The following is a 72,089-nucleotide window of genomic DNA, read 5'->3' on the forward strand; positions in this document are numbered from 1 at the left end:
TCAGGCTCTCCATGATATAATTTAGCAACAATCAAGATCCTCTGACTTTCCCACTGTTTATTGGCTCATGTTACAACTAATGGGTAAATAGGATTTGAATAAATTACATCTTTATGTGAGCACTGAAGAATAGCCTGATGAGCTAATGGGCCAGGTGCACCTCATCTAACTCAGAAGCCTCTCCTTTTCTGGCAGAACTTCAACGACTGCATTTCAAACTAACGTGATTTGGCCAGCCCTTCCACACCTGGGGAGACCTTTAATTCTTCTGAACACAAATACAGCTCCACACCCACCCACTCACTCACCCACGCGTCTTTTCCCAGACTGAGCTTCTAATGGACCCGATGCTCCGTTTACAATGACACTTTTATTTTCCCCTGAGGGTCCTCATATATTCTTCAGTAAACTCGATGCCATGCAGTTGTTGAACAAATCAACCGTGAATCAGTCTGTGAGAGTGGATGATGATAGCTTGTTTAAAATAAGAATGATGGGTAGGCCTGAGAGAAAATAAGAAAGGTGGAAATTTGCCAGAAACCAACTCAAGGAAATAGTGAGGCATTTTTGTCCATTTAGAACAGGTTTTAGCTCCCCGCAAACACAAGGTTTTTCCCCTTACAAAATTTTTTTCTACACAAATGTTGAGAGTTGCATTATTCATAATATCCCAAAGATGGAAATAACTCAGATGTTTATCAACTAATTCATGGACAAACAAATGTGGTGTATCCACATAATGAAATAAGCCAGTCACAAAGCACTGTACATTATATGATTCCATTATATGAAATGTTCAGAATAGGCAGATCTAGAGAGGTGGAAAGTCGATCAGTACTTTAGAGGGGTAGAGTGTTAGGGTGTTGATAGCTAAAGGATACAGGACTTCTTTATGAGGTAAAATGAAGACATTTTAAATTGCTGTGGTGATGGATGTGTGTATTTGTGAATATGCTACAATCCATTTAAATGAGTGAATTGTATGATGTGGTAATTTGCTAGGGCTACCATAACAAAGTACCGTAGACTGAGTGGATTAAACAACACAAATTTATCTTCGAATGGTTCTGAAGTCTAGAACTTCAAGACCCAGGTATTAGTAGGGTTGTTTTTTTCTGAAGACCATGAGGGAAAGATCTATTCCATTCCTCTCCCTTTGACTTGTAGATCACTGTCTTCTACTGCGGTGTCTTCTTATGTTCTCTCTGTTTATGTCTGTGTCCACATTTCCTCTTCTTAGAAGGACACTAGTCATTGGGGTCAGGCCCACTGTAATGACTTCATTTTAACTTAATTACCTCAATAAAGACCCTATCTCTGGATATGGTTGCATTCGGAGATACTGGAGGTTAGGACTCAACATACGTATTTTGAGGGACTAAAACTCAGCGTATAACATATGGTATGTGAATTATATCTCAATAAAAGTTTTTTAAAAAAAAGATTTCCTGTAGACACTGAGCCTGCTTCCCAGGGTTGCCCTAGGTAAGAGGAAGTTGAGAAATATACGTATTTTCCACAGAGTTGTCCCTTGCTGCTTCTTTATTGGGCAGGGCTCCTTTTACCCCTAAACCCACAGGTGTGCAATGTAAGAATATGGTAGGAATAGACCAAGGCTCATAAAATTTGAATCCAATAACTGACATGTTTCATTTAGCCTGTGGTATTTTCATAATTTATGTCTCTGAATTCAAGGCACGCAGGCATGCTGCAGTTTGCTATAGTCCTTACCACCCCCTATTTTCTTACACATCGCATGCTTCAATCATTGTTCGAATGTTTGAACATTTGAGTCTGAGGCCTCAGGAAGAAGCACATTGACAGGCTACAACATCTCTTGGCACATCTATCGCATAGCATTATTATTTAAAAATATTAATAGATGTTTTATGACTTCCTAATTAAAAGTCACAGTTCAGAGGAACACATATGAGAGTTTGAATTTGAACTTACTATCTAGGCTATATAGTAAGTAAGCTATACATATGTGTGTGTGTGTGTATTTGCTGGACTGCACAACTGTTATAGGCAAATCTCAGTCTGTAACATTCAGTTATCAAGGGAGGACTGAATGATAGAGGTTTTGGACACAGCTAATAAATTTCATTTGAAATTTAAAGCCAAGGTCCTTAAAATCAGAAACTAAGATAGTTGAAGACATTTTCCGTCTTAGTTTAATATTACAGACATACAGCAAGTAGTTCAAGACTGTTATGGTATAGTCCCATATATTTTGATATACCACAGGTTCCATTATTTTCTTCCTTTGGAGTAATTTCATATGACAAAGACTTGTGAATCAGGGTTTACTCACACGAGTGTTTTTCAAGGCTAAGAGTGCTTCAGCATCATCTGGAAGGCTTGTTAAAACAGATTCCTGAACTCCATCTCCAGGATTTCTGATTCAGTCAGTTTCAAGTGAGGGCCAAGAATGTGCATTTTTTTTTGGTAAGTTTCTGGATGATTCTGCTGGTCCAGAGACCATACTTGGAGAATCATAATGGCCTACACAATGAATGTGAGCCCTGTCTCTCAATTTCATCTTAAATACAACTCACCCTGATTTTTAAAATTTTAGAAGTGTCCAGCCCTCCCATCAGTGAGGCAGGTAGAGTCTGTTTGTAGAAAGACACAGGGAAGGCATGCGGAGCAAGATAAAATCATCCATGTTCACCACACTCTTTCTTTGATTAGGAGAGGATAGAGTTTTTAAAGAAACTTCCTCTTGATTATTGTAGAATCACTAGCTTAGTTTGTTATGATACTGAATTTTGAGATAATTAAATCCAAGGGCTTGAGCAAGTGATTAGTGGCCACAGTCTTCTGTGTTTGGAATCATGAACTAGCAAATAAAATACAAAAATGGCAACCCACTCCAGTGTTCTTGCCTGGAGAATCCCAGGGACGGGGGAGCCTGCTGGGCTGCCGTCTACGGGGTCGTACAGAGTCGGACACAACTGACGCAACTTAGCATCAGCAGCAGCATGTATGTGAAACATAGGATGCCCTGCATGGCTCATAAAAATGAGGGGAAAAACAAAAGATACAGAATAGTGGTAATTAATTTGTCCTTGGAAGACAGGCCTTATTTTATGATAGAGTAGAATATCTTTTTATCAACTTGGGATAATCTCAAAACTGTGTTTCTCCAAAAATGTGACTGTGTTCACTGAGGTTTTGTTTTTATTTACTGAAAATGCTGACAGTAATAATTGTTCCTGTTAAATCCATATTTTTTACATAGGTCCTTTACACATTAATTTGAGCTTACAACAACCCTGTTAGATATTATTATCCAGTAATATTATCCATTATTATATTTTACAAGAGTTGAGAATTAGACTCACTTTCCCTTGGTCATATTTCCACTGTCCGATTTACTCCAGGGCCTGGGCTTTTTCCACTTTCAAAACTTGTTCCACGTGACTTCAAAAGTACATGGTAGATATTCACGGCAAGAAACTGACCGAGGGCATGAGAATACTAAACCAAAGTGGCGATTCTTGAACTCCCCTCGTTTTTATTTCCTTGAAAATCAAATTAAAAATTGGCATTGTCTTCGGAAAGTGTGATCTAGTGGTTGAAAAAATGGATAACATAAATTACATTTTTTTGTTACTTTTGACTAATATTTTTTAAACCACTTTTTTGTTCAGTTCAGTTGCTCAGTTGTGTCCGACTCTTAGTGACCGCATGGACTGCAGCAAGCCAGGCCTCCCTGTCCATCACCAACTCCCGGAGCGCACCCAAACTCACGTCCATCAAGTCGGCAATGCCATCCAACCATCTCATGCTCTGTCGTCCTCCTTTTTGTTACCTTGCCTAAATTTTGAAGTGCTGAGGACTATGGGGAAGAAAGGAAGATACACTGTGAAAGAAAAGATATTATGACTAAACTTTTACAACAGGATAAACTTACTTTGGTATTAAGTCTTCAGCTTTATAGTATTCTGCTATATTATTTCATTTATGTTCATGGATTGAAGTTTGCATTTTCTCTTTCCATAGCTCCTGAATTTAGATTAGGTAAAAGACTACCTTATTTTCTTAAGGCTTGGGAAAATCAGTAGCATTCTCTGAGCAAGACTCAACCACAGGGTGACTGAGGGTGATGTCAACTCCCAATTAAGGAGACAAGAATAGTATTTACTATTATGAAGCTTAAATGTGTACAGACCATATCCTGTCCTTTAAATGACATGCCTCAGTAGTTAATTCATGCTGATTTATGAAAGACATAAGAAAATAGCCACACATTAGCTTTCTTTTGCATGTGGGCATTAAGCATATACATCCAGCTTGGACCTGGCTTGGTTTCTTTGTCAGGTGATTCTGAAAGTGAAAGTGAAAGTCACTCAGTCGTGTCCGACTCTTTACGACCCCATGGACTATACAGTCTGTGCAATTCTCCAGGCCAGAATACTGGAATGGGTAGCCTTTCCCTTCTCCAGGGGAATCTTCCCAACCCAGGGATCAAACCCAGGTCTCCTGCATTGCAGGCAGATTCTTTACCAGCTGAGCCACAAGGGAAGCCCCAGGTCATTCTACTTACACACAAAAGTCCAGGCTTCCAGATGCTCACTGATATCCAACTTGACTCCTCCCATTTTCTTCCACTCCAATCCTGTCCATCAGCTAATCCTGTCACTGTTAGCTGCCAAATATATAGAAATCTGACCATTTTTCACCACTCCCACTGCTTTTACTCTGGCCGAAGCCACCATCACCACCATTTGGATAAGTGCAATGACCTCTGGACTAGGTTCTCTGCTTCCAGATTTGTACCCCTGGAAGTCAGTTCAAACAAAATAGCTAGAGAGAGTCTAACAGAGTGATCACCCAACATATACATATATATATATGCGTGTGTGTATATATATATTTGGCCATGCTGTGCATCATGTGAGATCTTAGTTCCCCAACTAGGGATGGAACTTGGGCCCTCTGCAGTGAAAGCATGGAGTCTTAACCACTGGACTGCCAAGGAATATATATATATATATATATATATATAAATTTTATTGGAATAGAATTGATTTACAACATTTTATTAGTTTTGAGTATACAGCAAAGTGAGTCAGATATATGTGTACAAATATAAAACATCTTCTTCTTTAAGATTCTTTTCCCAGGTAGACCATTACAGAGTGTTGAGTGGAGTTCCTAGTGCTATACAGCAGGTTCTATTTTATATAGTAGTGTGACTACGCCAGCCCCAATCTCCCTATTTCTCCTTCCCCTCCTTTATCTCCTGGTAACCATAAGTTTGTTTTCTACATCCATGCCTCTACTACTGTTTTGTAAATAAATTCCCTTGTACTATTTTTTTAAAAAAAGATTCCACATAAAAGTGATATATGATATTGGTCACATATATATTTTAAATATCAATATTCTCCATAGGATTGATTTATTTATTTATGCCACACTGTGCAGCATGTGGGATATTAGTTCCCCAAACCTGCACCCCCTGCCTCAGAAGTGCAGAGTCGTAACCCTTGCACCACCAGGGAAGTCCCTGTCACAGATTTTTATGAGCCATTAGTCATGCTCAAAATCCTCCAAAGGTTTCTCATCACAGCACAGGGTAGAAGCAATACGGACTTGCAACAACTTACACTGTGGCTCCTCTCTTTCTCTGAGCACATCTCTCTGCCCCAGCCAAAGCAGCCTCCCCTGATCTCACCCTCACCTTCTCCAGGTCCTTGCTGAAATGTTGACTTCTCTTGTGCAAAGTCTTGCTTAATTACCTTATTTAAAATTGATCCCTGCCTTGACACCCCTTTTCCTACTTTATTTCTATTACTTTCATCATTGTTTTACACACTTTATACATTTTATGCATTTTTTAAAATATGTCTCCTTCCTCTGGAATGTAGGCTTCAGCAGGGTAGGGAATTTATGCTCATTGTTGTCTTTACAGTACCTAGAATAGTGCTGATGTATAGTCGGTTCTCAACAAATGCTTATGAAATTGAATACTTCCCAGGCAAAAAATTGTATCTGACTGCAATTAATTAAGACACCTCAAGGGACTATTAATTTGAGGGTAAATCCAAGCCAGAGATTAAAATCTTAGCTTCTTCCCCTCTCCCCTTGATGAGCTAGGAAATTTGCTCATCATATTACATGATGGTATGGTAAGGCCATATGGTATGGTAATATGGTATTGGTAAGGCCCAGTATGGTGGGCAGTGTTTCATAGTAGGAACACTTCCTGGAGGACTTATACCCTTCCAACTGCACACTTATGCTCCATCTCTGCAATTCACTTGTAAGTTGGATAGTTGGGTTATGGATTTAATTAGGATCATGAATGACAGTAAGTTTAAAATGTAAAAGAACTGAGACATGTCCCTGTTTTTGGAGAACTTTTTTTTTTCCCACTAAGCAAGTCAAATGATCCCTGTACTGTTAATTTATAGGTGGTGCTAAATGCTGATATCTAATCCAGATCTAGAGGAGCCAAGAAGGAACCATCCCCAACAAAGCAATGGCATGTGAGTAGAGTGAAATGATTTTGCTAGGTAGAAGTTTGCATGCTAGCATCATGGGAACATCTGGGCTATGAAATCTTCACTCACACCTTGCAAGGTTCTGAGCTTTGGCCAATGACTGCCAAGTGCCAGCCTTCTTGATCTTGTAAGTTGTCACAATCACTGAATAGGCTCTTTTTTCTTTAAAAAAAAAAAAGACATGAGCTTTTATGCTTCATAATCCCGAATAAACATGCCAAGCAGCTTAAGAAATTATGCTGAATCAGAAACAATACAGGCTGCCAATTTACACATGTCAAAGGTTTCTTAGTACCACTCAGTTTGCTTTGACTACCAAAGCCCATGATGGTAGGTCTGAGTTTCCAGCAAGTCTGAAATGAAGGATCTGGCAGAAAGCTTTATGTTTTTGGTTTTTTTCATTGACAAATTTCCCCCTGTATTTTCCTGACTCTCCTGATACCTATTATGTTATGCCCCATCATGTCAGGCCAAGCAACATCGCACAACATAGTGGAAAACAGTTCTAAGAAAAGTGGGGGATTAGGTGTCTGTGTGGAGCCTCAAAGAAATAGCTCCTGGATATACAGTTTTTGTGGTCATGGGTACTAACACCTCAGATTTCTGCAGTGGTCACTCTGCTGCTACTGCTTCTGCAGTGATCATTCTATGGGGTTGTAAATCTAGCGGTGAAGCCAAACATTAAATCCAATTGATATGATATTAACGAGATGCACACAGGCCAAAAGCTAGAACTATGGGAAAAAGAAGCAGAGATTAGAAAGAACATGCCCATATATAAATATATATATATATATATATGTATGTCATATACATATATGTGTGTGTGTATATATATATCAATTCAGTTCAGTTCAGTTCAGTTGCTCAGTTGTGTCAGATTCTTTGCGACCCCATGAATCGCAGCACGTCAGACCTCCCTGTCTATCACCAACTCCTGGAGTCTACTCAAACTCATGTCCATTGAGTCGATGATGCCATCCAGCCATCTCATCTTCTGTCGTCCCCTTCTCCTCCTGCCCCCAATCCCTCCCAGCATCAGAGTCTTTTCCAATGAGTCAACTCTTCACATGAGGTGGCCAAACTATTGGAGTTTAAGCTTTAGCATCAGTTCTTCCAATGAACACCCAGGACTGATATCCTTTAGGATGGACTGGTTGGATCTCCTTGCAGTCCAAGGGACTCTCAAGAGTCTTCTCCAATACCACAGTTCAAAAGCATCAATTCTTTGGCACTCAGCTTTATTCACAGTCCAATTCTCACATCCATACATGACCACTGGAAAAACCATAGCCTTGACTAGACAGACCTTTGTTGGCAAAGTAATGTCTCTGCTTTTCAATATGCTATCTAGGTTGGTCATAACGTTTCTTCCAAGGAGTAAGTGTCTATATATATACATATATATATATATATATGTATATATATGAACCAATGAAAAGTCCTTAATGTAAATGAGTTTCAAAGGGTTAGGTTTCCATGGATTTTAATATTTATCTTCTTTAACTTTTGGAAATTGTAATACAACTGCATAAAAGAGTTCTTAAAATAAAGGTAGTAACCTGCTTTGGGTTTTAGACTCTTTTTAAGCATTCTATCTCATCAGTCCTTCCTGCTCCCGCAACCTTTTTATTCACCTTTTCTGCCCTGCTCTGTGCCTGGTTCTCTTACTAGGCCTCTGGATGATATAGTACTTGGTACCAAGGGCAGCCTCAGAAAACAGGCCTTCTGGAGGAGGTTCTGAAACTAGGATTGCTCACATATGTGTTGTTTATGAACACATGAATGACCTCCTTGTTAGGTAGAAATTGAACCCTGGTAGTGTATGGCATGTAATAGAGTCGTAATTCCTCAAATTATGACTGGCAGCAATGTGAGATGGTGAGCTGATGGAGAGTATGGTTCTGAGTGATCAAGTAGAGGTTGCATTTGATTGGTGTGCAACAGTGATGATTAGAAAGATTTTAGAGTGTGTTAACTGTTCCTGACTGTGTTAGAGAACTTATAAAAAGAAAGCAGTAAGTTTGGAGCCTTGAACTCTCAACTCAAAGTGGGAATGAAGAACCAGAAAACTTTTATAATGGTAGAAATTAGATGCATGAGCTCAACACCATAGAATTCACATCATCAAGGCTGAGCTGGCTATGGCCATTGCTGTAGCACAGAGGCCAACAATAGGTCCCTGATAGATCATTATTCCTAGGGAAAATAGATGGCCATCTGGAGAAGGAAGAGGTGTGTCCTCATGGAATAGATATGAATTTCAGATTCAAATTTCCTTTTCATGTTTGCAGTGTTTTTGCCAAGATCACAGTTTCTATTGTGGGGCCTGCATCTTCAAAACAGTTATTCCATAGTCTCCTTCCATTCATGGAAGAGTCTCTTACATTCTTTTCCATTCTGAAGTATAAGGCTTTGCATATGTACGTGAAAACTATACTCGAAAAAGAAGTCAATTAGAGTGCCAACATCATTTTAGAAAGAGGATCTTTGTATCTCTTGAGTTGGAATCAGGTCATTAAATAAGAGAGAACATTTGAGGTTAAAATGTTGGAGACCATTGTTGAGTAAGAATAAATCAAAAGATAAGATAGACAAACATAAAATTATAACAATGAAAATAGAGGAATCATTGAAAAAACCATTTCTTTTATCAGATAGCTAAATACTATTTTATTTTATCAGCTAAAATACTCCTTGGTTGTGTTTAATTCTGGAGATGTAGCCGATTCCTCAAGTGTACCAGACTCCATGAACAATTCTTGGGTCTTGGGCTAAAGGAGGAAAGAATATGATAAAGATGGAATTAGGCTGGGCAGAGGTAGGGGGAGACCTCTTGGCAGACCTATGATATGCCAGAAGCCATCTGGATTTCAAGGCTTAATTCATCTCTTAGGTGCTCCAGGCATGGTGCTTGTGATCTCTTCAAAGCCTTTTGTGCAGGACTGTTTTTTCTTCCCAGATGCCCTGTCCCCAGTCTCTCTCACCAGCCCTATGCTCCTGTCCCCCAGCCACTGTATACTTTGCTGATAAAGGCTCCGTTATTTCCGTCAGAGGACTGTTCTTGAACACATAGCTGCCTTACCAGTAAGGGAAGTACCTGGGAATATTGCTGTCTACTGGCTGCCAGCCAGTGACTGACTGATGTGAAAGTGCAAAAGCCCAACTCCATTGCCTCAAAAGATAGGACAAGCCTTCCTGTGTGGTGTTTCAGAGCTCCCCACAGGATCAGGCTGAGGCTGGGACTTCATTTGAAATCATACCCATGCTTGGCTTCCTGTTTCGTCCCCACCTACTTCTCCCATCTGCTGGAAGCATTTCCATAATAAATCACCTGTACGTGGTTGCTCATCTCAGATTCTGCTTGAGAGGAACCTGGACCAAGACAGCTAATACAAATATTTGAGAGCAAAAGACAAACTGACACCAAAACATGGAAGCTGCCAAATTGAAATAAGTAAAAACATATATTTTTTATAATATATATGCAAACATTAAAATAAATAAAACTACCAAGTGAAATAAATTCCTACAAAATTTGACAGTATATCAATAAGCCTGTTGCAACTAAATTTAGTTGACATAATTATATATAATATATTTAATCTATAATGTGAATATATTTTAATATATCACCTAAGATGAGGAATTTCATCTTCAAAGGCAAGAGGGCCACCGTCATGCCTGGTTCCAGAAGCTGGTGAAAAAAAACACTGCCCTTTTACTTGTATCACCTAAAGTATGGATTCCACTCAGGAAGCAGAGTTCCATCTGGGTAGGGGAGGGGGAGACTACAGATTTTCCTTGAAGAAAAGTCTCTTTTCTCTCAAATGAGATAAGCGTAGTGTGACTTGCAGTTTTCTAAAGTCTAAAATTATAATCAAAGTCAGAAAGTAGAGATGCAAATACTCCTTAAGTAGTATATCGACTGACAGTCATGTTATTATATAATTGGTTAATTTATCAACTTGGGTAGATAAATCACATCAGATTCTCTCCATTTTGGTTGGAGTTGAGATCAAGCCTGGCAGACACACTGAAGGAGTCTGGATCCCTGAAGAAGGGGTGGAGGTAAGGAGCAGAGGGAAAAAAGGCACCAACAGGGAAACTGTGGGACGTAAGACAGTCTCAAAACAATTATGTTCAAGCATAATTTAGCCTTTCTTCAATTTGGTAGCAACAAAGGAACTTGTATTTTGAAACCTAACTCCAAAGAGATTCAACATAACATCTAAGGTAGTTCAATAGGATGAGAAATCACTGTAGCTTTCTCCTGTTTCCTAATTTAGGTCTTATTTTGTTAGAGTGGTGATGTTAACGTTAGTTTTGAGAGATCCTTTCAACAGGATGCTCAGCCAGAAGCTTAATGAAATATTAATAGTAATAATACCCACCTAGTGCCAGAACTGCTTCAGGCATCCCAGCTGGTGCAAGCTTTCTCTAGGAAACAGGGTTCAACTTATGTTGTTCAAATGTCATCTACAAATTCTTTTCATTGGCCTTTTTACTGGAAAAGACTGAGACTCAATATTTGGTGCAGATACTGCAACATATACTTGAATGCTGATGGTTTGCTGGCAATTTTATTCTTTTGCAAAGAACAGGAACACATGGGACACATTGTATTGATTGCTTATGTGAGCTTTTTAAAAATTATGAAAAACATTCTTTTCAGATTTTGTTGAAGTAGAGTCATTCTCCAACCAACCCTTTTTACATTGGCAACCTCAGGATAACATTTTCTTTGATCTTGTTGGTTAGTTGCTAAGTTGTGTCCGACTCTTTTGCGACCCCATGGACTGTAGCCCACCAGACTCCTCTCTCCATGGGATTTTCCCGGCAAGAATACTGGAGTGGGTTGCCATTTCCTTCCCAGGGGATCTTCCCGATCCAGGGATTGAACCTGTGTCTCCTGCATTGGCAGGTGGATTACTTTACCACTGAGCCATCAGGGAAGCCCTTCCTTTGATATATCTTGTCCTTATTCTGTAGATCACATTGCTCTGGGGCTTCTCACTCCTTGAGACAATGGGTTTTAATGCTTTGGGTGAAGGGTGTCAGGACACCATCCCCAACAGAACACAGGGAATCTGCTTAACTTTAACTGTCAAATAAGATTTAGGTTTGCATCTAAAAATTAAAATAAGCTCAAAATCTAGATTTTGTCAAGAAAAAAGATGTCATAAATCTCTCCAGCACATCCAGGCTTAAGTCTGGTGGACTCATCTCATATTTCTCCCATAACACAAAGAGGATGCCCTTTCCATGATTCTAGGTGTGACGCTTGCTTAATAAAAGTAGATAGATAGAGGTTTCATACCTCTCAAATTCACCATGAGGAAGAACCACATTTTAAAAGCTTTTAATACATCTTGTATCTATGATTTTTAAAACATACTAAAAATTAATTATGAGAAAAAGCAAATAGAAAAGCATTAGATTTGATAGATATAAAATTACTCTGCTAAATTGCTATTAAGAGTATCAAAATCTTCACTTTCAATTCCTGTGCATGTCTTGATGTGGACCATTATTGGCCCATTATTGGCATCTGAGTAGCACTGGTTTAGAGGAATTGGAAAGCCAGATACTCGAGAAAAGAGGAGAGAAGCAGAATAAGACGGAATATAAGGTTTTTATGTTCTCCGCATACCTCTGTCCTCTGTGTTGGCTTTGTAGAATTCTGTCCCAGTAGCAACTACCCCATCATGGCCAAGGGCAATGGCATATCTCATTGGCAGAGAGTAGCAAGGGAGGCAGACAAGGAACTCAAGGGTGCCTGCATGCCCCTTGGCAGATGCTGAAGAAAGCTGAAGTGTGGGGAGTTGGGTCTACCATAGGTCCCTGAAGCAAGACATCCAGTGACTATGATAAAGGCTGTGTGTTGGGTAGCCTAGGGCCAAGCTATAGATGAAGAATATGCTTGAGTCTTAGAGGGGTTTGCTGTACCAGGGTGGTCCACTGTGGGGCCAAATCACTCAGGAAGAGTAGGATGTGACTAAACTGAGAGAGGGGCTCTACGCTATATCTGCTTCAAACTTTAGCAGCAGATGCCTGCAAGCTTAGGGATTGAAGTAGTCATACCTGGTGGTTCCTGAGAGACACCAGAAGCAGCCCTTCTTCAGAAAAGAAAGGAGAGGACAATACAAAGTAGGATTCCATTCATCCAGGGCCTTCTTGGAGAGGACCTGGGTGGAGGAAGAACCTGTAGGACTGAGTCTTTTATTTGAAAGAGATTAAGCATTTAACTCAACTGACTATTGTATCAGACAATTTATGAAGTTGAACTAAAGACTCCCTCTGATAGACATCAAGGAAAATCCAATAGGCTGCAAAGAAAAAAAAGAAAATGAATTTTCTTTGCATATCTGGCTGTAATGTTTAAAACTATAACCGCTCTGCCCAAGGAACGTGCATATCTGTGGGCAGGAGGAATGAATCCTTGGTAAATTAGCCACCCTCTGCCCTCCCTGACATCTTTCTTTGAAGAAATGTGGAGACAATAACTTTACTCACAGTTATATCATTTCTGGAATAGGCATGGTCAGCAGATAGAGTTTGAATTTCCTAACCTCACTATAACTCATTTTCTTAAAGAATGTCTGTAAAAATGAATCTTCTACCTTCAAGCCAAGTCATTTGGCCTTTCTTCATGCCATTCATTTAGAGTTTGCCTACAAGTTAAAGTACATTGGCAAAAGGGAGCACAGAATGACTCAGATTCCCAAGGGCTTTGTAGGCTCTAAAATAATAGTCAGAACCCCACCTTGAAGTAAATAACAAAAGGATTACTAAAGGGACCAATTTCTAGATTTAGTAAATGCAGTTCCTGGTGAATGACATCTCTTCCAACCACCAGCAGAGGGGAAGGGAGACTCATCTTCTTTCATGTATCAATTTATCTCAAGAATTTTTAACATAACCATTTAATAAAACAGTACGAAGAAGGAAAGTTGTGTGAGAGACATTCTAAAAACTATTTGATACCTAGGATTTAGAGAAGTTATAATCCCTGAATCAATTATTAAGGAGAGGATTTACAAACCAAAGGGGAAATTAATTTTTACTGTCTCAACTGACTTAAATATAGTTAAATAACTACTCAAACATCAAAACAGATAATATTTTAGTAAGCCTTCTAGCAGAGTATATCTCAAAGTTTAACATGCAAAAGAAGCACTTGATCCAGTAGTCCAAGTTGGGGCCCAAACGCCTGCATTTCTACATGCTCCCAGTTAATGCTAATAGTGTTGGTGTAGGAGCTACACTTTGAGTAGCAGGCTATAGAGGAGTCCCTGAGCTTTCTATAGTGCAGAACTACTTTTAATATTTCTGAAGTCAGACATTGAACAGTGGAGTCAAACATGTTTGACACAAAAAATTCTTAAATAGAGTAGGGGAGGAAATTCATTGCCTTACCTGTCAATCTTGGCATATTGCTTAGAGGCCTTCCTAAAGGAGCCTGCCTGCCGCCCCACCACCCAGCGTATTTCCCTGTTCCCACAGTCCCCACTGGCCTAACATTCATTCTCCTGATTTTCTCCATGGCAGATATTTTCCCTCTCCATTTCTGATCGAGGTGGTCATAGAAAAGCAGTTAGTTCTAACACATCAGATTCCAAAATTTCAGTGCCCTTTATGGAAGAAGTTGGCTGGCACAGGGATCTGCCTCACAGGCAGATCTTGGGTAGAACAGTGACCACTATTGCTTTGTTCATACGTGTAATCTATAACTCGTGATGCCCAGTGGTCTATTTTGAAAAGGGGTGATGCTGCCTGTCATAGAACTTTGTATTGCTTTTTCACACTCTTTTTTCCTGCTGCTGCTGCTAAGTTGCTTCAGTTGTGTCCGACTCTGTACATTTGCCATGAATGGTAGAATGATTGCTTAGTATGATTGTATAGTTCATTCATTTATTCACCTATTCATTCATTCCTGTTTTGTTGAGAAAAACAGTATATACTAGGTTTTTGTGAGTAGAAATTATAAGAAATCATTGTGATTAATTCTGGGATTTAATTTTAGCCCAAATGTAATTGAAAACCTTAATTGTGTTGGTTTCAAAAAAACATGTGTTTTTTTTCTCACCTAAGTCTGGAGATTGCTCGCATTGCTAACATTAGTTCCACATCTTGAGTGTTCAGAATAGAGGTCTTTGAAATTCTCTCAGCTTTTTCTTCAGATTACCTGACAACTCTTGTGGTACAGCCCTAGGCACTGAGCTCATGAATTCCTGAGAGGAGTACAGGGAAGATGGCAGTGTTATTCCAGGAAAATAATTGTAATTGTCAAAAACTTGCGCTTGACTTCTGCTTACATTTCATTGAGGAGTCCTATGTCACATGACCTGTCCTCAGCTTCAAGAAACACTATCACATGTCTGTATTTTTTTGTTTGTTTTGTTTTGTTTTGAGCTGAGCACACGGAGATCTCCAACAAGATCACGAATGTTACGGAGAAGGGTAGAGTGGATTGTAGGTAGGCATTTAGTCACATCTGTTTAAGGCACTTAAAGTCCATGGGATACATTATTAATTCTGCCTCGTTCTTGTTGTGTTTGCTTCTAAGGCCTATAGAAAACTCACTCACTGCACAAAGGTCAAACCACAGGCATTTTAAAAAATGGCAAACTCTGATCTTCTTAGATCATCTGCTTAAATATTTACCAGAAAAAATATTGAGAACACATGTGTTCAGTTGAGGAGGTTTGTTTCATTGTGTATATGAAGGTTCAGGCAGTATTTCTGTTCTACATTGCTGGTGTTAGTGGCAGGTTTTATCTCTGCATGGCTGAACATAGATTATTTGTACAGACTTCATCTATCTGTATGCAGGCCAGTGCATTGCACAAAAGAACAACTCAGTATTTTGTTTTCATTTGACTGTGAATATTGTTTACTTTCCCTGTCCTGATCCAGACACAAAGCAACATGGAGAAACACTGATCTCAAAGGATGTACTTGCTGATGTTTTACTCTGAAAATTATAAACCAGTTGAATGTATTAAAAAACTCACTGTCTTTCATATTTTCCCCATCACCAAATCATAATATAAACAGCTACCACTTTCCTCTTTTATAGCACCCTTTTAACTGACTTCAAGGTCAAAATTAGTTACTGAGACTTTTCCCTAGCTCAAATATATTCCTGCTGTAGCATTTGATGATCCAAAACATGTGATTAAAACTAGAAGAAAGCAGGGATGGAGAGAAAATGGCATGATGGACCTTGACTAATAGTTAAGCAAGTGTCAAATCATAGCAAAATCTGTACTCATCTGGAGAATGGTCATAAAGGCTTCTCCATGCATCTGCTCATCCATCCATTTTCCATTTATTCAGTATTTGTTGAGTAAATGATGAAATGATGAAAAAGAGAGGACATTCTTAAAGAATCTAAATCTTAATAAGCAAGATGACATAAACACATATTTCTTTTATGAAAGAGAGATTATCATCGTATGGATTGGAGTATCAGGGATGGTTGATGGTGTGTGGCCAGGGAAGGGCTTAAAAGTTACAGAGGCACCGAAGGTCAGACCTGAAAGATTTGAACATATGAGGGAGGTGAGGTAGAAATCATGTTTGCATTTTAGGCAGAGAGAATAACATGAGCAAAATCCTAAGTGAGGAAGCTACCGGCTATGTTCAAGAAACCATGGACTATTTGATTTTTCAAGAACAAAGAATGTCTTAAGGGGAGTAACCAGAGATAATTTATGCCTACTTCTTTCTCAGGAAACTTTTTCTCGTGTCTCCAAGATGTCTGGACACCCTTGTTCTCTCCTTCACCAGTATCCTGTGCTTATCTCCCTCACAGCCAAATGGCTAGAATATATGGCTCAGAAGTCTGGTAGGAGCAGTATTTTTCGAAATGCGACGTTGTAATTTGAAATTATTTTATTTATTTTATCTGTTATTTTCACAATTATTATTCATTTAGGTCTGCATATCTATGTATTCATTCTTGCGGTCTTTCTTTCTTCTTGTATGATTGAACTTCCATCTGGGATCATTTTCCTTTTGTTAGAAGAACTTTATTAAGTATTTCTATAGCAGCAACAAATTCTCTTAAGTTTTTGTTTGTCTGAAAAGATTTTCACTTTGTCTTCATCTTAGAAGGCTATTTTCCCTAAATAAAGAATGCTGCATTGGCAACCATCTTCTTTCAGTGCTTTAATGATATCATTTCATTTTCTTCTGGTTTCCAATGTTTCTGTTGAAAAATTTGAGAAGTCAGCACTTAGTTTTTTGTTACTCTTTTTAAGGTAATGTATCTTTTTCCTCGGAGTGCTTTTAAGACTTGTTTTGTTTTGTTTGTAGCTTTCAGTAGTTCTATTGTGATGGATATAAGCTTGGTTTTCATTGTTTTCTCTTGCTTGGGGTACAAAGAGCTTCTTAAACTTTTTGTGTTTTTCGCTTTTATAAAAGTTTTGGTAGGTTATTTCCTCTCTTCTCCTTTACAAAGTTCAGTCCCACATATGTTAGATATTTTCTCTAAGTCCTGGATATCTCTTATGTTCTTTTCTATATTTTTTCTCCTTTTTGTCTCTGTGGGTACCAATTTTAATATTTTCTGTCAATATCTATTCTGAATCTTGTTTTCTACTGTCCTGATATTAAACCCATGTATTGAATTTGAGTTTTTAATTATGGTTAAATTCTGTAATATCAATTAGATATCTTTTTAGTAGATTCTGATTCTCTGGTGAAATTCTATGTCTTTCTTTAAACCTCTTTTGTTAAAAATATTAATCATGGTTATTTTAAAGTCTGTGTTTGATGACTTCAGAATCTTGATTTTTGATTTGTTGATATTGTCTATTTTTTCATGGCCTTTAATAATTTGATCCTTTGTACATGTATGCCAGTTGATTTAATATTGAATATTCGATACTATCTATGAAAAACTTTAGGATATATTAATTTTCTCCAAAGAGATTTTAATGTCCATCAGCAGATGAATGGATAAGAAAGCTGTGATACATATACACAATGGAATATCACTCAGCTATTTAAAAAATGCATTTGAATCAGTTCTAATGAAGTGGATGAAACTGGAACCTATTATACAGAGTGAAGTAAGTCAGAAAGAAAAACACCAATACAGTATAATAACACATATATATGGAATTTAGAAAGATGGTAATGATGACCCTATATGCGAGACAGCAAAAGAGACATAGATGTAAAGAACAGACTTTTGGACTCTGTGGGAGAAGGCGAGGGTGGGATGATTTGAGAGAATAGCATTGAAACATGTATATTACCATATGTGAAATAGATCGCCAGTCCAGGTTCAATGCCTGAGACAAGGCACTCAGGGCTGGTGCACTGGGATGACCCTGAGGGATGGGATGGGGACGGGTGTGGGAGGGGGGTTCAGGATGGGGAACACATGTACACCCATGGCTGATTCATGTCAATGTATGGCAAAAAACACTACAATATTGTAAAGTAATTAGCCTCCAATTAAAATAAATAGGAAGATACAGTACTAATAGGGTACCTTGATTCAATCAGGGACTGAACTGATTTGAAGTTGTGTTTCAGGACTTGTGAAAACTAGCATGTTTATAATTTATATTGGGTCTTAGGATCTAAGGCTTTAAGAATATTAAATGAAATCCCAGAGTATTTACTAGGCTCTATCTCCTTAACAGGATATGAACTTCAATTTTTGTCTCTCAATCACAAGTGCACAGCTTAGGGATTGGCAAATGTTTTAGGGGTGAAATGCATTCAGAATGTTAGGCTTTCTTTTCTTCAGAATGTGCTGTTGTTTAGTTGTGTTTTGTGTCTGACTCCTTTGTGACCCCATGGACTATAGCCCATCAGGCTCCTCTGTCCATGGGATTTCTCAGGCAAGCATACTGGAGTGGATTGCCACTTCCTTCTCTAAGGGATCTTCCCAACCCAGGGATCAAACTCGTGTCTCCTGCATCTCCTGCATTGGCAGGCAGATTCTTTACCACTGAGCTACCAGGGAAGCCTTTCTTCAGAATATTAGTCCCTTAAACAGTGTCTGTCTTGAAGTTCTGAACTCTGATTTTTCATCTCTCTGATCAGTGAGACTGCCACAGACTTTAGAACACTATTTTTGGTGACTTTGGTGCCCTGAGCTATAAATTAGCAAATGGCTAGGAGGAAGAAGTAGCAGCAAGTAGAGGATAACTGCAATCGTTTTTTCTTCTTTCTACATGTTATATTCCTGGCTGCTTTGGTTGTTCTTTAATAGCTTCGAACCCACAATTAAGTTCTGATTGCCAACTAATTGTAAACATGAATGGATAAGCTATACATACATCATAGGACTAGAGAAGTAGCTATATCTGCTGATATAAAACTGCATGGCATTCAGCATCTTGTGCCTGAATACTTCTGCGGTATTTTTATCAGCAAAATACATTTTCTACCATTCAGCAAGATTTCTCATATATCTGGAGCATACGTCCCATTCAATTCAGAAGGAAGTGAATATGAATTCCTTTCTTTATTATTTTCCCACCAGTTTCAGTTTAAAAAGATAATAGAAACTATGAGATGCTATTTAAATAAAAAATGGGGCAAATAAGCAAAACACAATTATGATAAATGAAGAAGCAATTATTTAACTTGGTAAGTGGTTTTTTCTTTTTAAAATGAATTTCTATTGTTTATGGTGAACTTCCTTGATTATAAAGGGTAAGAATTCTTACTGATTTTCAAAACTAGGAATTTTCTAGAGTTCTTACATAAAAATCCTGAGACTTTTTCCAATTTAGCTAGCAAGTTGAGTTTGTAATTTATTATCAGAATATGTTTTGCTATAAGCTGTGTAAACTTTTGCATGATTTTTTGAGGTAATTTTTCCATGTTAGCAGTATTCTATTTTGATCTCAAGGTTAGTACTATAGCTCCAAACAGATAGGAACATGAATTCAGCTGGACCTCCTTTAAAAGTCAATGCCTTCTTAAAACTTTATTGTTTTTACAAGCCATCCTGAAATAAAGATAATAATTGTTTAATTCAGCCTTGTCATTTGCCGTAAACACCAGCTGCTACAATTGTTGGTATTCCACGTGGAGCATTTTTACCAACTGTTAGAAAAATATTTTTAAAAGAGCTCAAAGCAATCTGGAAGTATGAATCAAAAGCACACAATGCCTTTAAATTTTAGTCCATCTGTAGCTTCCAATTTATATTTGTTTCTGATAACTTTGGACTGTCAGTTTCTCTTTTATTATATCAAAAATATATTTAAAACCAGGAGAGCTCAGACAATACAGTAGTAGTTGAGGATTAGAAATAATTTATGTTTCCAGGAAAGGAGTAAAAGGTTATTTGCAAATTTTACTAAATTATGTAAAAGGGATTCTCTACTAGTATATTCCTTACTGATGTAAGACAATAGTGTGACAGTATGACAGAGATATACTTTTTCAATATACATTTTGCATTTTTGTACAGAATGCTAACTTTAAAAATGTATTAAGAAACAGTCTCCTCTTAACATATCTATTAATATAGTCTTATCTCCCATTTTTCAAGTGTTCTCTTCCCCTGGGATCCTTATTCTGTGAATGGTTCATCATCTACCCAGTTCATCCTTGCCTTGCTTTGTCTTACCTCTTCCAACATACCAACCACCAAATCCTGTTAATCTACCTCATAAACTCTCCCTGCTTCTCCCTGTTCACTTTGCTATTCCCTTAGCATGGTTATCATTATCTCTTCCTGGGATGACTGCAACAGCTTTCCGCCTGGTCTTTGACTGCCTCGTATCACTTCTCAACTTTGCACCCAGCTCTTGTTAAAACGTGTCAGTGCTCCCAGTCCCATCCGTGTAACCCCCTGAGTCCTTAATGTGGCTCTCACCGTCTTTTGCGATATAGCAGCATTGTCACTCTAGCCTAGTCTCTTACCCTTTATACTTCAGATGCTATCAATTCCTCAAACATGTCAAGTTCTCTTTAATCTCATAGCTTTGAAGATGTTCTTCTAGTTTAGAACCCCTTTTGCTGAACCTTTTCACCTTCGCCTAAATCCTACACATCTTTTAGGGGTCTTAAATATCACTTCCTCTGTGAAATAATCCTAGTCCTCCTCCCGTTCAAATCTGGGTTACTTGTCTCTCATCTGTAGTTTTGTGTCATCCTATACTTATACTGCATTATTGCCTGTTCAGTAGTGGGTATACCTTATAAGACAGTAAATTCCATGATGCCAAGGACTGTGTATGGTTTGCGGTTTTAGCCCCAGGGCCTAATACAATGCCTAGTGTATTGTTGGTACTCAATGAAATGTGGGCTTCCCTAGTGGCTCAGATGGTAAACAATCTGCCTGTAGTGCAGGAAACCCAGGTTTGATCCCTGGGTCAGGAAGATCCCCTGGAGAAGGGAGTGACGGTCTACTTCAGTATTCTTGCCTGGAGAATTCCAAGGAGAGAGTGGCCTGGCGGGCTACAGTCCAAAAGTCACAGAGTCAGACACGACTGGATGACTAACACTTTTACTTTTAATGAAATGTGTTGAATGTCTTTTGTTATTGCTAAATTTCTTGTATCTTATGTCTATAGTGAATTGATTTTCCCAGACAAAAATGGAAAAATATGATCTAAAAGATATGTGCACTTCATGGATGAAGCAAGTGAGAGAGCTTGCTTCCTGTCTCTCTCTCTCTGTTATCCACCATATGAGGATATGACAAGAAGTCAGCAGTGTACAACCCAGGACAAAACTCTCATCAGAATCTGTCCATGCCCTTGGACTTTTGGCCCCAAGAACTATGGGAAATAAGTACCTGTTTTTAATGTCACCATTTTATGGAATTTTGCTATAGCAGCCTGAACTGAAACAGCAATTGGTACCAAGAAGTTGTGGTGCTGCTATAGAAAATATGTAAAAGGTGGAAGTGATTTTGGAACTGACTAAATGGGTAGGGGTTAGGAAAAGCCTACATTGCTGCGAGTGGACCATTAAGTACTATTCTGGTGAGAGTTTAGAAAGAAAAATGGAGTTGTAGACAAAGCCTCAATCCTCTTAGAGAGTACCTAAGTAATCATAAACAGAATTTTGGTAGAAATATGAGGTAATAAGGTAAAAGGTAAAATAAGGTAAATAAAGTAAAAGCCTTTTGATGAGGCCTCATGTAGAAATAAGGACAATGGAGATAAGCAGATTTTTGTTATAAAGTGTCACAGAACTTGGCAGAACTGTGTTCATGTTCTACTGTTTTTTGGAAGTGGTTTCTAAGGAAAATTTTGAAGGTGCAACTTGACTCCACCAGACTGTTTATAGTAAAATTTGGGAAGAGAGACATGACTTGAAGATGGAATTATTAAGCAAAAATGAACAAGAACTTCTAGACTTGGAAAATCCTCAGTCTATCCATATTGTAAAAAAGAGAGAAAGTATATTCAGAAGGGAATGCTAAGGGTGTGGCTAAGCATCCTTTTGATAAAGGATGTAGGTATGAACCTTGCACTTAATCAGCCACCTGAGCAGGAAAATGGCCAGTTGGAACTGAAGAGGAAAGAGATAAGAAGGAATTAAGAAGTTTATCAGACTCCTAGGTTTTTATAGGACAGGACCATAGAGCTGATTGGCTGCAAACATGTGCTATTCTTGAAGACAAGGGAGGAAGACTGATCCCAAAGATGATGCAGAAATCATCTGGATTGCCTCCTTGGTCTCAAAAAGGGAAGTCATCACCTTGCTTTCAACAGGCCAGACAACTTCTGCCCAAAGTGGGGCCTTTCAGAGCTGTGGGGCTGAACCCTGCCCAGCAGAGCTCTGGGGGCAAAACCACCACCCCAGTGGGTCTGGAAAGTGAGCCATCTGCTGCAATGGGCCTGCAAAGAGCATTAAGCCAAAGGGAATTATTCTCCAGCCTTAAGATCTCATGAAATTTGCCTGGCTGGGTTTTGAACCTCCTTGGGACCCACCTTCCTTCTTTCCAATTTCCCCCTTTTGGAATGGGGATGTCTATCCTATTCTTGTTCTGTTGTTGTAGTTTGGATGCACACAACTTGTCTGATCTCATGGGTTCACATCTTGAGAGGAGTTTTGCCTTTTTTCAAAAATTGGAATATAGTTGCTTTACAATATTCTGTTAGTTTCTGCTGTACAGCAAAGTGAATCAGTCATACAAATACATATATGCACATTTTTTAGATTTCCTTCCCATTTAGGTCACCACAGATCATTGAGTAGAGTTTCCTGTGCTATACAGTATCTATTTTGTACACAGTAGTGTATATGTGTCAACTCCAGCCTCAAGTTTGTCCCACCCTTCTCTTCCCTCTAACCGTTAAGTTTTCAGAATGATTCTTACCTCTAGTCTCACCCATATTTGATTTACTAGCTAATATGGTCTATTGATTATTATAAGAACCAAGAAAGGAATGTGGCCGGACCCACTCAAAGATATTGAAAACTTGGGTATGAGAACTCAAAGGTCCTAGTGTACCATGAAAATCTTCATTCTACCATATGTATCTGGGACTCTGGGCAAGTGGCCTCTTCTCTATAGGTCCTATTTTCCCCTTCTGCAGTATAAGGATGGAATTAATTCAAGTCATATTCCACGGAACTCAAGAGTTTAAAGAGTGTTCTAGGAAAAACATTTCCATGATCACATGCATTTGGAAAATGCTGTGTTCCTTAATCTTAAAAAAAAATCAACTCTATTAGCACATTAAATGTGCTCAGAATTCATGAAGTAAAGCAATCCCTTTTATGCCAATGCCTAATAATAACCTGTGTACATACTTTTGAAAACAAAAGACTGGGTGATTTTTAACACCAATTTAAATTTTCCATAGATATAAGAGTTTGGGTACAGGGCTGTGGAACCTGTTGAGAGAATGCAAAACTTTTATCTCATCATGTTATATTAGAATAAAATGAAAGTTGGGAGAAATGTTAGGTGAAGCATTACTACACATTTCATAGGAAGATTATCAGTGTGAAAATGCATGAGACATTAAAACAGAAGAGTGTTGAAGTATTGGTGGTAGGTGGTTGGGAAGATGGAGGAAGACAAATGACAAATTTCCCCACAGTTAAATTAAACATCAATAAAACTTTGAGTTATAATAATTACTGTGGGCTTACATTTTGTGAGGTCCCCTGTGGTGTCTAAAACCTGAGCATTGGTGTAAGTCCATGAGATATCTGGGTGAGGAAAAAGTGAGCAAATGAGTGTTTGATTGGAGGGGATGGTAAGAAGTGGAAAGAATGTTGTAAATTCTTGCAGCTAGTTCAAAAACCTGATGCAAAGAACTCATTAGAAAAGACCCTGATGCTGGCAAAGACTGAAGGCAGGAGAAGGGCACAACAGAGGATGAGATGGTTGGATGGCATCATTGACTCAATGGAAATGAGTTTGAGCAAGTTCTGGGAGTTGGTGGTGGACAGGGAAGCCTGGTGTGTTGCAATCCATGTGGTCGCAAGAGTTGGACATGATCTGGTCCCATCACTTCATGGGAAATAGATGATGAAACAGTGGAAACAGTGTCAGACTTTATTTTTTGGGGCTCCAAAATCACTGCAGATGGTGATTGCAGCCATGAAATTAAAAGACTCTTACTCCTTGGAAGGAAAGTTATGACCAACCTAGATAGCATATTCAAAAGCAGAGACATTACTTTGCCAACAAAGGTTCATCTAGTCAAGGCTATGGTTTTTCCAGTGGTCAGGTATGGATGTGAGAGATGGACTGTGAAGAAACCTGAGGACCAAAGAATTGACGCTTGTGAACTGTGGTGTTGGAGAAGACTCTTGAGAGTCCCTTGGACTGCAAGGAGATCCAACCAGTCCATTCTAAAGGAGATCGGTCCTGGGTGTTCATTGGAAGGACTGATGCTAAAGCTGAAACTCCAATATTTTGGCTACCTCATGCAAAGAGTTGACTCATTGGAAAAGACTCTGATGCTGGGAGGGATTGGGGGCAGGAGGAGAAGGGGATGACAGAGGATGAGATGGCTGGATGGCATCACCAACTCGATGGATGTGAGTTTGGGTGAACTCGGGAGTTGGTGATGGACAGGGAGGCCTGGCGTGCTGCAATTCATAGGGTCGCAAAGAGTCCGACACGACTGAGCGACTGAACTGAACTGAACTGAAACTTAGCAACTGAACTAAACTGAGTACAAAAAAGGTTTGAAGCTATGCAAGTATGCAGACTTTTATCCAGTGTTAATTGTTATTAAATTTCAGCTCCAAAATGAGCTGATAGCTGTCTGTCCAAAGTCCAAACTTAAGGCAGACAAATATGGCTAAAAACAATTTAATGCATCCCCTCTATGAAATATTTAGTTAATTTCTTTCAATCTCTTTTATTAAAAAACTTTTAGACATAAGCAAAAGAAAAGCGTATAATAAATTCCTGATATCCATTAATCTTCCTGAAGATAAAATAAAGGCACATAATGGAATTATAATGTGAATTTAGTCAATATTTGCAATGGGTCTGAGGATCTCTAAGGTTCACTTCAAAATGAATATTCCAAGTTAGTATTTTCAAGTTTGTTTTTTAATCTATAGACTTTGCTTGTAGGTCCCTATTATTGAATCCAAAATATGCTTCTTATCACAGAAATATAAATAATCATAAGAGAATACTCCAAACAATTCAATACGTGCAAATCAACCAACATGATATACCACATTAACAAGACAAGGCTTATTCATTTATGTTAATGGACAAGATAAAAGTGAAAGTGATGATGTATGTTGGAAATTCACTTGGGCATGCATATGTGCTAAGTTGCTTCGGTTGTGTCCGACTCTTTGTGACCCTATGGACTGTAGCCTGCCAGGCTCCTCTGTCCATGGGGTTCTCTAGGCAAGAATACTGGAGTGGGTTGCCATGCCCTTTTCCAGGGGATCTTCCCAACCCTGGGATCAAACCGGTGTCTCTTACATCTCCAGCATTGGAACCTCACTCATTGGCCCATAAATAATTCTGGTGACTGCATTGCTGAATTAGATAATATTTTTTGAATACTGAAAGATAATTTTCTTAATTTTGCCTTATTGACAGTGTAACTACCACAGACCTGACACACTTTTAAGTTTGTTGTTAAGTCACTAAGTCATGTCTGACTGTGACCCAATGAACCACAGCATGCCCAGCTTCCCTGTCCTTCAATATCTCCTGGAGTCTGCTCAAACTCATGTCCATTGAGTCAGTGATGCCATCCAACTGGTTATCTCATCCTCTGTTACCCCTTTCTCCTCCTGCCTTCAGTCTTTCCCAGCATCAGGGTCTTTTCCAATGAGCTGGTTCTTCACATTACGTGGCCAAAGTATTGGAGCTTCTGCCTCAGCATCAGTGCTTCCAATGAATATTAAAGGTTGACTTTCTTTAGGATTGACCAGTTTGATCTCCTTGCTGTCCAAGGGACTCTCAAGAGTCCTCCAGCACCACAGTTGAAAAGCATCAATTCTTCAGTGCTCAGCCTTATTTATGGTACAAGTCTCACATCCATACATGACCACTGGAAAACCCGTAATTTTGACTCTATGGACCTTTGTTAGCAAAGTGATGTTTCTCCTTTTTAATACACTGTCTAGGTTTGTCATATCTTTTCTTTAAGTTTAATCTACATTGTTAACATTTTCTCTATAGCATCCTTAAGTCTAGAAAATCTACAAAACAATAAATCAAGCTCTGATCCATAGCATTTGCCCAATTCTATGGTACAAATACCCTCATCAAGACTTATTTCAACCTATCAAGATTAAGTCACTGGACAGGGTTGAAAAGAGATGTGGGATACCACACCACTATGTAGTATTTCTGGTATACAAATGCAATAGATGTACATAACCTCAAGGGCATAGATAATAAAACATGCATGCTGTAAAATATTTAGGAAGTGATTACTTTTGAATACTTATGATGTTCATTTATTTTTCTGGGCTCCAAAATCACTGCAGATGGTGACTGCAGCCATGAAATTAAAAGACGCTTACTCCTTGGAAGGAAAGTTATGACCAACCTAGATAGCATATTCAAAAGCAGAGACATTACTTTGCCAACAAAGCTTCATCTAGTCAAGGCTATGGTTTTTCCTGTGGTCATGTATGGATGTGAGAGTTGGACTGTGAAGAAGGCTGAGTGCCGAAGAATTGATGCTTTTGAACTGTGGTGTTGGAGAAGACTCTTGAGAGTCCCTTGGACTGCAAGGAGATCCAACCAGTCCATTCTGAAGGAGATCAGCCCTGGGATTTCTTTGAAAGGAACGATGCTAAAGCTGAAACTCCAGTACTTTGTCCACCTCATGTGAAGAGTTGACTCATTGGAAAAGACTCTGATGCTGGGAGGGATTGGGGGCAGGAGGAGAAGGGGATGACAGAAGATGAGATGGCTGGATGGCATCACTGACTCGATGGACGTGAGTCTGGGTGAAATCCGGGAGTTGGTGATGGACAGGGAGGCCTGGCGTGCTGCGATTCATGGGGTCGCAAAGAGTGGGACACGACTGAGCGACTGATCTGATCTGATCCGATGTTCATTTTCAATTTTACATATTTATTTGTAAGTTTATATAGTTTATTTTTAAATAATGGCTCTGTTTGGAGTAGAAAAGTAATTGCCAGTGGCTGAGGAGTGGGGGAAATATGAAAACCAAGCCATAGTTATACTATGAATACGGTCTCAGGATCTAGTGTAGAATATGATGACTATAGTCGATAGCACTGTATTGCATAACTGAAAGTATACAACAGAGAAATTATATAAGAGATTAGAATTTAATAGTCTCACAGAAAAAATAAACATGTTAGATAGTGGATATGTTCACTAACTTAATGGGGGGAATCTTTTCACAGTATATACATATGTCAAATCATCACATTGTACACTTTAAATATCTTGTGGTCAATAATATGTTAATAAAGCTGAAAAAATACTGGCTCTGTTTAAAAACTGGCTCTCAAAATTCCTGAAAATTTAATCTTTGAGTCTCATAAGACAGTATGAGCTGGCTTTAGCACACCATTGACCATTCTCCTTTCTCTATTTTCCTTCTGACCTGTTTCAAATCACTTTTTTTTTCTTTTAACAGTTGAGTAAATTAAGGATGATGCTTTATGTCTTTTCAAAGATAAATCTCCCTCCCATCTATATCATTGTTTCTCAAACTATTTCTTTTAACAATGAATCTTCAAAACTTCGGTAAAGTAATTTTGGGAAATAGTGTATTCTCCTTTTGGAAATGATCTTGCACATTAGTATACCCAGTGCTCTGAGAAGTCCTGCAGTAAGAAAGCTGTTTGACTTTGAAAGCTGTCTAATCCTTCTGAAGTTATGGATTATGGAACTCTCTTTTTCCTAACTCATATTGATATCCAATAGAAGTCTTTTTTTTTCATATAACATATATTAACATTCAAATTAACAATTTGAAAAATATAGCAGAGTCAGACACAACTGAGCAACTGAACTGAACTGAACTGAACCAAACGTAGATATATGTACAGGGTTTTGAATTATTCCTCCTGTACCATCCAGGGGAAGTTCATTTTAGTTACCTCATATCACATTTCTCTCTAACTGGCATTATCATACGTATGCCAATGATAAGTGCTTTGTGATGTTAATAATATTAATAATGACATTGTTCAAAATTGTTTATCCTCACTTGTGCCAGGCACTATTGAAAAGGATTTTCATGGATTTACTCATTTACTATCCACAGCAACTATTTGAGGTAGCAAGTATTATTATTGCTATATTATATATGAGAAAATTAAAGCAGAGATAGATTAAGTAACTTATCCAAAGTCATTAAGCTAGCAAGTGTCAGAATTGGGATTCAAACCTAATAACATGTCTATAGAGTTCATGCTCTGAAGCCTCACCCTATACCTCTCTTCTGGGCAGTTTCAATATAACTTGAGTTTTAAAGCTCATTTAAAATTTTTCCTTTTGATGCAGATTCAGGCCTACTTGGCTGTACCTCATGGTTTTAGTCTCTTCACATATAATGTGAGTTTGGAAAAGCTTCACATGTGTATGGGAGATGTCAAGAGCAGGCAATGTACTTATTTATTGCTATGCACTTTCAATGTTTAATGGTATTTTGGGTTTAATATTTAATTTTAGATAAAAGTAATATGCTTTTAGGGGCTTCCCTGATGGCTCAGATGGTGAAGAATCTGCCTGCTATGCAGGAGACCCAGGTTCGATCTCTGTGTTGGGAAAATCCTCTGGAGAAGGGAATGGCAACCCACTCCTGTTATCTTGCCTGGAGAATTCCATGGACAGAGGACCCTGGCAGGCTACAGTCCATGTGGTCACGAAGAGTTGGACACAACTGAGTAACTAACACTTTCACTTCCACAATATGCTTTTAACAATAAAAATAGTCATCATCATCATCATCAACTGTTCAGTGATTACTGTGAGACAGGATTTGTGACAGGCAATTAGAATATCATCTCATTGAAGGCAGTGGCTCGTCTGGCTAATTTTCTTCTGACTGTCAGAAATTCATCATTCCTGTCATCTAGTGGACATATAGAAGGCATATAGTAAACATTTGCTGACAAAATGAATGAGCAAATTAATAATTGCCTAAATCTATTTTAAAGTAAATTTATTTCCTTTAATCCCCAGCATTCTTCAAAGGAAGGCATTATTAACACGATTGCAGGAGAGAAAACAAGATATTTGCCCGATGTTATGAAACTGGTAAGTCAGCCAGTATTCAAATCCTGGTCTGCCTGATTTCAACACTTCTGTTCTTAATCAATACATCGTACAGCTATTTATCTATGAATCAAGGTACAAATATAACAGAAACCAGTATAACCAAGTCTTTTGTAAGTAGAGCACCATGACAGCTGCTTAAGTGCAGCATTCAGGAAATGTTTAACAAGAGTTCTTCAGAGTAGAAGTGGTCTCTTATTCAAATCACATTGTAGTTCAACAAGCACCTTGTCTACTGTACTTAGGAAATTGTTAGAAGCTATGAAAACAGAGGATTTTTTTTTAAATTCTAATAAACTCAGAAAACATAGATGAGATTAAGTCACTTTTGATGGGCAGGAATTTAAAGTAATTTTCTGTTCAATTTGTAAGCTTCTATGGTTCATTGAATTTTACAGATTTTGTATTCATTGATGTGTTTGCTGAGTTGTTTCTACTGCAGGTGAAACCTTCAAGGCTCCACCTTACTATTTTGTTCTCATGCATCTTAGATGAGCTCAGAGTAGTTAAATTAAGTGGCAACTATTAAATTTCTCAAGTATGTCTCTTTATCCACACCCATTCATTTCACCTGCATCCACTTAAATGCATAATTAACAGACATGGTGTTTTAACTCTGACAGGTTAACTATCTTAAATTTTAAACTTCTGGTGAAATGTTCTAAATTCATTTTTATTAAAATAGTTGTAACGGAGAGGTATACATGGGTGACTTCAAGAAGATGACAGATTGGAGAGGAAAATTGATGAAAGAATCCAAGAGTGTAGAAACACAAAATGGTGATTACTGTGATATATGTTGGTTTGATGGAATAATGGAATCATGGATCTCAAAGCTGGAAAGGATCTCAAGGGACAGTGGAACAGTGCCCAACCTTCAGGCAGGTATCATTATCCTCATTTCACAGGTGCGGCAAGGAGGCTCAAATGGCTAAGTAATCTGCCTAAGGCCAATAACTTATAGGTGGCAGAGAAGACACTGGAAGTATTGGAGATTCTCTTGCATTGCCCTTTCCCTTAAAGAAAGCCTTGAAGGCATTTAGTACTATATTATGAATTTAAAGTGTATTTTGGATAGAACAGTCTTTTGGACTCTGTGGGAGAAGGTGAGGGTGGGATGACTTGAGAGAATAGCATTGGAACATATATGTTATCATATGTGAAACAGATCACCAGCCTAGGTTTGATGCATGAGAGGGTGCTCAGGGCTGGTGCACTGGGATGACCCTGAGGGATGGGATGGGGAGGGAGGAGGGAGAGAGAGTCAGGATGGGGAACACATGTACACCCATGGCTGATTCATGTGAATGTATGAAAAAAAAAAAGTAATCAAAAATAAATAAATTAAGTGTATTTTGGAAGTAAAAGAATGTCTTCTTGTAAAAGACCCTCAGGAATCAGCTACAGTTAGCCTCCTAGGTAGTTCTTTCGGGAAAGACTTATTACCCTCGAGATGTACAAAACCCTCTTTCCCCCTGTAGTTGAGTAGAGATATCGGGAAAGCCAATAAGACCGGGCCAGAGAGAGTTTTCCAATTACGCCTTAGAAGGCTCAGAAAGGATGGAGGAACCAATAAGCACTGTGCGTGCTCAGTTGCTTCAGTCGTGTCCGACTCTTTGCGATCTTTGTAGCCCGCCAGGTTCCTCTGTCCATGAGATTCTCCAGGCAAGAACACTGGAGTGGGTTACCATGCCCTCCTCCAGGGAATCTTCCCGACCCAGGGATCGAACTGGCGTCTTTTACATTTCTTGCATTGGCGGGCAGGTTCTTTACCTCTAGCGCCCCCTGGGAAGCCCAGTAAGCACTGACGAAGTGCAACCAATCCTGTAAGTACAGCAGACCCAATAAACATGTAGCTACTGGCTTAGAGCTGAATACAAATACATGGGTCAAAATACTGATACACGAAAATGCCCAGTACTTTCTTCCTCAAGCTTTCATGTGCATCACAATCACATAGAATATTATTAAGAATTTGTTCTCAAAGGCCCCACTAGATCTCAGAAAGAATCCAGGAAATGTATATTTTATAAGCGTTCTGCTGCTGCTGCTGCTGCTAAGTCGCTTCAGTCGTGTCCGACTCTGTGCGACCCCATAGACGGCAGCCCACCAGGCTCCCCCGTCCCTGGGATTCTCCAGGCAAGAACACTGGAGTGGGTTGCCATTTCCTTCTCCAATGCATGAAAGTGAAAAGTGAAAGTGAAGTCGCTCAGTCGTGTCCGACTCTTCGCGACCCCATGGACTGCCGCCTACCAGGCTTCTCCGTCCATGGGATTTTCCAGGCAAGAGTATAAGCGTTCTAGGTAATCCTAATACAGATGGTCACTGATTTCACTTGAAGAACATCTAGGAATTGGAACAGTGCTTCTCAAACTCTAGTATGGTTGCAAGTTACCTGGAGATCAAGTGAAATGTAGATTCCAATTCAATATATCTGGGGCAGAGTCTTAGATCCTGCATTTCCAAAAGCTCCCAGGAGATACCTGTGCTGTTGGTCTGTGAAGTACTTTGTTGATAGTAAGGAATAAGAATACTCTTATTTAATCAAATAATGTTATTGTTTAACATAAGAAAGATTGATGGTAACTTAATAGGTCAATAAAAATAGTTGTCTACTATGAAAAATATTTTCCATTAGCATATCTGCATATCTGGTGAGTAAAAAGATAATGATGGAAGTGTTAGTGGTACTAAGTTTTTGTTGGTTTTTTAAAAACTGGCAAAATACTGTGGTGAATTATACTGAATTTTTTTTTTAGTTTTAAGTTCTAATTCTGACTCTGACATCAGCTGTGCGAAACCTCCATCAATAAGATAAAAACAATACGAGAGTAACATTTTTAAAAATTATAATTTATAAGCTTTCTGAAAGTGAAAGTTGCTCAGTTGTGTCCGACTCTTTGCGACCCCATAAACTATACAGTCCATGGAATTCTCCAGGCCAGAATACTGGAGTGGTTAGCCTTTCCCTTCTCCAGGGGATCTTCCCAACCCAGAGATCAAACTCAGGTCTTCCACATTGCAGGCAGATTCTAGTATACTGAAATTGCCACATCTAATAACCGTATATCAATACCAGACTGATCATAATGGACTGTGTTGTTTCTGGCAAGAGAGTTTTAACTGTTTAACTTACCTCTTTTTCCCCACTCATGAGACATACAACTAAATAAAAGTAGTGTTAATTCAGTCTATTAAAAAATATGTAAATTATTATTGTTAGTAATGTAACCTAAATAAAGCTAAGTCTCCCTGTGGCTCCTTCCCTGCATGGAATTACTCAGAGAAACATCAGTCTGGCATTCAAAATAATTGAGAAATAATTTAATTCTTTACTTCTCTTAAAAATGCCAAAGAGTCGACATCCATGAACCACAGGATATATGCTTAAAATAAATCCTTTTTCCTTATCTTCTGTTACTTTCAATTTTTTCCGAAAACATCTCCAGATATTCCTAATTATCTTTCCTTTCCTAGTGCCCTCGAAAACTCTCACAAGTTTTTGATTTATGAGAAACAAACCAGTCTGATTAATTTTTTAATTCCTTCCTCTCTGCTTTCTGTATCAGCTCTTTATCATAGAGGTCAAATTTACTTCTCTTGCTTCTATTATTACTAATTTTTAAGTCCTTCCTTTACTTGCATTCTGTACAACAAAAGGGCAGAGGTTCTGAAAGCTGATTCAATGAGCAAGAAATCTTTCTCTTTCGAAATGGGGGCAGACAGAAGGGAGGGTAAAATTTCACAAGTCGTATAGCTTATTTTTCTGGTTCTTGTCATAATAACAAATTATTTGCCATGTATCTCACAAATTTCTTGAGATATTATGCTCTATTCCACCACTATATGAATACACAACTCTAAGGTAGCGTGAGAAAACTTGTTATAAGTAATTTTATATTTCCAACAGCATAGTTTGCAGTAGTCCTCTGAGGAATCAATAGTTTCATAATCTATCAACTTCCTCCCCTTGCCCTCAAATCTAGTGACGACTTTCAAAACATGCCTAATTTTAATTCACTTTGAACTAAAACAGGCTGTATGAAACTTTCATTTTGTGAAAAAGGGATATGATTCAATATTGTAAGTATAGTTTTAGTCAATCAGGAAAAAGGAGGATCCTTTTAGTTTGGAGTAGGCACTGTACACCCCTTTAGCAATTGAAGCTCTTAGGATGATTTGGATAGTATTACTTTTAATAATTTTGACACCAGTAATTATTTTTTTAATGTAGGATTATTAATAATATGTTATTGCTAATTTAGCTTAATTATAAAGATGATGCATGATTTAATATACACATAAACCAGAAATTATCATTCAAAGATTCACTTAAAATTTCAATCTATAAACCATCCAATCTAATCAGTGATACAGATACTTTATATGAAAGATATAAAAATTGAGGGGTTAACTAGAAATTATTGACTATTTTAAAACTCTACTTCATTCTAAAATTGTATTCCAATTTGAGTTTTTGGCATGAAAGCAGTGTTGGCTACAAGACATGTTTTGCAGACTTTTTATACAAAGTCTGTTTTGAAATGCTTGGGGTCAAATAAGTCAGGCATATTTTCAATAATTCTGAAGATCTGATCCTCTGACATTCTGACAGTCCAATCTAGATGAAAAAGATTGCACTACTTAACAATGGTACTTTTCTAAAATAATTTCAACTTGGCAATCATAGGTAAAATTGTAAAGAGATTTTTAACCTAAAGTGGATTTTCATGTATCCAAGTGAGGAAAATACCCTATATACCTTTACTTAGGGACTTGGAATGGAGAAGGCAATGCCAACCCACTCCAGTACACTCGCCTGGAAAATCCCATGGACGGAGGAGCCTGGTGGGCTGCCGTCTATGGGGTCCAGAGTCAGACATGACTGAAGCGACTTAGCAGCAGCAGCAGCAGGGACTTGGAATAGGTTCAAATTTTGGAATCAAAATTTTTGAAAAGGACAACTGCATGTTGACTTAACTGTTGTGTCTATTTCCAGTGGAGAATCTGTTGGTTACACTGGCAGTTTTGATCTGGGATTAATCTAGATTTCCTGGATGTAATTCCCATAAGAACAGATGAATGTGCATATTCACTTGACAGACATAGTAGCTGAGTTTTCTAAGAGACATTCGCAGGGAGTCAAGTATGAAATAGGAGCACTCTGGCAGACAAAGGCAGTTGATGTAGGATCCTCTGGGCCACCCTTAGCTGGGCTTGTGAGTTAGACTTTTAACCCTTCCACTTCAGGTTTGCTTCTCTTGCTTCTTCCAGAGCAGCAGCCATGATCTCCACCATAAAGAAAATTGATTTTTCTAAAGCAAGCCCTGTGGGGGCACCAAGGAGTCACTGGAAATTGCTTTTAGCTAGCAAAGGAAAGGGCAAAAATTGACATTCTAAGTGCCCTTGATAGTTAATTTTATGTGCCAACTTGGCTAGGCTATGGTACTCGGATATTTAGTCAAACACTATTCTAGATGTTTCTCTAAGACGGCATTTTTAGGTGAGATTAAAATTTAAATCTGCAGACTTTGAGAAAGAAGATTACCTTCCATAATATTGTCGGGACTCATCCAATCAGTTGAAAGGCTTAACTGAAAGACACTGATCTCCTGAGAAAAGGAGCTCTGCCAGCAGACTGTCTTTGGACTCAAACTTCAGCTTTTCCCTGGGTCTTAAGTCTGCAGCCTACCCTGCAGATTTTGGACTTGCCAACCTCCACAATCACATGAGCTAATTTAATCAATCTCTCATATACATCTCTGGCTGATTCTGTTTCTCTGGGTAATTCTGACTAATGTAGTGCCTAATACACCACGCTGAACAAGTAGAGGAGTGAAAAACACATATACTTAATACATGGCTGCAACATGAACAGATAGGCCAGAATAGAGGCTCTTAGCCCTGGCTGCTATACTGGGAAGCATTAAAAATACCTTGATGCCTGGGATCTACCCCCAAGATTCCAATTCAGTAAGTCTGGATGGGACGTAGGCATCAGTATATTTAAACAGCTCCCCAGATCCCCAAGTAATTCTAAGAATAGCCACATACTAGAAACCCTGGGACCTAAGATTTCATACCTTAGGCTATTCTTAAAGAAATGCACTTCTGGCAAAAGAGGAGATATCCTTAATATGTAGTAATCAATTGAAGGACTATAATATGAGAGAAATACTTTAATATGAAAGAAAAGTTTGCATTTTTATAAGACTAACTAAATATTCCATATAATACCCATTATTTATTTACTCATTTAATAACATTTATTAGATAGATATTATGTGCTAGACCCTGGGCTAGTGTCTTAATGACAGGAAGGCCAATAAAAGTGAAAGTCTGATATTTAGGTGCTTAAACTCTAGTGGATATACAGACAAATAATTGTAGTATAAGGAGATAAGTTCATTTTTAAGCATTCATTAAGCATTTATTTAGTACTAGAGCCACATAAATGTGATTTTTAAAAATCCTTACAGTGACTCTGTAAGGTAATTATTACATGCTTCAGTTCAGTTTAGTCACGCAGTTGTGTCTGACTCTTTGCGACCCCATGGACTGCAGCATGCCAGGCTTCCCTATCTATCACCAACTCCTGGAGCTTGCTCAAACTCACGTCCATTGAGTTGGTGATGGCATCCAACCATCTCATCCTCTGTTGTCCTTCTCCTCCTGCCTTCAATCTTTCCCAGCATCAGGGTCTTTTCCAATGAGTCAGCTCTTTGCATCAGGTGGCCAAAGTATTGGAGCTTTAGCTTCAGCATCAGTCCTTCCAATGAGTATTCAGGGTATAATATTTACATTATGTTAGACACCAAATAGGGTGTCTGGGAACAGCAAAAAGGTCCTGTGATATTTGGGGCATCTCTATGCCAAGGACAAGAAAATTCAAGGAAACTCTCATTTTGTTGTTTAAGAGTTGAGTTGTTTTCTAAGCATAATAGGAAGCTTTATGGGTAATGAAGTTGCAAAAGACTTTGGAGATGACAATCTACATCTCTCATTTTGATATGTGGGGACTGATGTCCAAAACAGATAAGTGTGTTAATTAAGAAACACTATCCAACGAGTTAGCAGCAGAGCTGGAAGAGGAACTCAGATCTATCTTGGTTTTATTCTCTTCACCTGGTGAACCCTCTAGGGGCCATTTTGCACGTGACAACTTCACTTCCCTCAGTAAAGTTGACTGCATCAAGGGTAGGAATTGACCCATTAGTTCAATCAGTCTGATTCCTGAAAATAAGACCAATGGAGAAAAGACTTACCCTTATTTGGGGGCTGTATTTGTTAGATATACTCTCTGAAGCTGCAGGTTGGGAATTTTCCAAAATAGGAAAGGAGACTTTGAGTGATGCTGCTGCTGCTGCTGCTAAGTCGCGTCAGTCGTGTCCAACTCTGTGCGACCCCATAAACGGCAGCCCACCAGGCTCCCCCATCCCTGGGATTCTCCAGGCAAGAGTACTGGAGTGGGTTGCCATTGCCTTCTCCATGAGTGATACTAACTGGTATAAAAGATGAATCACAGATCGCAATAGCTTAACAGAATGGAATAGAATTTAACAAGACAGAACTTCATTTCTCAGTCACATTGAGTCCATGGTAGTTGGGTGGGGGTTAGGGGTATGTCATTAATAGCAGGAGGGAGAGGCATGCAGTTATTCAGGACTCAAGCTCCTTTTATCCCGTCGCTATCACTTTGCTCTAAGTTCTCAGTCTTCTTCATTCTGCCAGCAGATGAAGAGAAAGAGAGACTAGAGAATTACAAGGAACTTTTCATGGATCAGGCTTCAAAGTGAAGGCCAGAATTGAGTACATGTCTACACCTAATGGAAAATGTGGTCTAGATGTGTCCCTAGAAGAAAAGGAAAATGAATTTGCCGAACAACCAGCCAGTATCTGTCACACAGAGGAACCTAGTCAAGGCAGAGGGGAAAAAGAATGAACAGATGGACTAAAAGAGATGAAATGGAGGGCTTCCCTGGTGGTTCAGTGGTACAGAATCTGTCTGCCAATGCAGGAGACACAGTTCGATCCCTGATCTGGGAAGACGCCACGGAGCAACTAAGCCCACGAGCCACAACTATTGAGCCTGTGCTCGAGAGCCTGGGAGCCGCAACTATTGAAGCCTTTGTGTTCTAGAGCCTATGCTCTGTAACAAGAGAAGCCACCACAATGAGGAGTCCACACATTACAACTAGAGAGTAGATCCCGCTCTCTGCAAGTAGAGAAAAGCCTGCACAGCCCCAAAGACACAGCACAGCCAAAAATAAATAAATAAAAATTTTAAAAGAGGGGTGAAATAGAAAATCTTTATGGCTTTCTAGGTTCTGGTGTTAGTCTTCTTCTGAGGCCCCTCTACATCCCTGCCGCTGGGTCCATGAGACATTCTGTACCATTGTCAATTCCCTACCCTGCTGAAACTAGCTGATATTGGCTTCTGTAGTTTACAAACAAGGCAATCCCAGCATATACTCACACTCAGGAGGATTGCAACAGCTTTGAGGAAGCATGTCTTCAGAATCTCCCATCATATGTCTAGGAATGTACTGTGAGTTTCATTTACTTATATCCATTTCTATGATGACATTAGCAGCCTGGAGATTAGTATTTACAATTGTGCTAAACCCCTTCATACATATGCTGCAGCTGAAATCAGCATAAAAAAAAGCAAACCAAGGCAAGCTGTGCCGGAAAGAGTTGGTTATTATATCACACACATTGATTTATAGGTTCAGTTTGCCTTTACCTAAATGTCTAGTTATTTAACAGCTGTTATGAATCAGCCGGATAGAGGATTAGAAAAGGGTGGGGGTTGGGGGAAGTAGGTGAAAAAATGCTTTAATCTTAGGCTACAATAGAGAAACAAGTTGAGTCAGGTCTCATCTAGCAATTTTGGTTCTCTGATGCTTCTTAAAGGGGAGCATTGTTCAGCTGGAAGGTGAAACAGCTTAACATAGACCATTGGGTTGAGTTTACATTAAGCCCATTAGGGAGGGAGACAGTGCTGTATATAGGTTAGAATGTATCGGTAAACATTGGGAGAGGCTGGCTTGGTCAAAATAGTTCCAATTTGCTTTGGCTTTAAATACGTAACATACTCTAGAAGTTTTGTGGAGAACATGAGGATATAACAAGATGTGGTATAAGGGAACACAAAACAGAAATCAATGCAGAATTCAGTTGAGCGACAGAATTGACTGCTGCTGCTGCTAAGTCACTTCAGTCGTGTCCGACTCTGTGCAACCCCACAGACGTCAGCCCACTAGGCTCCCTTGCCCCTGGGATTCTCCAGGCAAGAATACTGGAGTGGGTTGCCATTTCCTTCTCCAATACATGAAAGTGAAAAGTGAAAGTGAAGTCTCTCAGTCGTGTCCGACTCTTAGCGACCCCATGACCGCAGCCTACCAGGCTCCTCCATCCATGGGGTTTTCCAGGCAAGAGTACTGGAGTGGGGTGCCACTGCCTTTTCCGCAGAATTGACTGATCGTGTTCAATCTTGACATCCCTGTTTTAGACAATAGTCAGAAAGGATTTACTGAGCCACAGGATCTTTTTGTAGGTTTGTATCTACTCGTGAGTTTATAAAGGCAAGAAAGGACTTTCTGGGAATGTCTGAAACTGTGTTTTGAGATGAGACCCTATAACTATCTGCATGCTAAGAATGCAAGCTGGGTGCTGGGATGAAGACTCTTTACTCCCCGGCACCCAGGTTAATCTGCATAAGGAAGAGATTCTGTGCTGGACCCGCAAGGATCTTCTTCTGTGTCCTAACTTGCTCTTGCCTTACTCAATTTCATCTGCGCTCAGATATGTGTTTTGCTCAAACCTTGGCCTAAGAATTAAATTTGTTCCAAGTATATCTTAAATGTTTTTACGTGATTTTTTTTTTCCAATAGGTTTTGCTTTTTTTGTAAAATGCTCTGCAGATTCCTAGCTATAGGTGTTTTTAATAAAATTATTTATTTTTAATTGAAGGATAATTTCTTTGCAGTATTGTGTTGGTTTCTGCCAAACATCAACATGAATCAGTCATAGGTATATATATGTCCCCTCCCACCTGAGCGTCCACCCCATCTTCCTCCCCATTCCATCCCTCTAGGTTGTTACAGAGCCCGGGTTTGAGTTCCGAGTCTAGCTCTTTTTCCTGAACAGTCCCTCCCCCAAAACACACAGACAGTGGCTTTTTTTCTATTTGAAAGCCAATAAAATGGATGCTTTGTCGACAGACTCATATACCTTGCCTTAAAGTTAAAAACCTCCTCCCCACTCCTAGCCCTTGCCACATAGCAGAAGCTCTGTGGCTTCCATTTAATCAATTTATGGAAAACATTGAGCAGGATGGGGTTTTAGAAAAGAATACTACCACTACTACTGAAATTATCACCACTACACTTACATCCACTACACTTTATATGTCTTCTTTAGAGTTATCTGATAAAGATATTTGCAAAAATGTTCCTATATAGATTATCTTAACAAAAACACCAAGATCTGTGAAAGAATGATTGTGTGATTTGCCAGCTGCTAGTAGTCGTCTCTTTTCATGTTCAGATCCAAAGTTCCTCCTTGTAGCCAAACTATCTATATATCTAGATGCAGAAGGAGAGGAAATCTTTCCGTCCTCAAAAAACCTTGAGGCTCCAAGTCTCTGCATGAAAAAGTATGTAATTGCAAGAGCAATATGAATTATACTTACACCACCTGACCTGCCTCTTGAGAAATATGTATGCAGGTCAGGAAGCAACAGTTAGAACTGGACATGGACCAACAGACTGGTTCCAAGTAGGAAAAGGAGTACGTCAAGGCTGTATATTGTCACCCTGCTTATTTAACTTATATGCAGAGTACATCATGAGAAATGCTGGGCTGGAAGAAGCACAAGCTGGAATCAAGATTGCCGGGAGAACTATCAATAACCTCAGATATGCAGATGACACCACTCTTATGGCAGAAAGTGAAGAAGAACTAAAGAGCCTCTTGATGAAAGTGAAAGAGGATTGTGAAAAAGTTGGCTTAAAGCTCAACATTCAGAAAACTAAGGTCATGGCATCTGGTCCCATCACTTCATGGGAAATAGATGGGGAGACAGCAGAAACAGTATCAGACTATTTTTTTGGGCTCCAAAATCACTGCAGATGGTGATTGCAGCCATGAAATTAAAAGATGCTTACTCCTTGGAAGGAAACTTATGATCAACTTAGATAGCATATTAAAAAGCAGAGACATTACTTTGTCAACAAAGGTCCATTTAGTCAAGGCTATGGTTTTTTCAGTGGTCATGTATGGATGTGAGAGTTGGACTGTGAAGAAAGCTGAGAGCCGAAGAATTGATGCTTTTGAACTGTGGTGTTGGAGAAGACTCTTGAGAGTCCCTTGGACTGCAAGGAGATCCAACCAGTCCATCCTAAAGGATATCAGTCCTGGGTGTTCTTTGGAAGGACTGATGCTAAAGCTGAAACTCCAATACTTTGGCCACCTCATGAGAAGAGTTGACTCATTGGAAAAGACTCTGTTGTTGGGAGGGATTGGGGGCAGGAAAAGAAGGGGAAGACAGAGGATGAGATGGCTGGATGGCATCACTGACTCGATAGACATGAGTTTGGGTGAACTCCAGGAGTTGGTGATAGACAGGGAAGCCTAGCGTGCAGCAGTTCATGGGGTTGCAAAGAGTCAGACACGACTGAGCAACTGAACTGAACTGATACATTCAATTAGTTTGCTATAGCCACAGGGCCTTTGCACAGACTGTTTGAGAAAGATACAAATATCTTAGCACAGACCAAATTGAGTAAGGCAGGAGCAAGTTCAGACAAAGAGGACATGGGTGTTTGCCTAGAAGTGCTTTTCTACTCTTACTCACCTGGTTAACTCTCACTCTTTCTTAAATTGCAACACATTCAGCTCTTTTTCTGACCTCCTGACTCATCCAATACTACAGTTATGGCCTTTTGTGGTTCCATGTAACTTTCCTGCATAGCACTATGACTCTTGTAATTATTATGCTATTCTCTTTGACTATAGTTTGTCTCTCTGACTACACTGTCAGCTCTATGAGGGCAGGAACAATGATTTCGCTCATTGGATCCCACATTACAGCATATGCTAAACATATAGATATAAAGAAGAAGTGGCAAGAATACACAGAAGAACTGTACAAAAAAGATCTTCATGACCCAGATAACCATGATGCTGTGATCACTCACCTAAAGCCAGACATCCTGGAATGTGAAGTCAAGTGGGCCTTAGGAAGCATCACTACAACAAAGCTAGTAGAGGTGATGGAATTCCAGTTGAGCTATTTCAAATCCTAAAAGATGATGCTGTGAAAGTGCTGCACTCAATATGCCAGCAAATTTGGAAAACAACAGTGGCCACAGAACTGGAAAAGGTCAGTTTTCATTCCAATCCCAAAGAAAGGTAATGCCAAAGAATGTTCCAACTACTGCACAATTGCACTCATCTAACATGCTAGTAAGTAATGCTCAAAATTCTCCAAGCCAGGCTTCAACAGTATGTGAACTGTGAACTTCCAGATGTTCAAGCTGGATTTAGAAAAGGCAGAGGAACCAGAGATCAAATTTCCAACATCTTTTGGATCATGGAAAAAGCAAGAGAGTTCCAGAAAAACATCTACTTCTGCTTTATTGACTATGCCAAAGCCTTTGACTGTGTGGATCACAATAAACTGTGGAAAATTCTGAAGGAGATGGGAATATCAGACCACCTGACCTGCCTCTTGAGAAATATGTATGCAGGTCAGGAAGCAAGAGTTAGAACTGGACATGGAAGAACAGACTGGTTCCAAATCGGGAAAGGAGTACATCAAGGCTGTATATTGTCACCATGCTTATTTAACTTATACGCAGAGTACATCATGAGAAACACTGGGCTGGATGAAGCACAAGCTGGAATCAAGATCACCGGGAGAACTATCAATAACCTCAGATATGCAGATGACACCACTCTTATGGCAGAAAATGAAGAACTAAAGAGCCTCTTGATGAAAGTGAAAGAGGATTGTGAAAAAGTTGGCTTAAAGCTCAACATTCAGAAAACTAAGATCTTGGCGTCTGGTCCCATCACTTTATGGGAAATGTATGGGGAAACAGTGGAAACAGTGGCTGACTTTATTTTTGGGGGGGCTCCAAAATCACTACAGATGGTGATTGCAGCCATGAAATTAAAAGACGCTTCCTCCTTGGAAGAAAAGTTACGACCAACCTAGACAGCATATTAAAAAGCAGAGGCATTACTTTACCAACAAAGGTCCATCTAGTCAAGGCTATGGTTTTTCCAGTGGTGATGTATGGATGTGAGAGTTGGACTCTAAAGAAAGCTGAGCAGAGAAGAATTGATACTTTTGAACTGTGGTGTTGGAGAAGACTCTTGAGAGTCCCTTGGACTGCAAGGAGGTCCAATCAGTCGATCCTAAAGGAGATCAATCCTGATCTCCTCAGGACTGGACGGACTGACGTTGAAGCTGAGACTCCAATACTTTGGCCACCTGATGCGAAGAGCTGACTCATTTGAAAAGACCCTGATGCTGGGAAAGATTGATGGCAGGAGGAGAAGGGGATGACAGATGATGAGTTGGTTGGATGGCATCACCAACTCGATGGACAGGAGTTTGGGTAAACTCCAGGAGTTGGTGATGGACAGGGAGGACTGGCATGATGTGGTTCATGGGGTCGCAAAGAGTCTGACACGACTGAGCAAGTGAACTGAACTGAAACACATAGTAAGAGCTCAGTAAGTATTTGTTAAATGAATGCATAAATAATTGATTTTTGATATATGATATAAGGTTATTACTAAATCATAGAATGCAAAAATAAAAAATATTCCGGAGAGAAAGAAGCAAACAAATCCCATCTGCTTAAGCTTTTCACAAAGTGAATAAATAGGAAAAGGATACGACCAAAAGATATTTATCACCTGGTTTTTTTTTTTAATCGAAATGTTATCCCTGGTAAAGGAAGGTGAAGGTAGGAGTGAGTTGAGGATGATTTTCTAAGGCAAACCTCAGTGGCAGGCAGTCATGTGAAACCAGAGGGTTACATGGACTTCCTTCCAGCCTCTAGCATCCATGAGATCTATTAAAAGGCCTCTTTTAGGTATCAAGATTTTTTTCTCTTCCACAATTATCTTTTTAAAATTAGACTTAGGGGGACAGATTGTTGTATTTTGTTCATGTCCCTGCAACTGATTTGGAAACTGGATTTCTGACAGTTAAGATACCTTCCCATGGGAAATAAATGGGGAAACAGTGGAAACAGTGTCAGACTTTAATTTTTTGGGCTCCAAAATCACTGCAGATGGTGACTGCAGCCATGAAATTAAAAGACGCTTACTCCTTGGAAGAAAAGTTATGAGCAACCTAGATAGCATATTCAAAAGCAGAGACATTACTTTGCCAACAAAGGTCCATCTAGTCAGGCTATGGTTTTTCCAGTGGTCATGTATGGATGTGAGAGTTGGACTGTGAAGAAGGCTGAGCGCTGAAGAATTGATGCTTTTGAACTGTGGTGTTGGAGAAGACTCTTGAGAGTCCCTTGGACTGCAAGGAGATCCAACCAGTCCATTCTGAAGGAGATCAGCCCTGGGATTTCTTTGGAAGGAATGATGCTAAAGCTGAAACTCCAGTACTTTGTCCACCTCATGCGAAGAGTTGACTCATTGGAAAAGACTCTGATGCTGGGAGGGATTGGGGGCAAGAGGAGAAGGGGATGACAGAGGATGAGATGGCTGGATGGCATCACTGACTTGATGGACATGAGTCTGAGTGAACTCCGGGAGTTGGTGATGGACAGGGAGGCCTGGCATGTTGCGATTCATGGGGTTGCAAAGAGTTGGACACGACTGAGCGACTGAACTGAACTGAACTGAACATCCTCTAAATGAACTAGGGAGGTGCTTTTTAACAGGGAATTTATGAAAAAGCTTCATAGTCAATGAGTTCATAAGAGTATATTCCAAATATGGTCTATGTGTAAATGTGTTTTTTTCTCCTGAAAAGAAAATTCTAGAGCTTTTAATCAAATATCAAAGAACTTTATAACTTTAAAGAGATTAAAAACTATACCTAATGAAATATACTGGAGTTTTAGTAGCAAGTTCCTTTGTAAAGACTAATTTTTCAATTTTATCTAGATGCAATAGTTATTGTTAGCCTAATATTTATATTGTATATTAGCATATATTTTTTCTTTTATTTATTTTACATTGCAGTATATTTGATTTACAATGTTGTTAGTCTCAGGTGTACAGAAAATGGTTTAGTTATACATTTTGTTGTTGTTTAGTCACTAAAGCATGTCTGACACTTTTGTGTCTGTTGTAGTATACTAGCACAGACTCTGTCAGAGTCTGACATTTATGTTTATTAAGAAAGTTTGTTATTATTATTACTACTCGAATTCTTTAGACCAAAGTTAAATTGAAAACTGCAGGCTAACCACTAGGTTATTATTATTTTTTACATCTAATATATGAGAGCTGTTTTGAAATATCCAATTGAATAGTCATCTTGTGTAATAACTATGTTAAGTGACAACAATGCTTTCCAAGTATAAACTTAAGATAATTAGAAATGACAATTTTAGTAAGTGTTTAAAAAAATTTATTGAAGCATAGTTGACTTTAAGTCATATTAGTTCCAGGTGTACAATATAATGATCCAGTATTTTTATAGATTACTCACTATCCAAAGTTATTATGAAATACTGACTATATTCTCTGTGCTGTACATTATATCCTTATAACCTTTTTATGTTACACTAGTTGTTTAGACCTCTTAATACCTTTCACCTATTTTGCCATCTCCCTACCCCTTCCCCTCTTGTAACCATTAGTTTGTTCTTGGTATCTGTGAGTCTGTCTTTGTTCTATTTGTTTTGATTTTTAGATTCCACATGTAAATGAAAATAAACAATATTTTCTTTCTTTGTTTGAATTATTTCAGTAACCAAAACACCTCCAGGACCATCCATGTTGTTGCAAATGGCAAGATTTTATTATTTTTGGGGGGTCGAATAATATTCCATTGTGTGTGTATATGCTGCTGCTGCTGCTGCTAAGTCGCTTCAGTCGTGTCTGACTCTATGCGACCCCATAGATGGCAGCCCGTCAGGCTCCACTGTCCCTGGGATTCTCCAGGCAAGAACACCGAAGTGGGTTGCCATTTCCTTCTCCAATGCATGAAAGTGAAAAGTGAAAGTGAAGTCACTCAGTTGTGCCCGACTCTTAGCGACCCCATGGACCGCAGCCTACCAGGCTCCTCCGTCCATGGGATTTTCCAGGCAAGAGTACCGGAATGGGGTGCCATTGCCCTCTCCGGTGTGTGTATATATATGTATGTAAATGTATCCCACATACACAGATATATAATCTGTACATATATATATGTATATATATATCCCACATCTTTATCCTTTCATCTTCACAGGCACTTAGGTTGCTTTCATATACTGGCTACTGTAAATAGTGCTTTTATAAACGTTGCATGCATGTATTTTTTTGAATTAGTATTTTTATTTTCTTTGAATATATACTCAGCAGTGGAATTGCTGGATCATATGGTAGTTCTATTTATAGTTTTTTGAGGAACCTCCATACTGTTTTCCATGGAGGCTGCATCACTTGACATTCCCACCAATGATGTACTAGCATTCCCTTTTCTCCATATCCTCCCTAACATTTAGCCTTTGATGACAGCTATTCTGACAGGTGTGAGTCGTGAGATGCTATCTCATTGTGGTTTTGATTTGCATTTCCTGATGATTAGTGATACCGAGCATTTTTTCATGTGCCTGTTGGCCATCTGTGTGTCTTAATTAGAAAAATGCCTATTCAGGTCTTCTGCCTCTTTTTAAATTGTTTTTTATATTTTGTTGTGTAAGTTGTTTATTATATTTTGGATATTAACCCCTCATGGGACATATCATTTGCAAATATTTTCTCCCATTCAGTAGATTGTATTTTTATTTTTGACTTAAAAAAAAATTCTATTTATTTATTTATTTATTTTTGGCTATGTTGGGTCTTTGTTGCTGCATGGGCTCTTCTCTAGTTGTGTTGAGCAGGGGCTACTCTGCAGTTTTGGTGCACGGGCTTCTCATTGTGGTGGCCTCCCTTGCTGCGAAGCATAGGCTCTAGCACGAGCTTCAGTGGCCCATGGGCTCAGTAGCTGCAGCTCCTGGGCTCTGGAGCACAGGCTCAGTAGTTGTGGCTCTTGGGCTTAGTTGCTCTGTTTCAAGTGGGATCTTCCTGGACCAAAGTTTGCACTTGTGTCTCCTGCATTGGCAAATGGATTCTTCGTCAATGAGCCACAGAGAAGCCCACTGTCTTTTTATTTTGTTGATGGTTTCCTTTGCTGTGCCAAAGCTTTTAAGGTTAATTAGGTACCATTTGTTTATCTTTTGCTTTTGTTTCCTTTGCCTGAGAAGACAGATTCAAAAAATATTGCTATGACTTATGTCAAAAAGAGTGTTCTGCCTTTATTTTCTTCTAGGAGCTTTATGGTTTCTGGTCTTACATCCATTTTGAATTTGTTTCTGTATATGATATGAGAAATTGTTCCAGTTTCATTCTTTTGCAAAGAACTGACTCTTTAGAAAAGATCCTGATCCTGGGAAAGATTGAAAGCAGGAGGAGAAGGGGACAACAGAGGATGAGATGGTTGGATGCCATCACCGACTCGATGGACATGAGTTTGAGCAAGCTCCAGGAGTTGGTGGTGGACAGGGAAGCCTGGTGTGCTGCAGTCCATGGGGTCGCAAAGAGTCAGACATGACTGAGTGACAGAACTGAACTGGACTTCATTCTTTTACATGCAGCTGTCCAGTTTTCCCAGCACTACTTATTGAAAAGACTGTATTTTCCCTGTTGCATATTCTTGTCTCCTTTGTTATTGATTAATAAACTTTTATGCATGGCTTTTCAATTTGGATTCTTTTTATTTCTTTTTTTTTTTTTTGCCTAATTGCTTTGGTTGTGACTTCTATTACTATGTTAAATAGAAGTGGCAAGAGTGTTCATCCTTGTCTTCTTCCTAATCTTAGAGGAAAAGCTTTCAACTTTTTAGCATTGAGTATGATGTTAGTTGTGGGTTTGTCATAAATGGCCTTTATCATGTTCCCTCTACACTCACTTCAGTGAGAGTTTTTATTATGAATGGATGTTGAATTTTATCAAATGTTTTTTTCTGCATCTGTTGAGATCTCCCTGTGATTTTTTTCTTTGTTTTGTTAATGTGATGTATTACATGGTTGATTTGCAGTACTGTATCCCTGAAATAAATCTCACTTGACCATGATACATAATGTTTTCAATTGTATTGTTGAATTTGGTTTGCTAATATTTTATTGAGGATTTTAGCATCTATGTTCATCAGGGATATTAGCTTTTAATTTTTCTCTTTGTAGTGTCTTTGGTTTTGGCCTCAGAGTAGTGCTGGCCTCATAGAATGAATTCACAAGTATTCTTCCCCTTCCCTTTTGGAAATGGTTTGAGAAGAAAAGGCGTTAGGTCCTTTTTAAGTGCTTAATAGAATTTTCCTGTGAAGCCATCTGGTTCTGGACTTTTGTTTGTTGGGAATTTTTTGATTACTGATTCAATTTTATTACTAGGAACAGATCTATTCAGATCTTCTATTTCTTCCTGATTCAGCCTTAGAAGATTATACGTTTTTTGAAGTTTATCCATTTCTTCTAGATTGTTCAATATGTTGGCATATAACTGTTTATGGTAGTCTCTTATGGTCTTGGCTAGTTAAAAAATCAAGTGAGTAGCTCAAATACATTTTAGATAAAGATGATTGAATAAAATGCATAAATCCCCCCTTTTTTCTAAATGGGTAGCTCATCATCATGACATCAACAACAACAACAATGATGTGCAGCCAGGGTTGAGAACCAGTGGTATAATACAGCTTATTGGAGTACAACTTAAATAGGCCAGTAGTTAGACAAAATAGTGAAATATATATAAATTTAATACATTAATATAATTGCTGAAATGGACTGAATGTTTGTGTTCCCCACAAATTTGTGTGTTGAAGCCCCAAACCTCAATATGATTGTATTTGGAGATAGGGACTGTGAGAAAGTGATAAAGGTTAAAAGAGGGAATAAAAGTGGGGTCTAATCTGAGGTGGTTGGTGCCCTAGAAGAAGAAGAGACACCAGAACTTGCTCTCTCTGCCATGTGTGAACACAGAAAGAAGGTGGCCTTTGTCAAGCCAGGAAGAGAGTTCTCAACAGAAACTGAATTGGCTGGCACCTTGATCTTGGGCTTCTCAGCCTCCAGAACTGGGAGACAATAGGATTCTGTTGTTTAGACCACCAGTCTATGGAATTTGTTATGACAGCCCAAGCAGACTATGGTGCTTGGAAATGAAGATTTGAATTGCCAAATTAGCCAACAAAATCATTGCTAACTAATTTGATTCTATATATCATGTTGAAACACTGACATTTCTACTCACTAAATAAATGATCTTAATTTTCCATTGTAACCTAGGTTCTGATTCAACAACTTATTCTTATTTCTAAGTCACTGTTGATTCAGAGGATTTTAACTTAGTAATAATGCACATCATTTAAAATATGCTCAGATACAGCCAGTATGTAAAATTCATCTGCATTCACAGGTGTTCTACTGAACTCAAATAGCCTTTCCTGAATTCAGTGGAATCATGTTCAGGATTATAAGACAATAATGATTCAACAGTCAAATATAATTTCATCACAACACAAACCGGAGGTTTCCTTCTTGAAAGAAAATTAATTTTTATGGAAGTTGAAAGTTTAGTCTCACTTTCCCTTTTAATGTGGAATAAACTGAAATCTATCAAAACTTCATTTTCATTTCCCCTCAATAAATCAAATACCAAATAAAATAGGGACTTAACAGTATTTTGGGTTTCTTTGCTTTAATATCTTTCAATGTCAGTAGAATCTTCCAATTCATAGGACTGTTAAGTTAATATAAATCAATCATATAGCCATGATTACTTGTAGGTACCTTTCAGTGGAAAAAATTGTGACTTTTTAATTATTGTCTTATATGAAAAAAATTTGTATTGCTACCAACTTAGCTAGGAGATCTTTCTAACATGCAATCAGTGTCAAAACTGAATTGAGGGATGTAATAATATAATTCAAAAATCAGTAATATTTCTTATTCTTTTCAAAAGACTCTCAAATTTTCAAGGAATATAAACAGCACTTAAAATAATTGCCTTTTGACAGAAGGGAAACCTTAAAGCCACTTCTCATCTGAAAGTTCAAAAATACTTGGAGTTTTATTTTTACTGAATTAATATATTCAATACCTTTTAAATTGAGCATCTTGTGTATGCAAGATACCATTCCTAGGTGTTTTAGAAAAGTTTAAGGATGAAGTAGATAATATATTGTATAAGTAGCATGGGGAAATAAGACATATGCATATGATCTAAATACTGTTTTATAATTTAGACACAGACAGGATTATGTGAGTTCAAAGGAAGAATGGGAGAATCAGGGAAGATATATTTTTGGAAAGACAGAATTTTGGCATAGCATTTTAACTTTAATATAATTTAGACACATCATCTCACTGAGAGTGACTGGAAGTTGCCCACTGCCAGTGACCTTTCCCTGTAAGTACCTTCACACATCAGCTCTTCTGCACCTTGTCATTCTCTAGATGGACTACCTACCTCTGAACTGTCTTAAAATGGAATCTTCTGTCTTCTCATTCTAACCTCCAATTTGTCTAGTGAACTTCTACCTTCATTTTCATCATTTCTTTACTGTCATTAATATCTCCGGGTCCTTAATGGAACAACTTTGAAGCTGAATGAATTGAAGTCAAGTCCAAGCTCTACCACTGAAGGGCTGAAAAGCTCTGCTAAGTGTTACTTATTTATTCTAACTCTTGGTTTCCTCATTTTAAAAGTGGTATTACTGATAGTCCTTATCTCACAGGACAGTTGAGAATATTCAATTAGATAACATACAAGGGACTTCCCTGGTGGTCCAGTGACTAAGACTCTGCACTCCCAATGCAGGGGGCCCAGTTCAATCCCTGGGCAAGGATCTAGGTCCCACAGGCCGCAATTGAGTTCACATGCTGCAGCTGAAAGATCCCACATGCTGCAAAAAAGACCTGGCACAGCCAAATAAATAAAATAAATATCTTAAAGAATAACATACAAAAAGATCACAGCATAGTGCCTGGGCTAAATAAAAGTGCAATAAATGTTACATTTTGTATATTAAACTTTTAGTTATTACTATTTATTCCAGTATTGATGATATGGATTAATTTCTTCAGCCCATTCTTCTCTTCTTGTTCAGACCATTGTTTCAACTGCTGATTCAGCTTCTTCACTCTTCTTTCCAATAATATCTAGTATTCACTTAGTCTATCAACAGTATTTATTTATGACACTATGTACCCATGTCATACACTGGAAATATCTTCAGTAAATCAGGGAGACAGTCTAAGGGAGGTACATACATAGAAGCAGGCAATATATTAGTATAACGTGATACATGCTATAATAAAGGTAGTTTCACAAGAGGAAGATAATTAACCCATCTTGGAAATGTGGATCAGGGTTTTTAAGTTTAACCTCATCTGGCACAACACTTGGCACATATTATGTGCTTAACAAACATTTATTGTGCCAAGTAGCATCAAAGCTGGAATTTAAGGATGAGTAAGTATTACCAAGTGAAAGGGTTCAGAGATACAGGAATTATCTTCTAAGACTGAGAAATATGTAAGGGCTTACAGGTTAGAGAGTGCCTGGGGTTGTCATGAGGCAAGTATTTTAGAATGGCTGGAGTGGTGGTGGTGGTTTTGTCGCTAAGTTGTGCCTGACTCTTTGGGACGCTATGGACTATAGCCCACCAGGCTCCTCTGTCCATGGGATTCTCCAGGCAAGCATACTGGAGTGGGTTACCATTTCCTTTTCCAGGGGCTCTTCCCAACCCAGGACTTGAACCTGTGTCTCCTGCACTGCAGGTAGATTCTTTACCGACTGAGCTATGAGGGAAGCTATGGCTGGAGTAGGACTCATAATTGGAGCTCAGTAAACATTAGTTCTCCTTCTTCCTTACAGAGCAATTTTACATATTTTAGTTCTCTGAAAATCATTTAAGTTAACTTGCTAGGCATAATAATCCCCCTTTATAGATGATGATACTAAGGCTAAGAGAGATGAAATGATTTACAAAGCCCGAAGACCTGGGCCCGCTTCCTGGACAGGCAACATCCGCTGTAGTGTAGTACCCTCTCACAGGTTAACATGCTGATGCGGCTGTCTGGAAATTCTTAAAAATTTTGTCTTCGAATCTGTTTTCTGTAAGTGAAGTCTGATAGAACAATGAAGTCTAAGTATGAGCAGATGGGATACACACAGTAGAATATATGCCATTCCTTACTACCTCATGAGCCCAGAATTCTGTTGAGGGATGTGCAGAAGTTCAGAAAGACTCAAGTCAAGTACAACGCAGGCATGTGACATCTATGATCAAGTCAACTTACTTTTAAAACTAGATTTTTTTTTTTGAATTGGAAAAAGAAAATGGTGTTCTAAGAAACACAAACAACCAAGGAACTCTATCATATTCTTCCACACTCATGTTGTTTATCTATATTATCCAATCACTTATGCTGAGAATTATGACGTAGGAGGAAAGAAACGATAGGGAAACCCATTATTTTTTTTAAGGCCTTCCTTACTTACAGTAAATTAAAAGGAGAGAGTGTTGGTAGAATTTGTGTGTATCAAGAAGTGAAATAAAACAGCTAACTTAGTCTTATGTAACATTTTCACTGTTCTGTGAAGAATGAAATACATAGGTACATATGAAATAAATGCTATTGTATTTGCACTTTAGGTTGGTATTGCTCAATATCAAGATAAATATGCTAATGATTTAAATTTAATGTTTTCTCTATTTAGAACAGCATTAAATAGCAAATTAAAACATCATAAGAAGTTGGGAGAGAGACAGCTAGAGGGGGGGAAAAAAAGCTTTGTATTTTAGTATTTTTAATGGCATGTTTTCCTGCCTTTTGAACAAGGGACTCGGCACTTACATTTCATACCAGGCCCTGTAAATTATGTAGCTGACCCTGCTCTCAACTAATAAGTTGCCCAGTACAATTTGATCCTAGGTTTTCTGCATCCAGTTGACACACTGTACCACACTTCCTCCTGCGATGCTCCCTGTGCAGTGTTAAGTCAGGGAAGTTGACGTGTCATTCAACATTTCCAGGGCTATGGCTTTGAGGGAGGAAACTACATTAACCATAGTGACTGCTGAAGAGCAACACCCACATTCCCTCTTCATGACTGAGGTGTTCCTTGCTCCAGGTGCCACATTGGCTTATGAAAGTTCACAGATGAGTCCCTTCTTCAGAAACACCTTTGGCCAAGGGGACCGCACCCCTCAACTTAGGACACCTCTGATGTGTCATCCCAACCCCAGAGTCTCCCACAGGCTCAACCGTGACCTCTGTTGCTGCTGAATCAAAGATAAACTTCTTCCTCTTCCCAGTCCTGCTTCTTTTACTTTCTTACAGGTGTTACTCGCTAGCTATCTCCATTAAACTTCCAGCACAAAAATCTTTGTCTCTGAGTCTCTTTCCTGTGAAATCCAACCCAGGACAGCAACAGAGTGAACACTGAATTTTAACCAATGTGTCCTGCACTTTAAATGAACAGTTTATAGTGTCTAAACTCGGTAAGTATTTGATTCCCTAACTTACTTCCACTGTAGTCATAGCTGCAGTTACCTTTGCTTCTATCCATGACCCAATGAGATTCTGCCATTTTCGTCTTTCACACTGTGGAGAATATTTCTCTTTGCTTGCTGTCAGAGCCCTTCCCAAACAAGCCAGACTCCCATTGGACCTACTTGAGAATTAAGTTCTTACTCTTGTAAGCATTTCTCTCACTTAAGGGGAGAAGTATTGGAGCTGAACAGTTAGGATTGATTCAATTATCTTCCTGAATCATTTTAAAGAAAGTAACTAAATAGCTATATATCTTTTTTACCTTAAACTGTTTGGGGATTAGATTTACTCTGAAGTATTTAACTTGAACTTTCTAAACTGTCATTTGAATGACCATTCTTTAATGCAGACTTATTAAGGCTCAGGTTAGCTATAAAAATCATTCTTACTCATGTTCTTTTAATTAAAAAAAACACTAAATGCCTAGATTTACCAGGCACAAGTTGGTACTGCCCCAGAACAAGTCTGCTGTATACAATGGCATTTCTTATGAGTAAGTGTACGTTCTGTAATTCATTTTGGAAGCATTTGGCTGACTCAATCCTAACTTTTGGCTAGAAGAACTAGGAAGATAAAAATATAATAGCTTCTGAGTCATAAGCCTATGGGTAAATGATAAGAAAACCATCCATATAGAGGCCATTTGATCATCTTTAAGCCTTGTGGATTTTCCAAACAGTCCAGATCAATTACTTGGTATTGGCAATTAGCAGAGGACAAGCATACCACAAATTTAAAGAGCTTCATTTTATTTGACTTTGGACACTTTTTCTCTCCCCGTTCCTCTTCTTGCTCACTTCCACCATACAAAGGCACGTGGAAACACAGCTAAACTCTATTCCTCAATGTTATCTGTCAAAAAACTAGAACTCTGGATATAAAAGCAAACAATAAATTGGGCAGAGGAATTGAAGAGATATTTTTCCAAAGAAGAAATTGAGATAGTTAACAGATACATGAAAATACATTCTGCATCATGAATCATCAGAGAAATGCAAATCAAAACCACAAGCAGATATCTCCTCACACCTGTCAGAATGCTGTCATCAAAATAGCAAATAAATTTTGGTGAGGACATGGAGAAAAGGGAACCCTTGTGCATGATAGGCAGGACTATAATTGGTGCAAACACTATTGAAAACAGCATGATGATTTCTCAAAAAATTCAAAATAGAACTACCATATGATCCAGCAATTCAACTTCCAAGTACTTATCCAAAGAAAATGAAAACACTTATTGGAAAAGATATATGTACCCCAATATTCATAGCAACACTATTTAAATATACAGGATATGGAAGCAACATAAGTGTCCACCAACAGATAAATGGATAAAGAAGATTTAGACAATAGAATACTATTCAGTCATTAAAAAGAATGAAATATTGAGACAAGGTGAATGGACCTAGAAGGTATTATGCTAACTGAACTAAGTAAGATGGAGAAAGACATATACCACAGGTTTCACTTATGTATGGAATCTGAAAAACAAAACAAACAAACAAATATAACAAGACATAAACAGAATCATAGATACAAAGAACAAATAGGTGGTTGCCTGAAAGGAGGTGGGTGGGGGCATGAGGGAAATAGTTGAGGGAAACCAGAAGTACAGACTTCTGGGTACAAAATAATTGAGTCATGGGGATAAAGTGTACAGCATAGGGAGAGAAAGTGAAAGGGAAGTCGTTCAGTCGTGTCTGACTCTTTGCGACCCCATGGACAGTAGCCTACCAGGCTCCGCAGTCCATGGGATTTTCCAGGCAAGAATCCTGGAGTGGGCTGCCATTTCCTTCTCCAGGGGATCTTCCCAACCCAGGGATTGTCTTCTGCATTGCAGACAGATGCTTTACCGTCTGAACCACTAGGGAAGCTTAACATAGTTAATAATATTGTAATAACTTTGTGTGGTGACGGATGGTAACTACACTTATCTTGCTGATCCTTTTGCAATGTATAGAAATATTAAATTCTATGTTGTGCCCTCTGAATTAGCATAGTGTTGTAGGTTGCTTATACTCAAAAAAATGAAACAACTCAAAGACAGTTCTTAATGCCCCAAGTAAAACCAGAACAACAGTTTCTAACAGGCTGATCCATAGCCATGTCTTTCTGAGTGTACAGTGGGCAGACACCTGAATCTTATGTTATTGTGCTGACATAGTCACTCTTGCTGCAGATTTATGCTCGTGATTTGTGGTCGTTTAGAGAGCAACATGGGTACTCAGCCAGGACAGGAGCCCCCAAGGCCCAGAGTCATTCCTTCGAAACTTTGACTAGGAAGAGATCAAGGCAAGTCAAAGGGCATTCCATGTGCTTCAGTAAATTAACTACCTAATCAATTCTTCATTGATGGGGTACAAACAAAAACCCCTTCAGGTCCTAGTGGAACAGGCATGTGCGAGAAAAATGGGGGAATAAGGGTCACTGGGGCTTCCCCAGGTGGCGCTAGTGGTAAAGAACCTGACTGCCGATGCACGAGATATGAGATGTAGGTTCAGTCCCTAGCTCTGGAAGATCCCCTGGTGGAGGGCATGGCAACCCACTCCAGTATTCTTGCCTGGAGAATCCTATAGTCAGAGGTGCCTGGAAGGCTACAGTCCTTAGGGTCGCAAAGAGCTGGACACGACTGAAGTGACTTAACTTCTCCAGCTCACTGGAGAGCCCTGGAATCATATTAAAGGGGCAGCTACTGCTCAGCATTTTGGTCACAGTGTGGTAATATGTATCTAATGCTGCCAAATCTTATTTTTTCCCAAGGAATATTAGAAATCAGAATGTTTATATAAAATATCCTACTTTTAAAGTATTAGAAGCTAACTGATTTTTTTTAAACCAATGGGCTGACTACTAACAGAATACATCCACCTAGGCTATCTACCATGCTCTCACCATGGCCACCAGCAGGCCCTCATTATCTCTATGATCACCTTCCTACAGCTCTCTAATCTCTCCCGCCCTCATTCATTCAGTGTGTCTAGTTGCAACACACTCTTCTGTCTCAAGGCCTTTGCACCAGCACTTTCCTTGCCTGGAGGCCCTTTCCCTAAAGAGTCATACAGCTCACCCTTCACTTCCTTCAAGTCTTGTCTTAAATATCCCATTTTCAGTGAGGCCTTTCCTCGTCACCCTATTTGAAATCATCTTCTCCCCAACTCCCTGTGCCTCTTTCCTGCTTGACTTTGCTAGAAATCACTTACCATCTAACACATATACATTTTATTTATTTGACTTTTTTCCGCTGTCTCTTACAACAATGGAATGTAAACTTCTTGGAGATAGAAATTTTGGGTTGTTTTGTTTATGGCTGTATTACCGGTGCCTAGCACAGAACCTCCACATAATAGAAACTTGATCAACGTTTTTTTAAATGAGTTAATGAATGAATGACTGAATCTGCATACCATCTTTGGTCTGTGGTCTGGGCTTCCAATCTATGACTACTGATTTATACTGAAAGTCTCATGGTACAACCCAAAGGGAGGAGACATGATCAAGTTTGGACAGTGAACACCTAAACTCTTACTTTCTGAGAAAGCCAAGTAGTCAAACAGCATTATCCACAATTTCATGGAGTATTTCAGTCAGTATAGTTCCTGCATGCAAAAGTAAAGTGTACCCAACAATGTCAAATTCATTCATCTATTTTTATTTTTATTCATCTATATTTTAATCACTCCATTTTGATTAGATGCTTATCCAACAATGACAAAGTTTAGAGTTTAAGCTACTCAGATCTCTTACCTAGAGTATTGAGCTTCAAGTAAGTAGTATCTAAAATAAGCCTAGTTCCTTTGCTAGTTGGGAAATGAAAATAAAATAAATGTAAAAGAGACAGGAGGAAACAAAGATTAAGACTGATCTCTGTGAAGGGAAGACATTAATTTACAGAGATAATTCCTCTCAAAGTCTTATCTTGTTTCTTTACACAGCTTATATATAATACTTCAATACTTTGGATACTATTGTTAAGAATTAACTCAGTTAACAGAAGACATTTCCTTCTATGTTTTGTCCAGAAAAGGTTTAGTCAAGGACAACTAAATTTAAAAAATGAAATTCAGGTTAAAAGTGATATTCTTTGATCTAAGAAGCGGTTAAACAACCAAAATATTTTAAATATGATCAATAACCATAACGAGATAAAGGACATACGGCAGATGCATATATATTTAATTAATATTATGCCAGAGATGCCCCAGGGTTTGAAATACTTTTAAAAGGAGCAGATAAATGAAATACACTTTATGATTGGATAGTACATTTTGTAGTTCATTGCCCCAAGAAGAATTACTCAATGAAAATATTTTTGAAAAAACTTGAAAAAGATGAATAACTGGACGGAAATAGATCCTTAATAAGTTGTAGAAAGCAAATTGTTTGGATGCGTTCCTTGACCTTTTAAAGTGGGTACCAGGCAGGGTTTGGTCAAAGAAAAAGCAATCTCAAGCTATTTCAAAAAGGAAGGAATTGAAGGAATTACAAAACATGGATGACAAGAAAAATCAGAGAAACTACCATTAAAGTTCAGGAAATCAGAAAGTGCAGGAGTTCCAAGGAACCTCCATGGGCTGTCTCAGCTGTCTGCAGTGCCAAAGTGGGTGAAGTCACTGGCAGAGGCTCAGGTCCCTATCTGCCCAAGACTCTCTGTGTCTTGCTAAGGCCAAAGCAATAATGGTGCCTTCCCTTTTACTTTCCAAATCTCATGCAAGTGTCTTTTATTAGAGGATCCTGTACCAGAACTCACATGAGGTCTAGGAAATGTCATCAGGCTTCTAGGCTCTGCTCCCAGGAAGAGTGCAGAAAGGCAGCAGGAAGCATGCTGAAACACCAGCATCAGGCCCAAGTCGAACCCACTGGGAATAGCAGTACTTTCCATCTGTTTTCTATAGTCAAACTAGATCCATCTGGGCCAGATGGATCCAGTATGACCCAGCATTTGAATCTTCTGTTCCTATGAACAAACCAGGCATTCCCAGAACCACCAAGGGGTTTAATAATCTTTTCTTTATGACATTTTCATTCTATAAGTAAGACAATCAGACAAATGCATACACAAACCTTTTTACTAAAGTTAGTTGAGTCCTTTAGTTAACTCTGCTGAATATGGACACCTCTCAGTTGGCATCCCCAGTAAGAACAGGGAGCAGTGGGGGAAGGGCTTTAGAAATACAGTAAGGAGGTAACTACTTTATAGAGCAGACTGAAATGTTACCAGGCTAAGACCAAATTCATCTCAGTAAAACTTGTATTACACTGCATACTAGCAATGTCTACTCCCTTGGTTCCGCAGCCTTCCTGTCCTGTGACTCAGATGCCTACACAAAGGGGCTGTTGCCCAGTAGTCAGAGTAGTCAGGGGAAGGAAATGCTTGCTCACCTTCGCTGTGTTTGGAATAACCACTCCACATCAAAAGAATGACTCACTCTGCCTACTTGCCAGCCTTGAGCTTGCTTCCACCTCCCACTACCCCTTGCTGGTTGTGCTGTTCTTGGCTGAAGAGGCCTTCCCCCAGCAAGTCCAGGTTTGTGGAACCTGGCACCTAACTTTCCTGAATGACGAGGCTTCCTGAGGTGGATTGCTCTGCGGGTTAGAACCTGAAGGTGACCACCAATTTGCCTGACCTATGATCCAAGGTATATGATTCAAAGGTAAAAGCTGGGCTTTCACCTCTCTTCCTCAAACAGCACAAAGAGAAATGGAATTGTTTTATTTCCTTCCTCCTGCTTACAGTAAACACGTAACCTGAAAAGGTACCTATTTTCGTTGGTTTTAGAGAAACATGTTGCTGCTATAAGTTCCAGAAGCCACTGGGTTCCTTTTGGGGAGCTCAGCAGTTTGTATCACAGTGCGGGGCTGATGGTGGATGTTCAGAAAATATTTATTCCTGGTGGATATGCCTCTTAACTGGATGGAAGCCATCGTAGAGTAAATCACTTCACTTTAGAGATTCTTAGCAAGGAAGAATCCACTCAAAATCCATTACTAGATTAGATATTGAGGAGATTGTGGTTATGGAAAACTAAAGGACTTTGGAATTAGCAGAGATGGTTTTAAGATTGGAAACTCTGGGCCCATCCCTTAAATTCTAATCAAATAAAGCCAGCATGGTTCTAAAGGAGTTTTAGAGTTGGACAGATCTGTGCTAGAATCTCAGCGGACCACTTATCAGCCACAAGACTACTGGTGATTTACTTCTCTGTGTTTAATTTCCTTAGGTAATAGAGTAACCGTGAAATTTCCCTCTTAAGCTTGTGACAAGGTTAAATTAGATAATGTGAGCTATTTCCTAAACATGGAAACTGGGACACATAAGTATTCAATAAATTTTATTTATACCCTGAACCTGTTTCCTAACTTGGAAAAAGGAAAGAATAAAACATGCCATCAGATCAGATCAGATCAGATCAGTCGCTCAGTCGTGTCCAACTCTGCTACAAAGGGATGGTATGGATTAATATGGAGTACTATGGAGAAAGTGTTTCCCAGCGTGATTTATAAGCATTACCTAACTTCGTCTTGGCAATAGGCCTAGTCCTTTGTTCCAGTGTCTGAATGTGGGCTTATTGCTATTATATTTTAGCATAGCCTTTGGTATTTTGCACATAAATTTAACAGAGCATCATTCAGAATGCCTATAGCACATGATTATTTACATTAATAATGTGTGTGACAACCTGCAAGTGTTTAAGGAACATTATCCTCAGATATTTCACCACTGAGTGTTCACACTGTCAGCTTCCCCTCATTCTGGGATATTCAGGGGAACATAGATTTACCACAGTGATATGGCTCAATCAATGTTGGATTTGTCTCAGGATGGACACTTATGAAAACTGAACCCTTCCAGGATTATATTGGTAATAGAATGACCTGCCATGTTAGAGCGGAGCTTCCTGCCGCACCTTTCCTTTCAGGCAGCCAGTTGGGCTTCTCTGGCCTGCCCTGCTAAATAAAAATGCTCTGGGGGATTTGGAGAAGAGTTGGTGTGAATGGGTTTATATATTATCCAAATTGCCTCATTATTACTCATAGTCTGTTGGAAAATTTCCAACCTTTTTCTGCTTGATCCTAGCTACCTAAGGATTTTGGACTGACATCTGCTATCAAAACCCATCTGGAAAGAGCATATTTGAGAATTAAGTTTAATTCAACAAACATTAAGCAGTAATAGTTAATAATAAGGGATTGGTGTGGAGTAGAAAAAAGTTTTCCTGGCTTCAGTAAAAGATGGATTTAGGTTCAAATCCCACTACTATCTGTATGCCTCTGGGCATATTACTCTTAGAGCATTGCTTAGTAATCTATACATAAAATGTCTCCTTACAATGTTGTGAGGAATGATAAAGATGTTTTACACATACAACTTCACTACTAGTAATGTTTCCCATAAACGGCAGCTATTATTAGTTTTGCCTTGATATCCTAAATGATCCTAGAAAAAGAAATGCTCAGAGAAACTGATCAGTTTTTCTCTAGGTGTCACTATCCCATAAGGTTATCATACTGAATAGGGAAAATGGAAATTGCTTCGTAAAGTCATAAATATAAAGTTACTATGGTTGTTTAGAGAAAAGGCACTTGAGATCAAAGAGACACTGAAGCTATACCATACAGGGTGACCGCTCCTTCTTTGTTAGAATATAGGACAAGAAGAGAAGCAAGGCCTTAGCTGAAGGCATAACTGAGATGGACTTTTTTCATACTTCTTAGATTGGTCCATTTTTAATATGTATTAACTATGGCATTTCTAAAAGAAGCTTTGGTGGTGTTTATTTATGTGTACCAGTGTGCCTGTGTGAGTGTACGTGTGTCTGTGTGTGCACATTAAAGATTTTTATTTAGCTGAACAATTTTCATTTTATTGATTCTAAAAAAAAAAAAGATTAGGACACAGAAAGAAAGAATAAAGGTAGATTTTATTCTTAATAAAATCTTATGTGGATTTTATTATTAAAATCGTATAAGAGTCCAAGAAAATTAACCATGATAACATAAAAATGTACATGTGTCTGTGTGTGCACATTAAAGATTTTTATTTAGCTGGACAATTTTCATTTTATTGATTCTAAAAAAAAAAAGATTAGGACACAGAAAGAAAGAATAAAAGTAGATTTTATTCTTAATATCTTACTTATAAGAGTCCAAGAAAATTAACCATGATAACATAAAAATGAAGTGAAAAATATTTTTATATAACTATCTGGATGTATTTACACATTACACCCAAGATGTACAAGGCTTAGAAAATTGTTCACATTAATACAGAGTAATTCATTGTATTCTTTATCTCTGAATAATGATTAACTTTTTAAAAGATGTATTTCTTTACTAATCTGGAAAAACCCCACACTCATTTGGAGGGCATGTATTCTCAGTAGTAGTAGTAGTGTTAGTTGCTCAGTCGTACCCGACTCTGCGACCCCATGGACTGCAGCCCACCAGGCTCCTCTGTCCTTGGGATTTTCCAGGCAAGGATACTGCAGTGGGTTGCCATTTCCTTCTCCAGGGGATCTTCCCTGACCCAGGGATCCAACCTGGGTGTGCCGCACTGCAGGCAGATTCTTTACTGACTGAGCTACGAGGGAAGCCCCCATATTCTCAGTAGACTGTCTTAATTAAAATTCCAGCATTGGAATTGGCTGTAGCAACACAGGGGATGTGACAAGATGGTGAATAGATTCCCTGGATAATTTGATCAGTAAAGATGGATGATGTATGTATGTAACTCAGTCCCCTGAATTTTGTGGTTTTATTTGCCTGCCTTGCCCAGGTAATTACATCAAATTGCCACATCACTTGGCTGTGCAGACGTGGCAAAGATTTTAGCTTATGCTCAGCCAGTTGAGAAAGCCTGACTTGCATAATTGTTATTCTGCCTTTGAAACATCTATCTATGAATGTTTAACTGAATAATTTGCCTGAACTTGCTTTTTGGAGTTTCTGATGTGGGTTGATATGTGCCATCCATGACTATGGCACTTTACAAGCCTACTGAGAAATAGACTTACTTAAAGTCTATTTCATAAAGCTCTTCCTGTCTCCCTCTCTCTCTTCTCCCATGTTTCCTCCCTTTATTTTTATTTTCTTCCAGTTCTTTTTCATAAAATTATACAATGTTAGGATTTGGTGGCATGGAGTATTCATAACTATGTTTCTCAAACTTAATTAATTCCCATACTATATTCACGGATTTTACATATTTTTTATTTAATTAAAAAATAGATTATTTAAAAAAATCTTAAGTATTCCCTCTTTTAGATTCATTTTTTAAAACTGTATTCAAGAATCATAGTTTTTTAAAAAATTATGTTTTAATTTATTTATTTGGTTGCACGGGGTCTTAGTTGAGTCACATGGGATCTTTAGTTATGGCATGTGAACTCTTAGTTGCCATATGTGGGAGCTAGTTCCTTGACCAGGGACTAAACCTGGGTCCCCTGTGTTGGGAGTGTGGTCTTAGCTGCCACTGGACCACCAGGGAAGTCCCTAGAATCATAGATTTAGCATGCTGATTAGTTCACTGATTTTTCTAACAAACCATAAAAGAAATGTATTACAGATAAAGAAAGTTTATAGCTATACCACCTAAAATTATGCCACTTAGCTTTGGGAAACACTGTTCTAGTCCAACTTCAAATGAGAAAGCTGAGGTCCAGAGAATTAGTGTTTTCTAGAGGCACACATGACTGAGCGACTTCCCTTTCACTTTTCACTTTCCTGCATTGGAGAAGGACATGGCAACCCACTCCAGTGTTCTTGCCTGGAGAATCCCAGGGAAGGGGGAGCCTGGTGGGCTGCCGTCTCTGGGGTTGCACAGTCGGACACGACTAAAGCGACTTAGCAGCAGTAGCAGCAACAGAGGCACATAGCCAGTTAAGAGCAGAGGTAATAGGTGAAACCATGCTTTTGGACTGTTAAATTCAGTCCTCTTCTACTATACCTACACTGACTTATTATGTTAGTTACGTCAAGGCAAGGGCTATTCTTAGGCTATCAAGGGACCACAGATGCTTCCAAACAGTGGTCTTCAAAAAGAGTACTCAGATAGGGGTTTACAGACCCCTGTCCAGGACACAGATAGAGCCAAGGATATTTTCAGAGCCATACCTTTCCTGTGAATTCTTCACTAAGGGTCTGTGGATCTACATTTATTTTTGCCCTTTTGCAACCTTACAAGAGAAAGTCATATTTTTCATTCACTGCATGGCCCTAGAGTGAAAACATTTTAGCAGTGATACCAGACAAGGGATACTTGAAAATACTAACTATGCTAATACAGGAGTAAAAGAGTGAAAAGAATTTCATGTCTGGGTAACAAATCACAGACAGTCTCTAGTTCTTTGCTCTCCACAAAGCAAATAAGTAAATAAATAAATTTTCAGCTGATAGGTCTTTAAAAATAATTTTTTATGATATACCAGTATATAAATTTTTACATAAAAACTGTTTGAAAGTCAAGATTTAAGTGTCATAACTATAATTAAGTGTCCTTCCATCCCCATCTACAAATAAGGATTTTTAACACTAACCTCAATTAAAATGACAAACAAGAACAGGATTAATACTAAACCCCTGCTGCCGCTGCTGCTGCTAAGTCGTTTCAGTCGTGTCCGACTCTGTGCAACCCCAGAGACGGCAGCCCACCAGGCTCCCCCGTCCCTGGGATTCTCCAGGCAAGAACACTGGAGTGGGCCGCCATTTCCTTCTCCAATGCATGAAAGTGAAAAGTGAAAGTGAAGTCTCTCGGTCGTGTCCGACTCCTCGCGACCCCATGGACTGCAGCCCACCAGGCTCCTCCGTCCATGGGATTTTCTAGGCAAGAGTACTAAACCCCTAACTCATTCTAATAGTAAGTAGTATTCATATTCAGATCCATGTGGGAAAATTCTGACTGATCCATTTCATTGAGAAATACACATACAAAAAAGAGGTATTTTAAAAATATTACTTTTTATTATTTTTAATTTCTTTACCAATCTTTTAACACAATTATAGTAAACATAACTCAATAATACAATTTTTTGCTAATCATGGATTCTTCATGGTGGCTCAAATTGTAAAGAATCTGTCTACAATGTAGGAGACCTGGATTCAACACCTGGGTCAGGAAGATCCCCTGGAAAATTCAGGAGAAATTTTTTTTAACGTTTAGCACTTAAGAAATTTTTTAAAAGTCACTTTAGCTTACATTTTTGCTGTGACAAAGTATAATAGCCTTTAACAGAGATTTTTAAGAATAAAATTACGTTGACTTTTCTGTGAAGACTGACGGAAGGCTGAGTTGGTAACAGTCACCATCACTGGAGAATGTACTTGTTAGAAGATGCACTGGTGGGCAGACCAAGGCCTGGACCGACTGGAGGGAACAGCCAGCTCCTGCCTTGACCTCATGACATCTGTGTCTTTACCACTTTCCTTACCATCACCACTGCTAGAGAAAAATTTTCTCCCTTGCTTCCCTGTTTAGGATTTACTCACATTGTCACTTTCAGGAACAAGTGCACTAAGCATAATAAGGAAATAAATATATTACTTTCTTATTTAAAAAAGAATAAAATTATGTTACATAAATAAGATTGTATGAAATTAGAATAAAATCTGATAAGGAAGGGAAATGGAAAAACAAGTTCAAAAAAATAAAAGGAAAAATTTTAATTTCCAGTTGTTAAATAAGAGCTTATTTTTTTTTTAAGAGCTTATTTTTGAACTGGTATTCTTTTAGATGGATGATAATAGGGGATTAAATCACTTTAGCATTTATATTCCTTAGGATGCAGTTTAAAATTTTGTAACAATTTTACTTTTAAAAGGGAATATTTAAAGTAAGTTGGAAATTATTTAATTTGTACTTACATTTTGGACAAATTTCAGATGTTACTTTAAAGTTTTGCAAGGAGTTATATTGATTTTCAAATCCCTTGAGGGAGTATATAAACAGGAAGTTGAACACTGTTACTTTCAGAGCTAGAATTGGTTTTCTAGCTATAGAGTCCTCCATGGAGAATCCTCACCTCGACTAGTTTCCCTGGAAAGAAAACGGTACCCATCTAAAAGAGCACACTGTCTTCTGGATGCTGCCAGTATTCTGGGGTGGACTTTCAGATATCCAGGTCCCAGGTCAGCCTGGATACTTTGTGGTATTTGTGCCTGTCAGACAAACATCTACGGGAAAGTCCAAAACCTCATAGGGGAAGTTGTACTGGTTTTAAAGAAATCTTCTTTAGCCCCCTATACCACCATAGGATATAGCTTCTGTATTTACTAGATAAAATAAAATGATTCATTTTTACGTTCTTATAAAAGTTGGAAAAATCCAAAACAGGTAACAAGACTAGAAAACATTTGAATAGGAAAAACAGCAGCAAGCGTTTAAAATGTATGCATTGACATAAAACAAATGTGCACTTTTAAAGTGATATATAACCATGATGCTGTTCTGTTATTAAAATTTTGAAGTTTGAGTACTGAAGTTCACACTAAAGCTGTCTTTAAAGAGAGTTAATTCAGATCATAACTCCTTACTTTAGTAATGTATATATCTAGTTCTTCTATCTCAGAGAAATGCAAATTATTTATGCTTGATTCCAGCAGCATCATATTTTGTGTCACCAAAAGCTTTTACTTAAAGGATATACTTGAAGTTTTCTTCAATTTTTTTCCCCTAATTTTTATGCTTTTGTTTCAAGAAATAAAAAAAAAGAAGATAGGCAAAATTTCCCCTTACATTTAAAATGATTGAACTAAAATAATTTAAAAAATATAAAAATCCCTAAAAACTATCTTGATCAAACTAATAATTTTCTGATCAAGCCTTCATAAAAACATTTCAACACAATTGTATGATAGAGCCTGCTTTTGGGTTTAGCTTCAGAGCGTTATGAAATATAGATTTCATTCTGTTCTATTAACTCTTGATTGTATTAAAAAATGACTGACCTTTTTCCCCAAGAGGACTTATCTTCATTTTGGAAGAAACAAAACAAAAAATAATGAGATCTAACACTCCATGAACACATTTACACAGAGCACTTCTACAGAGCTTAGAGTCTGGAAATAAATCCAATATCAATTCCAACATACTCTATTGAAATTTCCTTTTTCCTCAGGAATCACAATTTTGCCTTATGCTGCTAATATTCCACTCCAGAATGTTGCAAAGAAGCCATGGAAACTATTATCATTAGAAGAAAAATATTAGGGAAAAAATACTTGCATTAAAAAAAAAATTGCTACTCTGCTAGACTTCTGGGAGATTTATTATAAACACCATATTGCTTGGAAAGTCAGAAACTTGTAAATCTTCCAAGCAATTAGGAGAAGACATCATTCTTAAGTATTAATTGCTTTTTCAAATTGAAATAAGTTTTCAAATAATGTTTATAAAGAAAATTGCCAGACAACTCCCAGTTGTTTTACTTATAGTACTTACTCTGATGAGTTTTTAAATAACTGAATTCAACATGTTTATTGGCATCACAAATATAAAATAACCCAAGATATGCTCTGACCTAGTTTGAAAAAATATACCAAGATTCATTCAAAAAATATAATAAGATGACTTGATTTAGAAGGTGAACAAGTAGAATTACGTATTTTAGAGTCAGTCTTAGGGTAGGTGCCGGATGGTATTCAGGTCATTTGCTTAAGAGAAAGGCAAAGATGAGTTACTCCTTGCCTTTTTATTAAAAATCATCCAGTGTTTCATTCTTTATTCAGTGTTTAGTGTATTTAGCTGTGATATTTACAGTAACCTTATTACAAGTTGATTAAGGTTTAATCACAGCTGACTAAGCAAGTGGGCATGAAAGATGGAGAGAATAAGTCATAATTATTACTCCCTTGTGTGTATCTTTATAATATTCAAGGATTTAGAGACTCAAATACATCCTTTACAGCTAATTTTACCTTACTTTTTCCATGGAAGGTAAAATAATTTGGGGCATATAGGGAAACTGAAAGTGCAGAAAATAGTTATATAATAGTATCAGGTGTTATCTAGTACTCAGTTAAGTTTTTCATACTGGTTAAGAAAGCAGTGTTCCCCAAATACATCGGGGAGCGCTAATATTTCACACATACTTCTCAGGACCTGAGTCCGCCCAGAGCTCGAAGTTTTAGTCTGAGGTAAAAGCCCCTGTCCCAAGTGAATGGGGAAGAAAGGCAAGAAAGCTATGCCTGACCTGTCCCCCTCTCCCCATCCAACCAGAACAAAAGCGGCTCGTTCCCTTTGCAGCCCTCTGCAGTTTTCTCCCTTTCTGCGAGTTTAGGCAAGCCAGGTCTTTAGCGCCTGGTTTGGCAGGCTGTGGGACCGGAGAATTTACAAATTAAGCTCTTATTCTTTGCAATGGGATACTATCTTTGAATGTGAATAGGAATTAGTTGTATCATTTGAATGTTTTTAAGATGTAAACTGAGTATCTGCTTAAAATTGGATTTAAGCATCATTAACAACAACCTACAATCTTTAGCCTACTTGGTGCAAGGAAAAAAAAAAGAAGTACTTCCTCTTTAGACTGTGAAGTATCATGTTAGATTGCCAACACTTTTAAGTAAAATACCCAAATACGTGGTGTTTTGTTTTGTTCTGTTTCGAATATAATAAAATAATGCTTTTAAACATTGCTTACCTTCACCATATAGGAGTAATGGAAGCGTGAACCTTAGATACATTCTGGGGATTTGATAAAATGTATGAGAACGATTAGATGTGAAGCTCCCAGCCGAAAAACTTAACAGCTCCGACAGTTTTCTGCTGGGTCATTTGATTGCTCCAAAATCCTAATAGAGGATTTATAAATAATGGACAAAGGGGAAAAAGAAAAATGCCATCTTTCATAAAACAATAGCAACTCACCCTAAGACTTTTATTGGTTCAGGGACACAAGCAATACAACTTAGAAAACCAAGACTCAACTAGTAATAAAGAGAAAATCCAGCTTCTTTGAAAACCTAACTCAGAGATTGACAAAAAGTTTATTTTTTATTTATAAAAATGAAGCCTACCTTCCCCTTTTCTTTGATCACATTTGTGTAGAACAGTATAATTGTCACATTGGTTTCTCATGTTAGAAATAGAAATGACGATAGGAATCATGATATCTAGGAAATGTTCATGAAAGAATTTTCCCCAAAAGTGGTTGCCTCCCAAGTTCAGTTAGTTTTATGTTCAACATTATGTTTAGAAGCATATTTCAGTGTAGAAAGAAAACCATCCATTTGCCTATAATGTTGTTGCTCTTGGTTACTTCTCATTGGAAATGAGTATTATACCTGGTTCCTTCTTTCTGGCTTTTATTCCATTTTCCCAGCCAGTAATCATGTGGGAAATATTTGGACAAGTCTTTCAGTCTTTGGACAATGCTTTCATTCAAAACATAAAGCACTTTGAAAAGTGGAATAAAATAAGACAATCATTTCTAAAAGCTTTATTATTTTTCAGTTTAAAAATAATGAGTCAGATTTGAAACCTCTTGATGACCAAGTTTTTAATCTGATAATTTTAATAATTGATGTGCTGATTGTTGCATTGTGTAACTTATATTTTTATTTTTAAAGATCTTTTCCACAAAGTATGGAGAGAATGAATATGTAGCATTTGTATTGCTGTTTTGGTTCTAAATCTGAAGTCGCATCTTCTTATAACTTTGGATTTCAACATTCATTCCTTTTGTAATTTTGGAAGATAACACCATGTTAGAAGGGAAATTGTGTCAGAAGCTAAAGCACATTGTGTATTTCTATTACTCCTATCTCTTACAGCCTTCATGTCCCTATGCATGCAAAATGAGAGCCTGCTAAAGACCAAAGAGACATCAGAAAGCCTCTGCTAGCACTCCTTCCCTTTACTCATGAACAGACTGAAGCTCAAGGAGCCAGCATGGTTTCATACAAGGGCTTGAATTTTGAAATCAGGCTTGAATTCTGCAATCAGGCTTGAATTCTGTCTTAGTAACCGTGTAAACTTGGATAAGTTACTTAAACTTTCTGAGGCTTGGTGTTGTCTTTTGTGGAATGGGGATGATAACGCTTAGCTGCTAGGCATGCCTTGAAGAATTTAACTAAATTATGTATTTGAATGTCTGATAAACAGGACACACTTAGTACTTCTTAGTCCTCCTCAGTTTTTCAGGTAGTAAAGTGAGTTAGGAACAGGAACCTGCTCTAGATCTTGAGCACATCAGACTTCTATGTTATACTATTTCTACCACAACTGCTGGTGAGTCCTCCCAAATCTCTAGCTTCTGGAAATGAAATCCCTCTATCTCTTGCCTGTTTTGACCATATGCGTTTTCTCTCGGTCTCCTTTAAATTGCCCAGGAAAAGCAGCAGATCAATTCTTCTTATGGTAGACGCTGAATTCTATGCACGGTCATTCTACCTTATTCTCCAAGAACTAGTGCCAAACTTATTTCTTCAGAATCAGTGAACCTTCTCTAAGGCTTTTTTTAAAAGTTCAATGCATGGAGTGATAATTTTCAGAGAAACAGGAAAGCAGAAGATAAATGGCAGACCAGAGAGTCCACACATGAGAAAAAGGTTTTCAACAAGTAATCAGTCAGTAACTCAAAGGAGAGTCCGGACATCCTAGTATACCACAGTAGACTGTGAAGTGTATGACAAGAAATGCATTACTAATGAAGTGCCAATGTTTACAAAGATCTTATTTCTACTTTCTTATAAATTACATAAGATTTAAAATTATCTAACAGCATCACTTCTACTTAATTCCATTCTACTAAGTTTTCTTTGAAAGAGAGATAGGCTGGCTAGAAAATAAAGCTGTCGGGCTTGGTATCTGGCATGGTAAATAGCTTGCCTTAATTATGTTGAAGCCTATGAGAAATCTTATTGATACACTAAACAGAGTTGTAAATAAATGATATGTAAATATATGGCTCTGGACGATGGAGTTTGATTATTTGGTGGTAAGGCAGTACTGGTGGAAAGACAGGTGGGCCAGCACACTTGTCTTATTTGCTAAGAGAAAATATATTGTCATGCATCTGACTCATATTCTCATTCTTCCTTGTACTATACCACAAACACAGGTGTATTAACATTGAGATAAGGCATGGTGAGACAAAACACATCCTTTTTAACTTTATCTTCCTGACCAAAAAGAGCAGATAGAAGCCTGACTGATGGCGTTGTTGTTGTTTAGTTGCTAAGTTATATCCTACTCTTTGCGACCCCATGAACTGCAGCACGCCAGGCTTCCCTGTCCTTCACTATCTCCCTGAGTTTGCTCAAACTCATGTCCATTGAGTCAATAATGCTATCTAGCCATCTCATCCTCTGCTGTCCCCTTCTCCTCTTGCCCTCAGTCTTTCCCAGCATCAGGAATTCTAGGCATTTGGACCAAAACCAAACACAGGTGAGATGGATCAGGGAAATTCTTTGACAGGTAAAAGAAACTGCCCCACACTGATTACAGGAGACGTTAATCTGAATTTCATTAAATATTTCTCATTCAGTTGGGTGGATATTATCCAAAGATGACCTTTACTTGGGGCCCCCACTGTTCTTGATATTCTACAACAGAAGAAAATACTAAGTAGCAAACTTTAAGTCTAATTATCTACTAGGATAAATAAGGGAATCCTATTTATTTAATATAAGTATAAACACTTATAAATACTTCCCTCTTAAGTAAAAGTAATATACAATAAGAATAAAAATTAAAATAGAAAATAAGCTGTAAAGAAAAGAAGAATACAAATATGATAACCATAAAAGTTAACATTTTGGCCATGTGTTAGTCACTTAGTCGTGTCCAACACTTTGCAACCCCATGGACTGTAGCCTGCCAGGCTCCTCTGTCCATGGAGTTTTCCAGGCAAGAATACTGGAGTGGGTTGCCATTTCCTTCTCCAGGGGATCTTCTGATACAGGGATGGAATCTGGGTCTCCCACATTGCAGGCAGACTCTACCATCTAAGCCACCAGGGAAGCCCAACATTATGGTCATAATTAACTTTGAAATTAGACTCTGATGTTCCTGGTATTGAAGACGAAAAGGAGTCATGTAAAAGTTGCCAACTTGCACCATATACCAAAATTCATTTGCGAGGTATCAAATAAGCTAAAATTGCAAAACTCATAGAAAGAGAAAATATAGGAGAATATGTTTGTGACAAAGATTTCTTACAAGGGAAACAAAAATACTAGCTATAAAAAAATTAAATAGAGTTTATCTAAATTATAAATTGTTCATCAAAAGATACCTTTAAGAAAATGAAAAATCATACAGTTGCAGAAATGTTTATGTTATATATATATAACTGAAGATTTATAGTCATAATACATAATGAACTCAGTAATAAAAAGCCAAACAGTCCAAAGTACTTAGTAGGCAGAAAATCTGAAAAGAAAGGTATGTGAGTAGTCATAAAATATAACAAAAAATACTCAACATCATTGTTGTTGTTCTGTCTCTGAGTCGTGTCTGACTCTTGGGCTGCAGCATGCCAGGCCTTCCTGTCCCTTACCATCTCCTGGAGTTTGCTCAAGTTCATGTCCATTGAATCGGTGATGCCATCCAACCATCTCATCCTCTGTCACTGTCTTCTTCTGCCTTCAATCTTTCCCAGCATCAGAGTCTTTTCCAATGAGTTGGCTGTTTGCATCTCATTGTCTATATCGAACTGTATAAAAAGGCAACATCATTAGTCATCAGGAAAATGTAAACTAAATCAAAATGGGATACTGTAATAAGGAAGAAACTTTGTATTATATTACAAATTAATCACTAAAAGGGTATTACCTATAAGCTTATCATAATAATGCCCATCTCTGGGAACCCTGCCTCCCAAGTACTGAGTGGTAAGCTAAACTACTTTTGTTTAGCTCACTGGAATCTTCCTGACCAGGTCCATCTGTGAATGGCTGCAGAGAGGAAGAAATTAACATATCCCCTCCCCTTTATGAGGGGATGGCCAGAACCAGGACTTTACACCCTCCCCTTTTGGTCAAAAGAAGCCTGAATTCCAACTTAGGGAAGATGGTTCTTTGGGACACTAGTCTGCCATCTTCTTGGTCTGCTGGCTTTCTGAGAGTTTCTTGCTTCAGTAACCTATC

The 72,089-nt window shown here is 38.3% G+C and overlaps 1 long non-coding RNA gene across 1 annotated transcript; it reads right to left on the minus strand.

Moving 5' to 3' along the window:
* Positions 1 to 9,154: 9,154 nt before the first annotated feature.
* On the minus strand, positions 9,155 to 37,757 carry LOC129651485 (uncharacterized). Its single transcript, XR_008714178.1, has 4 exons — positions 37,694 to 37,757; positions 10,910 to 11,032; positions 10,152 to 10,212; positions 9,155 to 9,289 (listed from the first exon to the last, which is right to left on the minus strand). It is a non-coding gene; the product is annotated as an uncharacterized LOC129651485 (long non-coding RNA).
* Between the last annotated feature and the right edge of the window lie 34,332 nt (positions 37,758 to 72,089).

This window comes from Bubalus kerabau, chromosome 4 (genome assembly GCF_029407905.1).
Source record: "Bubalus kerabau isolate K-KA32 ecotype Philippines breed swamp buffalo chromosome 4, PCC_UOA_SB_1v2, whole genome shotgun sequence".
NCBI lineage: Eukaryota > Metazoa > Chordata > Mammalia > Artiodactyla > Bovidae > Bubalus > Bubalus kerabau.